Source organism: Triticum aestivum, chromosome 6D (assembly GCF_018294505.1).
Source record: "Triticum aestivum cultivar Chinese Spring chromosome 6D, IWGSC CS RefSeq v2.1, whole genome shotgun sequence".
NCBI lineage: Eukaryota > Viridiplantae > Streptophyta > Magnoliopsida > Poales > Poaceae > Triticum > Triticum aestivum.
In genome coordinates this window covers 180,601,630-180,673,718 of record NC_057811.1, presented here as the reverse complement: position 1 = coordinate 180,673,718, position 72,089 = coordinate 180,601,630, and the positions used below count along the sequence as shown (strand labels likewise).

The 72,089-nt window shown below is 44.6% G+C and overlaps 2 protein-coding genes and 2 pseudogenes across 2 annotated transcripts; 3 read left to right on the top strand and 1 right to left on the bottom strand.

Moving 5' to 3' along the window:
• Window positions 1-39,846: 39,846 nt before the first annotated feature.
• LOC123142558 (uncharacterized) lies at window positions 39,847-41,259 on the top strand. The gene is made up of 2 exons (XM_044561422.1): window positions 39,847-40,145; window positions 40,218-41,259. Exons 1-2 carry the CDS (start codon window positions 39,910-39,912, stop codon window positions 41,257-41,259), a joined length of 1,278 nt encoding a protein of 425 aa, XP_044417357.1. The 5' UTR covers window positions 39,847-39,909.
• A 190-nt stretch (window positions 41,260-41,449) lies between these two features.
• On the bottom strand, window positions 41,450-43,420 carry LOC123142557 (glutathione S-transferase T3-like; annotated as a pseudogene).
• Window positions 43,421-43,929: 509 nt separating this feature from the next.
• LOC123144393 (beta-galactosidase 4) lies at window positions 43,930-52,158 on the top strand. Its single transcript, XM_044563515.1, has 17 exons — window positions 43,930-44,377; window positions 44,538-44,633; window positions 44,728-44,840; window positions 44,958-45,024; window positions 45,182-45,274; window positions 45,382-45,525; window positions 45,746-45,834; window positions 45,947-46,052; window positions 46,137-46,224; window positions 46,340-46,458; window positions 47,730-47,897; window positions 47,984-48,153; window positions 48,247-48,353; window positions 50,697-50,806; window positions 50,892-51,104; window positions 51,191-51,396; window positions 51,503-52,158. Exons 1-17 carry the CDS (start codon window positions 44,201-44,203, stop codon window positions 51,612-51,614), a joined length of 2,178 nt encoding a protein of 725 aa, XP_044419450.1. The 5' UTR covers window positions 43,930-44,200; the 3' UTR covers window positions 51,615-52,158.
• A 3,272-nt stretch (window positions 52,159-55,430) lies between these two features.
• LOC123141414 (uncharacterized) lies at window positions 55,431-57,234 on the top strand (annotated as a pseudogene).
• The last annotated feature ends 14,855 nt before the right edge of the window (window positions 57,235-72,089 follow it).

The following is a 72,089-nucleotide window of genomic DNA, read 5'->3' as shown; positions in this document are numbered from 1 at the left end:
CTTATTGTGGCGTGCCTGAAAGAGAGAAACAATGAAAATTAGTAATTAAAGGGCTCAAGCTAGCATGATGAATGAATTGCATGAATCATGAAGCAAACCACATACCCAGTTGCGCCCGAACTGATATAAGTTGGAGCTGCCTTGATGGTGTGGCACACCTTCCATTTGGGCACGTTTGTCCTTGGCCTGGTTGTGGAGGGCTAGCCATTCTTGTGAGCACCACTCATCGACCAACACCTCCCAACAATCCATCCGATCCGCACACCATCTCGGAGGCGCCTAAGTTAGCAAATAGAAACTTGAGCGCTACGGCTAAGAATTACTAAATGAAGGAACTTAAGTAGAAGGCCTTAAGAATTACCTTCATGTACTGCTCCTTACTCAGGAACTTATCGCGGCACGCCGGCTTGGTCTTCTTGATACCACGCAAGGCGTAGTAGTCTCGAACAGCCTGCACCCGAGCCTCGTGCCGTAAGTTCTGGAGTAGGCGCTTGCAGACGTTCTGGATAACATTTGCGCAGTCCTCCTCGTATCCCTCCTCACACCTGTAGAATGTCTGCAATCAAATGAGACAATATTGATTAGTACAATTAATAACTAGCTAGTTGAAGATTTTGAAATGTGTAAAGGAGAAATTACCCAGAACGTCCTGATCACCATGTCTGCCCTCGTGTCGCACACGACACCGTCGATAATGACATCCGGCGGGGCCGGGGCAGCCACGTAGTGCTCCCAGCTCAACCCAAGCTCTGGAAGCCGACCCTCACCAGGCAACGTGACAAACCCCGGGAAGTTTTGCCGGCAAAGAACTCCAAGGACGGAGTTGGGCCGGCGGACACTATGATGGTGGTCCCAACCCCTGCAGCATGACAAGGCCAACGCATTAGTTATTTGAAGAAACGTGAATGCAGAAGGTACAAAAATATTAAATGCACTTACGTACCTCTCCCCATCAGGGAAGATCAACCACCTCTGCTCGCGGGTCGCCGGCACGGACGGGAGCCGTGTAGCACCACGCTGGTACACGGTGCCACCCTCCTCCTCAAGATCAGTCGGCTCCCCGCCATCACCAGCATGGCCACTCGGCTCCTCGGGCTGATCCGGCCAGGTACCCCATCCGGACGTGTGCTCCTCCGGGGTCTCGTGGGCCGAACTCTCGTGGGCCGAAGGCCAGTCGACCCGAGGCTCGTGGGCCCAAGACCCGTGGACCGGAGGCTCGTGGACCGGAGTCCGTGTAGCCTCCTCCTCGGACGAGTCCACCCTAGCAGTCACGTGCTCGGGTGAAACAGCTGGGGGTGGCGGCGAGGAAGGTGCCCTAGCAGTCACCCTACCTCCTCTCCCGCGACCACGTGCCCCACCTCCTCTCTTCCTACCTCGTCCCCTGCTGGGCACCGCGGTCGACGAAGAAGGGCCCGGCGGTGTGGACATACTGTCCAGCAACGCTCGGCGGAGAGGTACGTCTGGAATCGAAGACCTCAGACCACGCGCCGACGAAGAAGGGGCCTTGGCGCGCTCCCGACCAGCGCCCACCATCTTTCAACACCTGCCATGACAAACAGTAAACGAAATTAGTACAACATAAAAAAAAGACCGACATGAATAATAATATGTGTATCACTTAAGTGTATCATCATCAAGTACAACATTAAAAATTTAATACCTGACACTACTAATAATCTCGATCAGTATCATCAATAAATGCATAATCATCATCATCACTATAATCAATGACGGGCTCATAGGGTTCAGTGGCATCAACATGTGCAAGGCCACCTTGACGTAATCGGTGAAGCAATGACAGGTCATCCGCAGCAGTAACCTCTTCTTGTTCCGGCTCTTCTTGTTCCTCCTCTGGGGTGATGTCGGATTCACTGTCGCTGTCTACTTCAATGTTTTGGGGTGAAGTATAGCGGTTCTTGAAACGCTTTTTGGAAAGACGTGTCTCTTGGAAGAATTCTCCTTCATATGTGTCTGGGTTAATGTGAGGTTCATAATCCTCTTCCTTTGGGGGAGATAGTCTAGCACGTGGCGGCACTTCATAAACGACATCCCAACCTTTCAGATTTGGATTAGTTTGGCAGGCCCACGGTAGATAGAATACTTGGGTCGCCTGTTGAGCCGTAATATAGACATCAGGAACATCTAAATGGGTGCTTTGGTTGATTTCAACTAGCCCTATATGTTCATGAGTCCTTCTAGTCTCCTTCGGCTGAAACCAATAACATTTGAAGACTACGACATTCGGTGGGTTTTCACCATAGAATAGAAGTTCATAAATTGCTTCAACTCTCCCATAATACTCGGTACCTCCTTCGCCGATAGCAGATACACAACAATTTGTAGACTTTCGGTCGGCCATAGATAGCTCTTTGCCATAGGTACGAAAGCGATACCCGTTGATGTCGTATTTGTCAAATGAACGGACCTTATAGTCAAAACCATTAGCGACTTGTCTCAATTCGGCGTCCATAGACTCTGAATTAGCCTACAAGTTTAATATGAAAGGATTGTTGCATTACGCACAAATTAGCGAATGAAACCGGGATAGCCGCCTACAAATTAGCCTACAAGTCTAATAGAAATTACCGTTTGTTTGAACCAAGAGATGAAACCGGGATAGCCGCCTCCTTGCTTTGCGAGAAGCTCATACTCTTCGACAGAATCCTTTTGGATCACCGCTCCATACGAGAATAAGGCGACGTATCGACTGTATGAAATATCCAGGAATAAGAGCAGTTCAAAGGAAATAGAAGTTGCGAAACTATGTACCGAGAACTTACTCGATGTACGGCCGCACTTCTATCAGGTTGTTGAAGATATACAACGAAATGGTCCGCCATTGTTCGTTATCCAAAGATACTGGATTTGAAACACTGGCTGGTGCGAGATTCCCTTTGAATAGGCTGAGGTTGGATCCACCCTTTTTAGGGTCGTCAGCATTGTACCGAGGCTTCGGATTATGCAAATGACGATTTTTGGCTTCGTAGTGTGCTGTCACGAAGTTTGCCGCCTCCTCAGTGATGAATGCCTCAGCCATCGATGCTTCAATTCTACGTTTATTTTTACATTTTTGTCGAAGCGTCTTCTGCATCCTCTCAGTTGGGTAGCACCAACGATTTTGCACGGGCCCCCCCAATCTTGCCTCGGTCGGGAGATGCAAAATCAAATGTTGCATTGGATTAAAGAAGCCCGGTGGAAAGATCTTCTCTAACTTGCAGATCAACTCCGGCGCCAACTCTTCCATTTCTTCTAGCACGCCAGGCGATAGTTCTTTCGCACAAAGAACACGGAAGAAATAGCTGAGTTCTGCCAGTACTAGCCATTCATCCTCAGGGATGAAGCCACGCAACATCACCGGCATTACCCGCTCAATCCATATGTGCCAATCATGACTCTTGAGACCAAATATCTTCAATTTATCAAGACTGGCTCCCCTCTGTAGATTCGCTGCATACCCATCGGGGAACATCAACTGCATTTTCACCCACAAGATAATTTCCCTCATAGCCGGCCTTCCAAGATTGAACCATGCCTTTGGCTTCGTCCAGTTCTGCTTTCCTTTCGGTTCTTTCATGTTTTGTAACGGCCTATCACATAGCGCCTCCAGATCGACTCTAGCCTTAGTATTATCCTTTGACTTCCCATCTATGCCGAACAATGTACCAAAAAGTGCCTCGGCGATATTCTTCTCAGTGTGCATCACGTCGATGTTGTGTGGGCAAAGGAGGTCTTTGAAGTAAGGCAGATCCCATAAGCATGTTTTGTGAGTCCAGGCGTGCTTAGAATTATACCCCTTGAAGTACCCTGGACGCTCGGGATCTGGCTCGAGAGCGTTTAACTGATCCAGGGTCTGTTGGCCTGTCAATGCATGTGGTGCAGAGTTTTTGACAACTCTACCTCTGATGAAGTTCTTCTTGTCTTTCCTGAACTTATGGCGAGGATTCAGGAACTCTCTATGCATGTCGAAGCAAGAAAACTTGCGACCGGCCTGAAGCCAACGAAACTCAAGAGCTCCCTTGCATGTGGGGCACGGGAACCTTCCATGCACACACCAGCCAACGAATAGCGCATACGCCGGCAAGTCATGCGTCGAGTACATGTACCAGACACGCATTATGAAGTTCCGTTTGCTATAGGCATCGTATGTCTTGAACCCATTATCCCAGGCTTCTTGCAATTCGTCCTTAAGCGGTTGCATGTACACATTCATATTTTTCCCCGGATAGTTGGGCCCTGGAATTATCAACGTCAGGAAAATGTTCTTTCTTTGCATAATCTGTCCGGGGGGGAGATTGAGTGGAAAGACAAATACGGGCCAACAACTGTATTGGGCTGCCGTCATACCAAACACACTGAACCCATCCGTGCTGATGCCGACTCGAGGATGCCTCGGATCTGCCGCTTTGTCACCATGTAATTCATCAAACTTTTTCCACGCAACACCATCCGATGTGTGTACAATCATCAGATTCCCATCTGCATCTAGTTCGGTTCTTTTGCCCGTTTTGTGCCATGTCATCTGTCTGGCCGTCTCTTCGACCATGAAAAGACGTTGAAGTCTTGGTACGATTGGCATATACCGAAGAACACTAACGGGGATTTTGGTCTGTGTCTTCTCACCCATACCGTTGTCTACCACAACATACCTGGAAGACTTGCAAATGGGACAATAGTTCAAGTCCGCATAGTCAAGCCTAAACAAGACACATCCTTTCTCACAGGCATGTATCTTATCATAGGGCATCTTCAGTGCACGGAGGATTTTGTCCGACTGGTATAGGTTTGCAGGCATTACATGGCCTTTGGGTAGAAAGCGTCCAAATACTGTCATCATTGCATCGTAGCATTCTCTGCCCAAGTTGAACTGAGCCTTCAGAGCCATTACTTGTGAGATGGCATCCAACTGACAAAGCTCAGTGTGCTCATGGAGCGGACGTTTTGAAGACTCCAACATTTCATTGAAGGCCTTTGCAGATTCCTCCATCTCCTCGTCCGAATCCCGAGCATCATCAAAGTCTTGCACCATGTTTTCCATCCCGGTACCATGCTCGTCGGTGCGACGACGATCCACCTCAGCTCGGTCACGTTGGGCAGACTCACCATGAAATGTCCACACCGTATAATCGGGCGTAAAACCACTCTTCTGCAGGTGTTTGCCCATTTCAGCCTCTGTCCTCTTTTCCCAATTGCCGCACCGTAAACAGGGGCACCAGGTTTTCCTCTGGCCATTTGCAAATGCGGCTCGCACAAACCCCTTGGTTTTTGTGAACCATTCAGTGCTCCATTTGTTCTGACCAGTGTGACCGGTGTACATCCACGCACGATCACTCATCTTGACTTTCAGAGCTACTAGACACACAACAAATATATATATATATATATATAATTCAGCATGTATGTATTCATCAGTTGATCTACTTTGTCAATTTTATTACGTCCATGCAACCTACACTCTAATAGGTAATGATAGGTCCTAATCCCACCCGAGTATGTTTAGATTGGGTTCATTTTCCCATGCTATGCCCCGGATCCTACGCAAAATTTCGGCAGCACCTCCCCGCTGTTCTCCTGATACACGTCTCTGCAATAAACAGGGAGGATGTGTACCCGGAGAACAACAGGGGAGGCACTGACGAAATTTATGCGTCGGATCCGGAGCAAAGCATATGGGAAAACGAACCCAATCTAAACATACTCGGGCTGTCCATGGATAGCGTTGGACAATTCGAAAGAATCAAGGTTATAAATATGCAAATGCATGCATATTTATAACTATGACGCTTTCGAACGGGAGACACATATTGGTTACGCATACTGATGATTCAAGACACATATATATCTAGCTATCAAGTTTCATCGGAATAGATCAAATAATTAATGGGGGAGGAGGACATGTCATTTGTGCTCACCCACGAACGAAGGGGCAGAGCTCGTCAAACGCACGGCGAGGTCGTCGAACACCAAACCTCGCAGCGATGAAACAACTGCACATTTAAAACTACCCGATCAACACAATTATATATGATGTTTTTCATAACAAAATCGAAAGATATATGACCTAACTAATAATTCACAAATATATGACCCCGTCGGCTTCTGGAAGGCCAAAGAACACCTTTTCGGGAGGTGTCGGGGGTCGGGGTGTCGTGTCGGTCTCGGGGTGCCGTGTCGGGGTCGGGGTCTCGGGGTCGGGGTCTCGGGTCGGGGTGCCGGGTCGTGGTCGGTGTGCCGTGTCGGTGTCGGGGTCGGGGTGTCGGGTCAGGCTCGGGGTCGGGGTGTCGGGGTCGGGGTATCGTGGTCGGGGTCTCGGGGTCGGGGTGCCGGGTCGGGGTCGGGGTGCCGTGTCGGTGTCGGGGTCGGGGTGTCGGGTCAGGCTCGGGGTTGGGGTGTCTTGTCGGGGTGCCGGGTCGGGGTCGGGGTGCCGTGTCGGTGTCGGGGTCGGGGTGTCGGGTCAGGCTCGGGGTCGGGGTCTCGGGGTCGGGGTGTCGGGTCGGGGTGCCGGGTCGGGGTGTCGGGTCGGGGTGCCGTCTCAGGGTCGGGGTGTCGGGTCGGGGTGCCGGGTCGGGGTCGGGGTGCCGTGTCGGTGTCGGGGTAAGGGTGGGTGTGGTGTCAGGGTGTCGGTGTCGGGGTGTCGTGTCGGTGTCGGGGTCGGGGTCTCGGGGTCGGGGTGTCGGGTCGGGGTGCCGGGTCGGGGTCGGGGTGCCGTGTCGGTGTCAGGGTCGGGGTGTCGGGTCAGGCTCGGGGTCGGGGTGTCGGGGTCGGGGTCGGGGTGTCGGGGTCGGGGTCGGGGTCGGGGTGCCGTGTCGGTGTCGGGGTCGGGGTGTCGGGTCAGGCTCGGGGTCGGGGTGTCGGGGTCGGGGTCTAGGGGTCGGGGTGTCGTGTCGGGGTGCCGGGTCGGGGTCGGGGTGCCGTGTCGGGTCGGGGTTTTTTTCCTCTTTTTTCCTTTTCTTCTTCTTCCTATTCTTCCTTTTCTTCCTCTTCTTCTTTTTTCTTCTCCTCCTCCTCTTCTTCTTCTTCCTTTCCTTTTTCCTCTTCTTCTTCTCCTCCTCTCCTCTTTTTTCTTCTTCTTCTTCCTCTTCTTCTTTTTCTTCTCCTCCTCCTCTTCTTCTTCTTCCTTTCCTTTTTCCTCTTCTTCTTCTCCTCCTCTCCTCTTTTTCCTTCTTCTTCTTCCTCTTCTTCTTTTTTCTTCTCCTCCTCCTCTTCTTCTTCTTCTTCCTTTCCTTTTTCCTCTTCTTCTTCTCCTCCTCTCCTCTTTTTTCTTCTTCTTCTTCCTCTTCTTCTTTTTTCTTCTCCTCCTCCTCTTCTTCTTCTTCCTTTCCTTTTTCCTCTTCTTCTTCTCCTCCTCTCCTCTTTTTCTCTTCTTCTTCTTCCTCTTCTTCTTTTTTCTTCTCCTCCTCCTCCTCTTCTTCTTCCTTTCCTTTTCCTCTTCTTCTTCTCCTCCTCTCCTCTTTTTCTCTTCTTCTTCTTTCCTCAAACTAAACTAAGCCTACAACTAAACCTAAACCTAAACCTAAAACTAAACCTAAAACTACAACTAAAACTAAATCTAAACTAAAACTAAAAAGGAAAAAAAAGAAGAAAAAACTGAAAAATGGGGGGCTCGCCTGGGGGTGGAGGAGGCCGGTGGAGGAGGGGCGGGGCGGTGGAGGAGGCGGCCTGGGGCGGCGGGGGGCCGGGCCTGGGGCGGCAGGGGGCGGGCCTGGGGCGGCGGGGGGCCGGGCCCGGGCGGTGGGGCGCGGGGCGGCGGGGGGCCGGGGCGGTGAGGGCGACGGGGCCCCGGGGCGGCGGCGAGCCGGGGCGGCGGGGGCGACGGGGCGGCGGCGGCGCGCGGCGGGCGGCGGCGTGGGAGGAGAGAAACGGCGAGGGAGAGGGAAGAAGTGAGTAACGGGCGGGGGTACGGGCCGTTAGGTAGTAGGCTCTTTGCCGTCCGCCCCCCTTTGCCGTCCGCTTTTTTGCCTCTTTGCCGTCTGCTAGCGGACGGCAAAGAGGTGGCCCGTTAAGTTTTTCAAAAACGGGCGGGGGGTGGGGGCCACCTCACTCTTTGCCGTCTGCCCTTTCTTTGCCGTCTGCTTTTGGGTAGCTGATGGCAAAGAGCTTCTTTGCCGTCAGCTAGCAGACGGCAAAGAGCTGGCAGATGGCAAATTAGCTGATTCCAGTAGTGATGACATGATGTAGAGGGATAAACTCATGCAATATGATATAAACCCCATCTTGTTATCCTCGATGGCAACAATACAATACATGCCTTGCTGCCCCTACTGTCACTGCGAAAGGACACCGCAAGATTGAACCCAAAGCTAAGCACTTCTCCCATTGCAAGAAAGATCAATCTAGTAGGCCAAACCAAACTGATAATTCGAAGAGACTTGCAAAGATAACAAATCATACATAAAAGAATTCAGAGAAGATTCAAATATTGTTCATAGATAAACTTGATCATAAACCCACAATTCATCGGTCTCAACAAACACACCGCAAAAGAAGATAACATCGAATAGATCTCCACGAGAGAGGGGGAGAACATTGTATTGAGATCCAAAAAGAGAGAAGAAGCCATCTAGCTAATAACTATGGACCCGAAGGTCTGAGGTAAACTACTCAGACATCATCGGAGAGGCTATGGTGTTGATGTAGAAGCCCTCCGCGATCGATGCCCCCTCCGGCGGAGCTCCGAAAAAGGCCCCAAGATGGGATCTCACGGGTACAGAAGGTTGTGGCGGTGGAATTAGGTTTTTGGCTCCATATCTGGTAGTTTGGGGGTACGTAGGTATATATAGGAGGAAGGAGTACGTCGGTGGAGCAACATGGGGCCCACGAGGGTGCAGGGCGCGCCTGGGAGGGTAGGCGCGCCCCTACCTCGTTCCCTCCTGGTTGATGTCTTGACGTAGGGTCCAAGTCCTCTGGATCACGTTCGTTCCGAAAATCACGTTTCCGAAGGTTTCATTCCGTTTGGACTCCGTTTGATATTCTTTTTCTGCGAAACTCTGAAATAGGCAAAAAACAGCAATTCTGGGCTGGGCCTCCAGTTAATAGGTTAGTCCCAAAAATAATATAAAAGTGTATAATAAAGCCCAATAATGTCCAAAACAGAATATAATATAGCATGGAACAACCAAAAATTATAGATACGTTGGAGACGTATCAAGCCCCATATGCTTGGCATTTGATAACCCACAAGTATAGGGGATCGCCACAGTTTTCGAGGGTAGAGTATTCAACCCAAATTTATAGATTCGACACAAGGGGAGCCAAAGAATATTTGAAGGTATTAGCAGCTGAGTTGTCAATTCAACCACACTTGGATATTGATTATCTGCAGCAAAGTGATCATTAGCAAAGTAGTTTGATAGTAGTGATAGCAGCAATAGTAATAGTAACAGTGATAGCAGTAATTTTGTAGCAAGTGTAATAGCGATGATAGCAGTAGTAACTTAGCAAGAATAATATAAGATAAATTCGTAGGCATTGGATCGGTGACTTGTTGGAAGATATTCATCATGAGACAGTTATAACCTAGGGCGATACGACACTAGCTCCAGTTCGTCAATATAATGTAGGCATGTATTCCGTAAATAGTCATACGTGCTTATGGAAAGAACTTGCATGGCATCTTTTGTCCTACCCTCCCGTGGCAGCGGGGTCCATATTGGAAGCTAAGGGATGTTAAGGCCTCCTTTTAATAGAGAACCAGAACAAAGCATTAACACATAGTGGATACATGAACTCCTCAAACTACGGTCATCACCGAGAGTGGTCCCGACTATCGTCGCTCCGGGGTTGCCGGATCATAACACCTAGTGGGTGACTATAACTTGCAAGATCGGATCTAAAACATGGATATAATGATGATAACATAAACGGTTCAGATCTGAAATCATGGCACCCGGGCCCAAAGTGACAAGAATTAAGCATAGAAAAGTCATAGCAACATCAATCTTAGAACATAGTGGATACTAGGGGTCAAGCCCTAACAAAATTAACTCGATTATATGATGAATCTCATCCAACTCATCACCGATCAGCGAGCCTACGAAGGAATTACTCACTCCCGGTGGGGAGCATCATGGAATTGGCGATGGAGAAGGGTTGGTGATGACGAAGAACGAAGATCCCCCTCTCCGGAGCCCCAAACGGACTCTAGTTCTGCCCTCCCAAGCAAGAACAGGGCTTGGCGGCGGCTCCATCTCGTGGATCGCGACAATTCTTTCTCCCTGATTTCTCTCTCCGAAAATAGGATTGTATAGCGTCGGTTTCAGGGTCTACGGAGCCACCATGTGGGGACAACCCACCTGGCGCGCCAGGAGAGGGGGGTGCGCCCTGGCGGGTTGTGCCCACTCAGGTGCCCCTCTCTGGCAGGTCTTGGCTTCAGAAATTCTCTTTTATTGTATAAAAATTCCTCGCAAAGTTTCATTCCATTCCGAGAACTTTTATTTCTACAAAAAAACAACACCATGGTAGTTCTGCTAAAAACAACGTCAGTCCGGGGTTAGTTTCATTCAAATCATGCAAATTAGAGTCCAAAACAAGAGGAAAAGTGTTAGGAAAAGTAGATACGTTGGAGACGTATCAACTCCCCCAAGCTTAAACCTTTGCTTGTACTCAAGCAATTCAGTTGATAAATTGAAGGTGAAAAAGAAAAACGTTTACGAACTCTTTTGCTCTTGTTTGCATAAATAAGCTTAAACAACACCCAGGTTTTCAGCCAAAATTATAACTAACCATGTTGTCAGTAACTCTTAAAGATTATAATGACTCATACCAATGACATAATCAGCTAGCAAGCAATAATAAGATATCTCAAATGGCAACATGTTAGCAAAACAACCATGATATAATATGACAATAGTGGTATCTCGCTAGCCCTTTCTGAGACCGCAAAACATAAATGCAGAGCACCTGCGTAGTTCAAGCAGCGACTAAACATTGTAATTCATGGTAGAAAAGATCCAGTCATGATGCACCCAACATTAGCTACACACAATGCATAAATCATGACAATTGTGCTCCCTCAGTTTCTGGCGCTTGTTTTAGAAGGTGGTGACACAACATAAAAGTAAATAGATAGTCCCTTCGCAGAGGGAAGCAGTGATTTGCAGAGGTGCCAGAGCTCAATTTTTAAAATAGATGTTAATGATATTTTGAGACATGCACCCTTCTCATTTACTTCACGACTATCAGTTATCAATATCTCCCATGCTAAAGAAGCTAGTGGCGATTCCCAAGCGATAAAAAGTAAAGGTTTTGACTCCATTGGGAGTTTTTGTTTGATTATTCGAGCGATTAACTCTTTTTGTATTTTGCAGTTTGGGACTAGGCATCCCTATTACCGCCCTTTTCTCGTGCGATGGCGAGTGAGTAAACACTCGACCTGAGAATAACCTGCTTAGCATGGAAGATACCGACTACCTCCTGCCGTTCCATGAACGATCCAAGCACACAAAACGGATATTTTTAGAAGTTTTTAGAGGTGGCACATGCAAATTTAGTTAGGACAGCAGGGTAATACGACATATAGGTAGGTATGGTGGACTCATCTGGAATAAATTTTGGGTTCAAGGTTTTTGATATACAAGCAGAATTCCCACTTAGTACAGGCGAAGGCTAGCAATTAGATTGACAAGCGGCCAGCTAGAGAGCAACAACGGTCATAACCATGCATTATGCATAAGTAACATTGGACACTAGCATGAGTAGGATATGAACACCATGAACATAAATATCATAGAGGCTATGTTGGTTTTGATTCAACTACATGCATGCACATCTGCCAAGTCAAGCCACTCGAACATTCAGAGGAGGATACCATATCATCATACTACATCACAATCATTTTAACGCAATGTTGATATCCAAGATAAATCATTATCAACTCCCAGCTACTTATGCATGGCATGAGAAACTATGATCTCTAATTGTCATTACAAACATGTTTAATCATAATGGGCTGAATCATGGGTACTAGGTTAAACATATTTACACAGACAGAACAAGTCGAGTTCATACCAGTTTCTCTCTGCCACGGCCAGTTCACCGAATATCGTCATTATTGCCTTTCACTTGCATGACCGAATGATATGAAAATAATAATAGTGCAAGAATGCCGCGGACTAAGCTGGAATCTGCCAGTTCAACAGTTATTCAAATGAGAGCCACTCAACATTTTCATCGTGGTCTTCTCCTTGGTACGACTCGAATAAAAATAAAAGAGATTCAGAGAAACACACTGAAATATTTTTGGAGTTTTTGGTTTTCTTGACCAAGCAAATAAAAAGGGGAAAGCAAAAACGAGAAAAACTATTTACACGGGAAAGCTCCCAACAAGCAAAAGAAGAACAAAGAAATCTTTTTGGGTTTTCTTCTTAATATTACCAATAAGCATGCATAGAAAATAAATTGACTACAACTAATTCTTTTGGTTTTCCTAAAGTTTTTCAAGAACACAAGAAGAAAGCAAGAAAAATAAATCTAAGCATGGATGATACAATAAAAAAGTGTGAGCACCGACAAATGGAATAAGTGAACATGAATGTAAAGTCGGAGGAAACACGTACTCCCCCAAACTTAGGCTTTTGGCCTAACTTGGTAGTCGGTTAGTAGCCTGGATAGTAGTCAGCATGGTAGCTCACGGAGGCTCTTGGTGCGGATGCCTCGGCCTGCCGTGCTGCCACCACCGCTGCGTTGTGAGCTCGGGCCTCACTCTCAAGAACAAAATATCTCCCCTTGCTGTGATAGTCAAAAAGAGCAGGCACAGGCAAATATGTGTGCACAACAGATGTTTGGTTAAACAACAAATTGAAAGTGAAGTCATGAATCTTTCCTTTAAGGATTTTATGATCTTTTAAGGTGTCAAAATCCAAATACTGCATGGGTAGGACAGGATCAACGGGGCAAAGGTGAAACACCAAGCCCTCATGCTAAACATGTGGCATAAATTCCACCATAGAACCTGCCACTGTTAGTGTTATGCTGAAGTCTGCGTGCAACAATTGCTCCAAGGTTATAATTCCTTTCACCAGTGAGAGCGGTGTGTATGAGGCTCAAGTCTGGAGCATAGAGCGTACTACAGTCTTGCTTGCCTACTATACATTTCTCATTGAATAATGCAAAGTACTGAATTGCGGGAAAATGAATGCTCTTTATTCTACCTTGTGTCACTCCTCTCCTTTCACCGTAACAAAGGCTAGTCAAGAATGTTTCGAACTCAACCTTTGGTGGTTCGTCAAGCGAACCCCAAAATGGAAGCTTGCAATGATAAGCAAAATTCTCTAGTGAGATGGTAAATGGTCTATCATAAACCATAAACGACATCCTTTGACAAAAGATTCAGTGAGAAGTTGGCGTTATTCACACTTATCTGAAAGGTAGGGACCGAGACCGACATTGTGAACATATTTCTCAAATTCCTCCTTAATGCCCACACGCACCATATACTCATCGCAAGGCCATAATCATGTTTTGGTGGCGGCATCTCGCGTGGAACTTTCACTTGGTTCAACATAAGAACAACGAGCAGAACTGTCACTGGAAGATGCCCTCGAGGATCGTCTCCTCCAAGAACTCCTTCCAAATAGGTTCATCATGTCCGCGTACAATTTTCTAAAAATAAAATTTTTGGGGTGACAAAAATTTGTCAACGAAACTTTACAAAATTGATAGCAACTACTCATAGGGATACATAGAAGGCATAGCAAGCATTCAAACTACTTAGAACACTAAGAATTTAACATGCAAGCACATCTACAGCAGCACCAAGAGTAGCTAATTATTCAAAATATAAACCACTAAAGCAAAAGTAATTGGACAAACGGTGGAGTCACATACCAAGCAACAATCCCCCGAAACAGTTTCGGAAACGCAGCTTCGAGCAAAGAGATCGAAATCCGCGGGTTTGAGCTCAAGAACACGGGAGAGAGAGCAATGGAGATTTTTTTTCTGGAGGTAAGTGAGGGGGGCCACGTGGGGACCACAACCCACCAGGGCGCGCCTGGGGGTCCTGGCGCGCCCAGGTGGGTTGTGCCCACCTGGTGCACCTCCCTCTGGTATTATTTGCACCAGAAATTCAAAAATATTCAGGAAAAAATCATATGAAATTTTCAGGGCATTCTGAGAACTTTTATTTTTGGGTCATTTTTTGATTGCACGGGAAATTCAGAAAATAGACAAAACATGGCATTTTATTTTATTTAACTAATAAAAACATAAAACAAAAGGTAAGAACATAAGGTAGTGCTTACTAAATTCATCAACTTCATACCATTCAAAAATGATCCATTAATAAGGTTGATCAGGTCTTATTAACAACCACTTTCAATTAGCATGAAACCGAAGAACTTCCATAAATCACTAAGTTACCTTAATGGGGATATGCATTTCCCCAACAATAAGTATTTCATATTTCTTTTTGACAGTAGGTAGAGGTATTTGAAAACTTCCAATAGTGATTTTCGGAGATTTTCCAATAACATTAATACCATTCACTTGGAATTGTTTCTTCGGAAAGTGCACCGTATGCTCATTACTATTAATATGAAAAGTAACCTTGCTTTTATTGCAATCAATAACAGCCCCTACAGTATTCTAGAAGGGTCTACCAAGGATAATCGACATGTTGTCATCCTCGGGCATCTCAAGTATAACAAAGTCAGTCAAAATAGTAACATTAGCAACAACAACGGGCACATCCTCACAGATACCGATAGGTATGGCAATTGATTTGTCATCCATTTACAAAGATATTTCAGTAGGTGTGAGTTTATTCAAGTCAAGTCTTTTGTATCAAGAGAAAAGCGTAACACTAACACCAGCTCCTAAGTCACACAAAGCAGTTTTCACATAATTCTTTTTGATAGAGCAAGGTATAGTTGGTATTCCTAGATCTCCAAGTTTTTAGGTACTCCATCTTTAAAAGTGTAATTAGCAAGCATAGTGGAGATTTCAGCTTCCGGTATTTTTCTCTTATTTGTGATGATATCTTTCATATACTTTGCATAAGGAGGCATTTTCAAGATATCAGTCAAGCGAGTACGCAAAAAGACTGGCCTCAGCATTTCAGCAAAGCGTTCAAATTCTTCATCATCTTTATTTTTAGTTGACTTGGGTGGAAAAGGCATAGGTTTTTGAACCCACGGTTCTCTTTCTTTACCGTGTTTTCTAGCAACAAAGTCTCTTTTGTCATATCTTTTATTCTTAGGTTGTGGGTTATCAAGATCAACTGGTGGTTCTATCTCAACATCATTATCTGGTTCTTTATCATTGTTTGGTTGAGAGTCTTCATGAATCTCATCATTATATTTTTCATTATCAGTAGGTGAGTGTTTATTACCAGATTGAGTATCAGCATCAGAGATAGAAGTTGCATTATCATTATCAGGAGGTTTTTCTATTTCAGGTTCACTAGATGTATGCAAAGTCCTATCATTTTTCTTTTTCTTTTTAGAATGACTAGGTGCACTACTGTTATTTCTTTGTGAATCTTGTTCAATTCTTTTTGGGTGTCCCTCAGGAGAAAGTGGTTCCCGAGTCATTTTACCTCCTCTAGTTGCAACTCCAACAGCAAAGTCATGCATATTATGATTTATTTCATCAAGTAATTCTCTTTGAGATTTAGCAACTTGTTCTAACTGAGTTTGAACCATACAAGCATATTTTCCAACACCTCTAACATCATTTGAAATTCTAAATAACAAGTCACTCAAGCGAGCAATCATATCAGAATAATATTTCAACTATTTCATAACATTTGCATTGAAGTAATCTTGTTTTATAATATAGTTTTCAAACTCATAAAGGCATTTACTAGGATGCATATTGTGAGGATTATCATTATCACTGAACTTCATCAGAGAATTTACCTCTACCACCTTAGGCAACGGTGGTGTACTAAGCCCATGTATTTCTTCAATAGGAGGTAATTTTTTAATATCCTTAGCTTTAATACCTTTTTCCTTCATAGATTTCTTTGCCTCTTGCTTATCTTCGGGACTGAGATATAATATACCCCTCTTCTTCGGAGTGGGTTTAGGCGGTGGTTCAGGAATAGTCCAATCATCATAATTTTTCAATATATTATTCAATAATTCTTCAGCTTGTCCAACAGTTCATTCCTTGAGAACACAACCAGCACAAGTATCTAGGAAGTCCCTAGAAGCATCGGTTAGTCCATTATAGAAGATATCAAGTATTTCATTTTTCTTAAGAGGATGATCAGGCAAAGCATTAAGTAACTGGCAAAGCCTCCCCCAAGCTTGTGGGAGACTCTCTTCTTTAGTTTGCACAAAGTTAAATATTTCCTGTAAGGCAGCTTGTTTCTTATGAGTAGGGAAATATTTTTCAGAGAAGTAATAAATCATATCCTGGGGACTACGCACACAACCAGGAGCAAGAGTATTGTACCAAGCTTTAGCATCACCCTTTAATGAGAAAGGAAATAATTTGAGAATAGAGTAGTAGCGAGTTTTCTCATCATGAGTAAAATGGGTGGCTATATCATTCAACTTAGTGAGATGTGCCACGACAATTTCAGTTTCATAACCATGGAAAGGATCAGATTCAACCAAAGTAATTAAATCTGGGTCGACAGAGAATTCATAATCCTTATCATCAATAAAAATAGGTGAAGTAGCAAACTTTGGATCACATTTCACTCTAGCATTCAGAGATTTTTCTTTATACTTGTGTAGTAATTTCTCTAGATCATCTCTATCATTACAAGCACGGATATCTCTACTTGTTTCTTCACTCATAACATAACCTTTCGGTACCTTAGGTAATTCATATCTAGGAGGGCTAGTTCTAGTAGGCGTTTCAGGAGTTTCAGTTTCAAGTTCATCATCAGATTCAACAACATCATGTTGTATTACTCTAGGAATTTGTTCATCAAGAAATTCACCAAGTGGCACATCATCATTATCAAGCAAGGCACTAGCATCATCATAAGCATTATTCACAGTAGAAGTAGCATCATCAATAACTTGCGACATATCAGAATTAATAGCATGTGGTGGTGTTGCAAGTTTACTCATAACAGAAGGTGAATCTAAAGCAGAACTGGATGGCAGTTTCTTACCTCCCCTCGTACTTGAGGGAAATATCTTAGTCTTAGGATCCTTCAGATTCTTCAGAGTGATAAATTGATAATAATCCCAAGTGACCCAACAAATATAGCTATGTTCCCCGGCAACGGCGCCAGAAAAAGGTCTTGATAACCCACAAGTATAGGGGATCGCAACAGTTTTCGAGGGTAGAGTATTCAACCCGGATTTATAGATTCGACACAAGGGGAGCCAAAGAATATTTGAAGGTATTAGCAGCTGAGTTGTCAATTCAACCACACCTGGAGATTAATTATCTGCAGCAAAGTGATCAGTAGCAAAGTAGTTTGATAGTTTGATAGTAGTGAAGGCAGCAATAGTAACAGTAACAGTGATAGCAGTAATTTTGTAGCAAGTGTGACAATGATGATAGCAGTAGTAACTTATCAAGAACAATCTAAGATAAATTCGTAGGCATTGGATCGGTGACTTGTTGGATGATATTCATCATGAGACAGTTATAACCTAGGGCGATACGGCACTAGCTCCAGTTCTTCAATATAATGTAGGCATGTATTCCGTAAATAGTCATACGTGCTTATGGAAAGAACTTGCATGACATCTTTTGTCCTACCCTCCCATGGCAGCGGGGTCCATATTGGAAACTAAGGGATATTAAGGCCTCCTTTTAATAGAGAACTGGAACAAAGCATTAACACATAGTGAATACATGAACTCCTCAAACTACGGTCATCATCGGGAGTGGTCCCGACTATTGTCACTCCGGGGTTGCTGGATCATAACACGTAGTAGGTGACTATAATTTGCAAGATCGGATCTAAAACATGGATATAATGATGATAACATAAACGGTCCAGATCTGAAATCATGGCACCCGGGCCCAAAGTGACAAGCATTAAGCATAGTAAAGTCATATCAACATCAATCTTAGAACATAGTGGATACTAGGGGTCAAGCCCTAACAAAACTAACTCAATTATATGATGAATCTCATCCAACTCATCACCGACCAGCGAGCCTACGAAGGAATTACTCACTCCCGGTGGGGAGCATCATGGAATTGGCGATGGAGAAGGGTTGGTGATGACGAAGAACGAAGACCCCCCTCTCCGGAGCCCCAAACGGACTCTAGATCTGCCCTTCCGAGCAAGAATAGGGCTTGGCGGTGGCTCCCTCTCGTGGATCACGATAATTCTTTCTCCCTGATTTTTCTCCGAAAATAGAATTTTATAGCGTCGGTTTCAGGGTCTGCGGGGCCACCAGGTGGGGACAACCCACCTGGGCGCGCCAGGAGAGGGGGGCGCACCCTGGTGGGTTGTGCCCACCCAGGTGCCCCTCTCTGGCAGGTCTTGGCTCCATGAATTCTATTTTATTGTGTAAAAATTCCTCGCAAAGTTTCGTTCCATTCCGGGAACTTTTATTTCTGCACAAAAACAACACCATGGTAGTTCTGCTGAAAACAGCGTCAGTCCGGGGTTAGTTTCATTCAAATCATGCAAATTAGAGTCCAAAACAAGAGGAAAAGTAGATATGTTGGAGATGTATCAGTATTCAAGAGGAGAGAAGTCACATGTCTTTAAGAGGGGAAAGACATGTTAGTATGTGCTATGATTGTTATTGTTTTGTGCTGATTTTCTTGTTTTGCTCTGATTTTCTTGTCCCTACCTTCTCCCAGTATCCCATATAAGATCCAGGGGAGAAAGACTTCTAAGGGAAGGAAATCTTCGAATTCATTGCATATCTTTACTCTTTGGGGACATGTCTATACTCAAATAGAGTACCTAGTACTCACTCTCTACATGTCATCCCAATCTTGGTACTCTTGTGGTTTCTCAAATTGCTTTGTCCTATAGATGGTCGTGTGTTATCTAACCTTGTTTACTCAGTATCAGCTATTCCAAAGCCACCTCAAGACCACAAGGTAAGTATATGCATCACACTCATGTGCATGATGATCTCTTGCTGATGTACATATTGTTTGCAAGAAGGACTCATGAACATGAAGGTATATTTCCTGTATCTACACCATTTGCTCGGATGCATGTAACCAAGATACATGTAACTCTTTGCTTGCTCTGTCATGCTTATGCAATCACATGCTCTTCTATTCCATATTTACATGATTGCATACATGTAGGGGGAGCCTATGCATGTTACATGTCTTTCCAAAGCTTTACTTGTTACTCTCCATATCTTTATCTAAAGCTTTGATGTATGTTGTCATCAATTACCAAAAAGGGGGAGATTAAAAGCACAAGTGCTACCTGGGTGATTTTGGTAATTAATGTCAACATATCTCTTGTTGGACTAATATTTTCACCTAGTATATTTCAGATGAGTTCAACAGTGGAGTGGCATGGACAAGAGGATGTGGAACCCCTTCAAGATGCTAAGGACAGAAGATTGGCAGAAGCTCAAATGCTCAAGACTCTTCATTTTCATTTAAGTGATCCAAGATCACATTGAGTCCATAGGAAAGCCAATACTATTAAAAGGGGATGAGGTGTTGCTTAATGGCTTGCTTGCTCAAAGTGCTTAGTGATATGCTCCAAAGCCCTCAACCACTTTCTTATTTCCACATATGTCCCAAACCTAAAGTCAAACTCGGCCCCACCGATTTGATCTATCCGGCGCCACCGAGTTCACTTGACATAGCCACTGCCAGAAACCCTAATCAGTTCGGTCTCACCGATGGGATCACGGTCTCACCGAGATGGGCTTGCAAACTCTGTGTTGCCTGTTGCAATTATTTCGGTCCCATCGAGATATGCAATCGGTCCCACCGAGTTTGCTTGACCAACTCTCTGTTTTGCTTATTACCAAAATCGGTCTCACCGAGTTTGTGTAATCGGCCAAACCGAGTTGAGGTTTTACCCTAACCCTAGCACATCGGTCCCACCGAGTTGATCATATCGGTCCCACCGAAAATCCTAACGTTCACATTTTGAACCATATCGGTCTGACCGAGTTTCACGATTCGGTCCCACCGAGTTTGGTGAATTGTGTGTAACGACTAGATTTTGTGTGGAGGCTATATATACCCCTCCACCCATCCTCCATTTGTGGAGAGAGCCATCAGAACGTTTCTACACTTCCAGCATTCATTTTCTGAGAGAGAACCACCTACTCATGTGTTGAGACCAAGATATTCGATTCCAACCACAAGAATCTTGATCTCTAGCCTTCCCCAAGTTGCTTTCCACTCAAATCATCTTTCCACCAAATCCAAAGTGAGAGAGAGTTGAGAGTTGGGGAGACTATCATTTTAAGCACAAGAGCAAGGAGTTCATCATCAACACACCATCTATTACCTTTTGGAGAGTGGTGTCTCCTAGATTAGTTAGGTGTTACTTGGGAGCCTCCGGCAAGATTGTGGAGTAGAACCAAGGAGTTTTTAAGGGCAAGGAGATCGCCTACTTCGTGAAGATCTACTCTAGTGAGGCAAGTCCTTCGTGGGTGATGGCCATGGTGGGATAGACAAGGTTGCTTCTTCGTGGACCCTTCGTGGGTGGAGCCCTTCGTGGACTAGCGCAACCGTTACCCTTCGTGGGTTGAAGTCTCCATCAACGTGGATGTACGATAGCACCACCTATCGGAACCACGCCAAAAATCACCGTGTCTCCAGTTGCGTTTGCATACTCCAATCCCATCCCTTTACATTCTTCCAAATTGCATGCTTTACTTTCCGCTGCTCATACAATCTTGCCATGCTTGCTTGAAATGTATTGTGAATGTTTAAACTTGTGCTAAAACTCCACGTTAACTTGAAGAAATTAAAAACTGCTACTTTTCTTTGTTGAGGGTCTAATCACCCCCCCCCCTCTAGACACCTCTTTTCGATCCTTTCAATTGGTATCAGAGCTTTGGTCTCCATTGCTTTGGTTTAATCACCATTGGAGGAAGATGGATGAGTCTACTTTGGGGAGTCTTAGACGTAGAGTGTCTATACTTGATGGAGAGTTCTTTCATGAATGGAAAATTGAGATGCTTAACATTTTCAATTTATATCATTTGAACAAGTACATTACTAGCCCTTGTGCACCCCATGTTGATCCTTTGCATCCTACCATTGATGAGTCTATTGACATGATTCACAACCTTAGAACTGTCAATTTGATTATTAGAGGTTCTAGAAATTTGTTCGGTTGCTTGCCTACTCTTGATTGTGCCTCCACTATATGGAGATTTCTGGAGGAACGATTTCCAAACTATTCCTTGCAAAACTTAGATGAGATTCTTCACAAGTCTATTGCTTTGAGTAAGATGAATTCCAATGATTCTAAGTTTGGTGATTGTCTATTTGAGCTTACTAACCTTATGCGTGCCAAAGGAGATGTTGGAATCATTAGAAATATCATCTCTGAAGCCATTAGAATTCATAAAGATGAATATTGTGATGATCATTTATCAAATGAATCACTCTCTCTAGGAATTGATCCATCACAAGACGATGTTGAACATGGATACTATGATGAGGATGATGATAGTGACTTTGATCTCGATGAGTCTATGAGACACTTTGGTCTTATGGCTAATCTTCACGGCTACATGGCTGGAGGAAAGGAATGGATTCTTGATAGTGGATGTACCGATCACATGACCGGAGATAAGGATATGTTTCGTGAGCTAGCTGAAAACGACGGCCCTCGAAAGTATGTCACCTTTGGTGATAACTCAAAGGGTAAGGTGGTTGGCCTTGGTAAGGTGGCCATCTCACATGATAGCTCCATACAAAATGTTATGCTCGATGAATCTCTTGGCTACAATTTACTTTTCATATCTAGACTTGCTGACTTTGGTTTCAATGTCCTATTCACCAAAGTAGATTGCCAAGTGTTTCGTAGAGATAGTCATAATATGGTATTCACCGGTATACGTAGAGGAGATCTTTACATTGTTGATTTCACTAAAAAGGCTCAACCTAGAACTTGCTTAATTGCTAAATCCTCTAAAGGCTGGTTGTGGCATAGAAGGTTAGGTCATGTGGGCATGCGAAATCTTGATAAGCTAATTAAAGGTGATCATATCCTTGGAGTAAAAGATGTTATATTTGACAAGGATAGATTGTGCAGTGCTTGTCTAGCAGGAAAACAAGTTGGAGGAAGTCACCCCGTGAAGAACATCATGACCACGAGAAGAACCCTGGCGCTACTTATGTGTCCCTCCTTCCTTAGTTGTGCTTAGTTTTCCCCAATCCATCTAACTGTGCTCACTTTTGCCCTCCTCCACTTTCCCGCACCTCACAAAAGGCAAAACAGTGCCTTGCCGTCTAGTCAAAGCCTTTGACCATTACTTCGCCGTTGCTGACGTGTGGGGCCGACATGTAAGGCCGCATGCATTCGCGTGGGACCGACATGTAAGGCCGCATGCATTTGGCTCGGGATGGCTGCCGCATGCATTCGCGTGGGACTGACATGTAAGGCTGCATGCATTCGGCTGGGCACGTCTGCCACATGCATTTGCATGGGACAGACATGTAATGATGCATGCATTCGCGTCGGCATGCAAATCTGAATCAACATCGCCTGTTGTTTGCTGATGCGTCTCCAATGTATCTATAATTTTTGATTGTTCCATGCTGTTATATTATCATTCTTGGATGTTTTATAATCATTTTATAGTCATTTTATATCATTTTTTGGTACTAACCTATTGACATAGTGCCAAGTGCCAGTTGCTGTTTTTTGCATGCTTTTTACATCGCAGGAAATCGATACCAAATGGAGTCCAAACGCAACGAAACTTTTTGTGGATTTTTATGGACCAGAAGACATCCAGTGGGCCAAAGAAGCACCTGGGGGTGCTCCGAGGGGAGCACAACCCACCAGGGCGCGCCTAGAGGCCTAGGCGCGCCTTGGTGGGTTGTGCCCACCTCGGTTGCCTCCCAAACCGCCTCTTTACTCTATAAATACCCCAATATTCCAGAAACCCTAGGGGAGTCGATGAAAATCAATTCCAGCTGTCGCAAGTTCCAGAACCACCAGATCCAATATAGACACCATCACGGAGGGGTTCATTGATACATCTCCAACGTATCTATAATTTATGAAGTACTCATGTTGTTATTTTATCATTCTTGGGTGTTTTACAATCATTTTATAGCAACTTTATATCATTTTTTGGGACTAACCTATTGACCCAGTGCCCAGTGCAAGTTGCCGTTTTTTGCTTGTTTTTTACATCGCATGAAATCAATACCAAACGGAGTCCAAACGCAACGAAACTCCACGGAGATTTTTTATGGGCCAGAAGACTCCTGATGGGCCAGAGCAGCACCTGGGGGTGCACCATGGGGGGCACAACCCACCAGGGCACGCCAGGCCCCCCTGGCGCGCCCAGGTGGGTTGTGCCCACCTCGGTGGCCTCCCGTACCCCTTCTCTGCACTATAAATTCCCAAATATTCAGAAACCCATCGGGGTTAACCTAGATCAGAAGTTCCGCCGCCGCAAGGTCTCTGTATCCACGAAAACCAATCTAGACCCCATTCCGGCACCCTGTCGGAGGGGGGAATCATCTCCGGTGGCCATCTTCATCATCCCGGCGGCCAGCACGATGAGGAGGGACTAGTCCACCCTCGGGGCTGAGGGTTTGTACTTTAATCTCTCTCTCTCTCTCTCTCGTGATCTATATCATGGGCTTTGTTAATATAGATGGATCATATGATGTTTCTACCCTCTATACTCTTGTTATGATGAATTGAATCTTTACCCTTTGAAGTTTTATCTTGTCGGATTGAATATTCAGAGATGAGAACACATGATATATATCTTGCGGTATGAATACTTGAAGTGACAATTGGGGTATCATATTGATTCACTTGATATGTGTCTTCGCATTCAACTCGCGGATTCCCGCGGTGATATTGGGGTAATCTATGCATAGGGGTTGATGCACGTTTTTCTCTGGTAGAAACTTTGGGGTCTCTTTATAGTTCTTTGTGTGGATTGAGTATTATGAATATGAACTTGCTTTGGTGTTATCTTAGTACGGACTCTAGGATAGATCGAACGGAAAAAATAGCTTTGTGTTATTTTAGTACGGACTCTTGAATAGATCGAACAGAAAGAATAGCTATGAGGTGGTTTCGTACCCTACAAACAATTCCTATCTTTTGTTCTCCGCTAATAGGAACTCGGGAGTGATTCTTCGTTACACTTTGAGGGATAATCATATGATCCAACTATGTTAGCATTGTTGAGAGATTGCACTAGTGAAAGCACGGACCCTAGGCCTTGTTTTCAAGCATTGCAATACCGTTTTTGTGCCCGTTTACTAATTGCTACCTTGTTGTTTTTATTTATTCAGATTATAAAAATATATTTCTACCATCCATATTACACTTTTATCACCATCTTTTCGCCGAACTAGTGCACCTATACAATTTGCCATTGTATTGGGTGTGCTGGGGACACAAGAGATTTCTTGTATTTGGCTGCAGGGTCGTTGAGAGAGACCATATTCATCCTACTCCTCTCACGGATTGATAAACCTTAGGTCACCCACTTGAGGGAAAATTTCTATTGTCCAACAAAACTGTGCGCTTGGAGGCCCAACACGTGTCTACAAGACTAAAGTTGCGTAGTAGACATCATTCACCATGCCCATTGGTGCCTCTCCGATGATGCGTGAGTAGTCCTTTGTAGACCTACGGGTTCGTAGTTAGTAGATAGATGGCTTCCTCTCTCTCTCTTTTGATTCTCAATACAATGGTCTCTTGGACATCCATATGATGTAACTCTTTTTGCGGTGTGTTTGTTGGGATCCGATGAACTTTGAGTTTATGATCAGATCTATATTTATATCCATGAAAGTTTTTTTGAGTCTTCTTTTGATCTCTTATATGCATTATTGCTTATAGCCTCGTATTTCTTCTCCGATATCTGGGTTTTGTTTGGCCAACTTGATCTATTTATCTTGCAATGGGAAGAGGTGCTTTGTAATGGGTTCGATCTTACGGTGCTTGATCCCAGTGACAGAAGGGGAACCGACACGTATGTATCGTTGCTATTAAGGATAACAAGATGGGGTCTATTTCTACATAAATAGATCTTGTCTACATCATGTCATCGTTCTTATTGCATTACTCCATTTCTCCATGAACTTAATACACTAGATGCATACTGGATAGCGGTCGATGTGTGGAGTAATAGTAGTAGATGTAGGCAGGAGTCGGCCAACTAATCTTGGACGTGATGCCTATATAATGATCATTGCCTGGATATCGTCATGATTATTTGAAGTTTTATCAATTGCCCAACAGTAATTTTTTTACCCACCGTTTGCTATTTTTCTCGAGAGAAGCCACTAGTGAAATCTACGGCCCCGGGTCTCCTCTTTATTATATTTGCCTTTGCGATCTATTTTATTTGCTTTTATTTTCAGACATATTAAACCAAAAATATAAAAAATACCTTGCTGCAATTTATTTTATCTCGCGTTCCCGCTAGATCTATCTATCAACTTATTACAACTTTCTGACATCTGTTTGCCAATTTTTGGCGCCGTTACCTAAAAGGATTGACAACCCCATTAATACGTCGGGTTACGAGTATTTGTTATTTGTGTGCAGGTGCTATTTACGTAGTGTTGCTTGGTTATCCTACTGGTTCGATAACCTTGGTCTCATCACCGAGGGAAATCCGTCGATGTGTTTCATCATCCCTTCCTCTTTGGGGAAATACCGACGTAGTCTAGCAGACATCAAAAGGAATTTCTGGCGCCGTTGCCGGGGAGACATCATCAACATCTACCAGCTTCCTAATCACAAATCTCATCTCCTTGCAATTTACATTATTTGCCATTTGCCTCTCATTTTCCTCTCCCCCACTTCACAAAAAATTGCCTTTTTCCGCCCTCTTTTTCGTTCGGCGTTTTATTGCCGGATCTGTTTTTTGAGTGCATTCTTGTTTGCCATTATTGTTGTCATGGATAGTTCTTCCTCTATTGCGTGCACTCCCGAGAATGAGGTTCTCAACTTTAAACAAAGGGGAGGAGAGAATTTAAAAGATGCTTGGTATAGGATTTGCAACGCTCATAATAGATCTATCGTAAGCAATCTACCATTGTTCTTCTTCGCTGTTTTTATGTGGGCATCACCACTTGGTATAGATTCGTCCTTGATACGATTACCGATGGAAATTTCTTGATGTTCCCTTCTCTTGATCCTTTTAATGCTATGGGAAATTTAGTAGGCTCATGACCTCTTATGATTAATGAAACAACTTTGACCCTTGAGCATGTTATGGAAAGACTAGATGCTATTGAAAAGAAAATGCTTACCGAATAACATATTGAAAACTTGGATAAAAAGATGCATAATTTTTCCACTAAAATTGGGTCAAAAGCGGGAGAAGTTTTTAAGTTGTTAAAAGAAAAGGGGACCGTAATTCATGAAAGAATTGAAGAAAGCCCGTCTCGGATTGATAGACTGGAAGAAATCTTTAGTAATTTAAGCACGACTTTTTCTTCCGCTAAAACTATTGAAAAAACTCTCGTAAAGATTGGCAAGACTACTCAAGTTACTAAGAACAAGGGTGCAACTTCTAGTAATAACAATAAAGAGGATCTTAAGATGATCAGTATTCACCCAGATTCCATTGAAGTTATAAGAGATCCCTTGGGCAAGAATGAATTCTCTAAATTTGTTCGTAGGAGTATTGTCATTGAAAATCTTTATTCTAAATCTTTGAAGAATTCTAAGTGTTTGATTGAAGAGTTGAAGAAGGATGACAAAACTTAGATCCATGCTTTATGCCTAGCTAGGGGCATGAAACAATAGCGCTTGTTGGGAGGCAACCCAATGAATAAAATTTATTTTTGTCCTTTCCTTTCTGTTCTTGAGTGTTTACAAAATTATGCTACAGTTATGATTGTGTTTTTTGTGTTTTTTTAGTGTTTGTGCCAAGCAAAGCCTTTAGGATCTTCTTGGGTGATAGTTGATTTGATCTTGCTGAAAAACAGAAACTTTTGCGTCTAGTGTTACAATTTTTAAAAATCACAGAACCGACGAAAAATTCTGAATTTTTTTACAGTAGATTGATATATAAATTTCTCAAGTTGTCCTAATTTTTCAGAGTTTTTGGAGTTACAGAAGTATTCTAAATATCCAGATTGCTACAGACTATTCTGTTTTTTGACAGATTCTGTTCTCTTTGCGTTGTGTGCTTGTTTTGATGATTCTATGGTTTTCTTTGAAGAGTTTTTGCCATATAAAAGTTGGAATATGGTAGATATAATGCAATAATAAAATATGAATGGGTTGCAACAGTACTTATAGTAGTGATTGTTATGATGGATGAAGGAATAAGGAGTAAGAAGAGCCAAAGCTTGGGGATGCCCATGGCATCCCAAGCTATTATCCAAAGAGAAGCAAGCAACTAAGCTTGGGGATGCCCCGACTGGCATCCCCTCTTTCTTCTAACGACCATCGGTATTTTACTCGAAGCTATATTTTTATTTGTCACATATTATGAGTTTTGCTTGGAGCGTCTTGTATGATATGAGTCTTTGCTTGTTTTGCTTTTTTTAAGTCTTGAATCCTTGCTGGACACACTTGTTTGAGAGAGCCAAAATTATGTCATGACTTGTTAGAATTGCTCTCTATGCTTCACTTAAATTTTTATGAGCTATGGAATTGCTCTAGTGCTTCACTTATATCTTTTTGAGCATGGTGTGCTTTAGTATTTTTGAAGAAATGCTCTCTTGATTCACTTAGATTTATTTGAGAGTTAGTAAAAAAATTAAGAAATTTTCTCTTGCTTCACTTAAATTAATTTGAGAGAAAGAAATATTATGCTCATGATCTTCACTTATATTTGTTTGAGCTTATCAAAAGCAACACACGAAAATTAGTTCCAAAGTGATAGATATCCAAGAAGGATATAATTAAAAATTTCATGAAGATCATTGGACAAAATAAACTTGATTCCTTGTAACAGTTTTGAGATATGATGATGCGATATGTGAGTCATGTTGATGAGTAATTATGCTTTAGTAAGAATATTGGTGTTAAGGTTTGTGATTCCCTATGCAAGCATGAAAGTCAATAGTTGTGCAATGAAATTACATCCTACTTGTGGTGCATTATTCGGTGTTAATTATGCTCAATGCTCGCTTATGAGACTATTCGTTTCTTGGTTGGTCGCTTCTCAATCTTTTGCTAGCCTTCATTTTGCACCAAGTATGATCAGTACTTGTGCATCCAAAATCCTTTAAACAGTTTTGCCACATGAGTCCACCATACCTACCTATATGCGGTATTCTTTTGCCGTTCTAAGCAAATTTGTATGTGCCATCTCTAATTTTCAAAATAAACTTCTCTTTTGTGTGCTCGTACCACTCATGAAATGGTAGGGGGTGGCTAATATATTTCCATGCTAGATATGTTATTCTCACGGAGTGTTTATTCACTTGTCATTGCACGAGACTAAGGCAAAGGTATTAGGGATGCCCAGTCCCGAAATGAAAAATGAATTTACTTTATGTTGTCAACTAATAAATTTCTTGGAAAGTGTTGGTATGGAAGCACCCGTGGATATGGCTAGCCATGGAAAGTGAAAGTATGGTTGAAAAAGCAATAAACTTTAATTTCTGTTTGGGAACCACCTACGATATATCTAGCATGGAAAGTATTGGGAACTACTTGATTGTTCTCGTTGGCAAGAAAAGCATGCCTCCCAAAATGTTTTTATCTCTATCTTTTTCGCTTTGAGCTCTGGCACCTCTACAAATCCCTACTTCCCTCCGCGAAGGGCCTTTCTTTTACTTTATGCAATTTTTATTTTTAATTTGAGTCTCCATCTTCTCTTATAAAGCACCAACTAGGGGGCACTATAATCGTACTTGAGCATTGGGTGTAGCTAATATGCGAGTGTGTTTCATGAATGGATCAATGATTGAGCATGATGGGCTAGGAATAACTTATTTTAGCGTTGATATTTTGAAAGAGATGGTTGCTTGTTGCTATGCTTGAGTCTTTAAGTCCTCATGTCAAAACTAGACTATTGCTTTGAACCATATAAAAGTCCAAATGTCCATGCTACAAAGAAAAGAATATGAGATGACATGTTAGGCAGCATTCCACATCAAAAATTCTGTTTTTATCATTTACCTACTCGAGGACGAGCAGGAATTAAGCTTGGGGATGCTGATACGTCTCCAACGTATCTATAATTTTTGATTGTTCCATGTTGTTATATTATCATTCTTGGATGTTTTATAATCATGTTAGTCATTTTATATCATTTTTTGGTACTAACCTATTGACATAGTGCCAAGTGCCAGTTGCTGTTTTTTGCATGTTTTTTACATCGCAGGAAATCAATACCAAACAAAGTCCAAACACAGCAAAACTTTTTGTGGATTTTTTATGAACCAGAAGACATCCAGTAGGCCAAAGAAGCGCCTGGGGGGTGCTCCGAGGGGAGCACAACCCCCAGGGCGCGCCTGGAGGCCCAGGCGCGCCCTGGTGGGTTGTCCCACCTCGGTTGCCTCCTAAACCGCCTCTTTTACTCTATAAATACCCCAATATTCCAGAAACCCTAGGGGAGTCGACGAAAATCAACTCCAGCTGCCGCAAGTTCCAGAACCACCAGATCCAATCTAGACACCATCACGGAGGGGTTCATCATGTCCATTGGTGCCTCTCCGATGATGCATGAGTAGTCCTTTGTAGACCTACGGGTCCGTAGTTAGTAGCTAGATGGCTTCCTCTCTCTCTTTTGGTTCTCAATACAATGGTCTCTTGGAGATCCATATGATGTAACTCTTTTTGCGGTGTGTTTGTATAACATCCCAAATTTTCAATTTGAAATGTTATACATAGATCATTTGCATATCATATTTTATTGCATTTCATTTCACGATCCTCGAAATCCTAAGCAACTCAAGGACCCTCGGAGAGAGTTGGGGATTTCCCTGTTTTCATATTTGAATTTTATCAAATATTGAAACGAGGATTTTTATTTTTATTTTTTTCTCTTCAAAAATATTTCATATTAAAATATATGAGAGGAGATAATATGACTTCTCCAAAATAATTGAAATATTGGAGGAAAAATATTAAAATCAAAGATTTGATTTTATTCGGATTTTATTGCTATTTTATTTGCATTAGAAAAATTGCACATTTTTCAAAGTTGCATTTTAGGGCCAAGAAAATGTTCATCTCGTTCTAAATATTTTATTTAGACGGTAAAAATTTATTTTGTCATTTTTAGATTTTTATTTTATTTTCTAGGATTTATCTAAGTTTCGGCGGATTTTATTTTTTTTAAGTTTCAGCGCCCGACTGGGCCGAAGCCCAGCCGAGCCGGCCCAACCGCCCCGTGCCTCGTCTCCGACCTGGAGACTGCGAGCGTCGCCGCCGCTAGCCGAGTTCGGCCGGGACTCCTCCTCCCCGCGCCGCCTTGCCCCTCCCCCAAGCAGCCCCACCCCCTCCTTAAATACCCCGCCCCGGACCCCCTCCACCACCACCCTAGCCGCCAAACCTGCCGCCCCGCGCACCCCGCCGCCGCAGCCCCACCTCGCCGGAGGTATACGCCGCCACCGCCGCCGTTCGGTTTATTCTAAAAACCGATCCGTTTTTTTTAAACCCTAGTTCATTTTTTTAGATCGGTTCGCCGGTTTTCTCGGTTTAGTTTATATAGCGGACGTTCATCCATACATTCGTTTAACGAATGGTTTTTGCTCGTTAGTTACAGACAACGAACGTTCGTTCGTTAGCTTGTTCATCAGTTTTCTTTTTCTCGGATTTTTCGCGATTATTTTCGATCGCGATTTCTGATCCGATTTTCGTTTCAGTTTATCTTTTCGCTCGTTTATCGGAATCAGGCGATTCAAGCGCCTAGATCTTCGTCTCGAAACCCTCTTTCTGTTTAATCAACTTGAACAAGATTTTGGTACTGTAAAATTTGACTTTAGTTCAGATTAGTAAACGGATCTTGTTTCTTTCGCAGTTTGAGTTTTGTTGCTCCGTTTGATTTGATTCTTTTTGCAAACTGGAGTTCTTAAGTTGAACTTTCTGGTCAATTATTCTTATTTGAGTTTTGCCAGTGCATCTTTGCTTGATTGCTTATGTATGCTATTGTTTGTTTGCGATAGAATTCTCGGAGTGCGAAGCGTGCTACTACGAGTCCCTAGGTTTTGTGGATCGTCGGCAAGGCAAGTAACACATTAATCATACTCTTTTCATACCAAGTTTTTTTGCATTAGTTCCAATCCTCAAACATTGCATGATTAGGATGTGATTAACATGTGGGTTGGGAAGTAGTTGATGAGGTAGAACCTATTGCCCTGTTATAATCAAACCTTGGGAGTTACTTCTACGTATTGCTTATATAGCTATGCTATGCTCGTAGACGTGGATTGGGTGAGTGAAATCCATGACAGATGTGAGATTGTTAATTAATGGTTCAACTTAAGGTGGCAACTTTAATACACATCTGGGTGGATTGCTTGTCGGGCACCTGGAGAATCCGGTGTTGTCCTAGGATATCCCGGAGTACCCGTGTGATCATCCTAAGGTCCGCCACCCAGGCTCAAAGGGAACTGAGATATTTTCATGCTAGAAACTTCCGTGTGCAGCCACAAGCTATTATGGGCTCTAGCATAGTTGAGTAAGTTGCATGAGCTCTTGAAGAGGTGGATCAGCAGGTAGAGGGATGTAGGTTTGGTATGGTCTACCCGGAGTAAAGAGTTAATGTTTCTGAAAGACTGTGTCTCGGTCATCCGTTTCTCAAACACCATGTAGTGCGAGAAATCCAACGGAGGCGGTCGAGTCTTGTGGGGAAAAGTGCGCAAACCTCTGCAAAGTGTAGAATATAATCATGGTTAGCCGTGTCCCCGGTTATGGACAATCTTGAGTATCTAGTACTTGGAGTATCCTAAGTATCTCATCACTCTAAATTAATATTGTTGGGTTGATAATTACTTTAATTGGGATTGAGTTGGAGGAACCTTCTCAATGATGTTTCAACTACCATGATAGTTAAAATAAACTTAGTCCTTTGTTGTAGGGAAAAATTGGCTTTTCGCAAAAACTATAACCATAGAGCTTTCCACCAGCCAAATATGCATGTAGTGATAGCATTATTTTGTTCTTGCTCTACTGTGTTATATTGCCAGCATATTCCATGTGCTGACCCGTTTTCGGGCTGCAACGTATTATATTGCAGACTTTTCAGACGAGGAGTAAGGTTCGTTAGGTCGTTGCCGTGCAGCTCAGCTATGTCGTTGGAGTTGATGGACTCACTTTATCTTCCAAGCCTTCCGCTATTATCGTATTAGATGGCCTTAAGCCATATTTATTGTAATAAGTTCTCTTTTGAGACATTCGATGTAATAAGTGTGTGATTGCTACTCTGTTATAAATCCTTCGAGTACTGTGTGTGTCAGCATTACCGATCCAGGGATGACACTGAAGCACAGAGACTTGACCGTTTGAGGTAGGGTCGCTACAGTTTGTTGGGATCCGATGAACTTTGACTTTTTGATCAGATCTATCTTTTTATCCATGAAAGTTTTTTTGAGTCTTCTTTTGATCTCTTATATGCATGATTGCTTATAGCCTCGTATTTCTTCTCCGATATTTGGGTTTTGTTTTGCCAACTTGATCTATTTATCTTGCAATGGGAAGAGGTGCTTTGTAATGGGTTCGATCTTACGGTGCTTGATCCCAGTGACAGAAGGGGAACTGACACGTATGTATCGTTGCTATTAAGGATAACAAGATGGGGTCTATTTCTACATAAATAGATCTTGTCTACATCATGTCATCGTTCTTATTGCATTACTCCATTTCTCTATGAACTTAATACACTAGATGCATGCTGGATAGCGGTCGATGTGTGGAGTAATAGTAGTAGATGCAGGCAGGAGTCGCCTACTAATCTTGGACGTGATGCCTATATAATGATCATTGTCTGCATATCATCATGATTATTTGAAGTTTTATCAATTGCCCAACAGTAACTCGTTTACCCACCGTTTGCTATTTTTCTCGAGAGAAGCCACTAGTGAAATCTACAGCCCCCGGGTCTCCTCTTTATTATATTTGCCTTTGCGATCTATTTTATTTGCTTTTATTTTCAGACCTATTAAACCAAAAATATAAAAATACCTTGCTGCAATTTATTTTATCTCGCATTCCCGCGAGATCTATCTATCAACTTGTTACAACTTTCTCACGTCCGTTTGCCAATTTTTGGCATCCTTACCCGAAAGGAATTGACAACCCCTTTAATACGTCGGGTTGCAAGTATTTGTTATTTGTGTGTAGGTGCTATTTATGTAGTGTTGCTTGGTTCTCCTACCGGTTCGATAACCTTTGTCTCATCACTAAGGGAAATACCTACCGTCGCTGTGCTGCATCATCCCTTCCTCTTTGGGGAAATACCGACGTGGTCTAGCAGACATCATTTGCACATAAGCGACTGCTCGCGTTTTCACACACCGGGAGCCGTGCTGCTGCTTTCATTAATGGATGTTTAACGCTGCAACCCACCCCTTCCCGTGCCATATATGCAGGCCCCGTCCCCTTTTGCTGCTCACCTCCACAACCTTATCTACCATCGACGCCACTGCAGCACAAACCCTAGCCCCCTCTCCCTCCTTCCCTTCCGCTTCCATGGCGTGGCCGCATAGCATCACTCTCTATGAAGCCGAGCTTCTCGCCATCCGCGACATCCCGACGCCATCGGACACGCGCCTGCTGGTGGGATGGGTTCTGAGTGCGGGGGGTCTTCTTGTGGTGCCTGCCCCCCCCCCCCCGTCGGTATGGTCGCCTTTGCGCCGTAGGTTTCAGGCATGTCTGATGCCGGAGGATCGGGCGGATCCAGGCTTCGATCCTAATGCCCCATTCTGGCCGCAGATCCTCGGCCAGGACTACGCCGCTCGGATCCAGCGGTTCTACAGCCCCAACCCGATGCCGCTTAAACATCATCGGGCGATGTGCCTTCTGGAATGGCCCGAGCTGCGATGAGTTCATTGCCGCGTGCCACTCGCAGGTTGCCGAAGAAGATTAGTTTCGGACTTGGGAGTAGGGGAGTAGGGCCACGCCGAAGTTGTCATTTATTTGAATAAAATATGTATGAATTCGCACGGAATATGTGTCCAAATCATTTGGAATGATTGTATTTTGAGTTGTTTTGCATGCATTTGGAATGACTTGTGATTTATGTGCGCAAATCATTTGGAATGATTGTATTTTTCTAGTTGGTTGCATGCACTTGGAATAACTCGTGATTTCTGAAAAAAATATAGAAAAAGAAAACAAGGCTCAAAAATTGAAATCCTTTTGCATGGAGGCCTCTTATGTGCAATGGCTTGTGGGGAAAACAATAAACTGACAATTGCTAAAAATAAAAAATTAATTTTCCATTTTCGTAGTGCCATACATGACTTTTTTGTGAAGCAAGTGCCATAAATAATAGTGTAAATAGTGTCCTTACAATTTTCACCTGAAGTATACCACATGGTATTCCAACTTCCAATTCTTCATGAATTTCCAAGTGATATTGCCATTTTCATTGATTTATTGAATTTCGGGCGACTTACATCAAGTAATTCAAATTTGAACTGCAAGTGTGCTCTAGTTTGGTCCAATAAATTCTTAAAAAAATCAGTTTCACCTTTCACATTATGAATGTAGGCAGTACCCCAAAGAAAATTCAAATTAGCAACCATTTTATATGATTATTCATCCATGCAATTTTGACATTAATCTGTGAAAAATTATAGAAAAAGGAAAAAAGGCTAAAAAATTAAAATCCTTTTGCTTGGGGGCCTCTTATGTGCAATGGCCCATGGGAAAAATGATAAACATACAATACCACAAGTAAAAAGTTAATTTTCTATTTTTCTAGTGCCATACATGACTTTTTTGTGTGAAGCAAGTACCCTAAATATTATTGTAAATATTGCCCTCATAATTTTCACCTAAAGTATACCACATGGGATTCCAGCTGCCAATTTTTCATGAATTTCCGAATGATATTGCCATTTCACATTGGTTTATTGAATTTCAGACGATTAACATCTAGTAATTCAAAGTTGAACTGCAAGTGTGTTGTAGTTTGGTCCAATAAATTCAAAAAAAAATCATTTTCACCTTCCACATTAGGAATGTAGGAAGTAACCACAAAAATACTCTAATTACCAATCATTCATATGATTAGTCATCCATGCAATTTTGTCAACACGTTGAAATAAATTATAGAAAATGAAAAAATGCTCAAAAGTTGAAATCCTTTTGCATGGAGGCCTCTCATGTGCAATGGCTTGTGGGAAAAATGATAAACTAACAATACCACAAACTTGATTTTTTTTACAAAATTGACCTATCTCATATGAAGATCAACGACTTTCAACTAAGATGACCATACCCATGAGCATCTTCATGGCATAGTAGATGATAACATGACCATTTTTGGAACTAACAAGGGTGTTATAATTGTGAGCAATAAGTCCGCAAAAAGACTGAAGATTTGGTTAATAAAAAGTTGATTTTTCACTTTTCTAGTGCCATACATGACCTTTTTGTGAAGCAAGTGCCATAAATAATACTGTAAATAGTGCCCTTACAATTTTCACCTGAAGTATACCACATGGGGTTCCAGGTGCCAATTTTTCATGAATTTCCGAGTGATATTGCCATTTTTCATTGATTTATTGAATTTTGGGGGATTTACATCAAGTAATTCAAATTTGAAACACATGTGTGCTCTAGTTTGGTCCAATAAATTCCGAAAAAATATTCACATTAGGAATGTAGGTAGTACCCACAAATAAAAATCTAATTCCCAACCATTTTATACGATTAGTCATCCATGCAATTTTGACAACGCATTGAAATAAATTATAAAAAATGAAAAATACTCAAAAATTGAAATCCTTTTGCATGGATGTCTCTCATGTGCATTGGCTTGTGGGAAATATGATAACTGACAATACCACAAACTTGAAAAAGAACTTCATAAAACTGACCTATCTCATATGAAGATCAATGACTTTCAACTAAGATGACCATACCCATGAGCATTTTCATAGCATAGTAGATGATAAACATGACCATTTTTGGAACTAACAAGGGTGTTATCATTGTGAGCAATATCCACAACAAGATTGAAGATTTGGTTAATCCAAAGTTAATTTTCCATTTTTCTAGTGCCATACATGACTTTTTCGTGAAGGAAGTGCCATAAATAATACTATAAACAATGACCTTACAATTTTCACCTGAAGTATACCACATGGGGTTCCAGGTGCCAATTTTTCATGAATTTCTTAGTTATATTGCCATTTTTCATTGATTTATCGAATTTCAGGCGATTTATACCAAGTAATTCAAATTTGAACTGCAAGTGTGCTCTAATTTGGTCCAATAAATTCTGAAAAATTATTTTCCCCTTCCACATTAGGAATGTAGGCAATACCCACAAAGAAAACTCTAATTCCCAACCATTTTATATGATTAGTCATCCATGCAACTTTGACAACACATTGAAATAAATTATAGAAAATGAAAAAATACTCAAAAATTGAAATCATTTTGCATGGAGGCCTCTCATGTGCAATGGCTTGTGGGAAAAAATGACAAACTGACAATACCATAAACTTGAAAAAAAACTTCACAAAACTGACCTATCTCATATGAAGATCAATAACTTTCAAATAAGATGACCATACCCATGAGCATCTTCATGGCATAGTAGATGATAACATGAGCATTTTTTGAACTAACAAGGGTGTTCCATCATGAGCAATAATTTCATAAGAAGATTGAATATTTGGAACTAATAAGGGTGTTACCATTGGAGTAATCAGCCATAAACAAACAAACTTCAGTAGGTAAGGTAGCATACACATCTCAGATATACAAACTAAAAGTAGATAAGGTACACATCTCAGATGAATATAGCAAACTTTAGTTGATAGTGATAAACAAACTAAAGTACATCACAACTCCAATTACACAACTACGGGCTTCCACTCATCCTCCAACTTTGCTTTGTACATGATAAGCCCTAAAACATCATCGTCTTCGCTCATACGGTTTACAACGTACGTATACCTATCATCCTCTGCATATTCATCCTGGTGCTCCTCCTCGTCGGCGGCCGGAGCAAGCTTTGTCCGAGCGTAGGCCTTTCGATCATAAACTCCTCCATTTTATCTGGCATAATTATGTGTAGAGACATACCAGGAGAAGGTTGCACGTATCTTTTCCCCGGAATAGCTGCAAGCTCTTGTTTGACCTTTAGAACCGTCGGGTCGCGGCGAGACCCGTATGAATACCAGCGAGCTTGCTGACGAGGATCCGGTGACTCCATTGCCTCACACATTGCTTAGACGAAAACCCCCATAAAATTCACCCCATTGACTAGATCTGGAATCATCCGCCGGATCTCATCCGGCGTCGCATCTCTCAACAATTACAACGCATGCTCTGCCAGAGCTTGCGTGCTAGGAAACCAATAGGAGATCTCCTTGCACTTCTCTAGTAAGACGGCGTCACCGGCGCAGAACACCTCCATAACCCTCGTCACTGCCGCCGTCGACCGTGGGATTCGGGGGGTAGGGATGGGGAAGGTGGAGGTGGGTTGCTCGGGCCGCGGGGGATGCGAAATGAGAGAGAGAGATATTTCGTCCCCCTTTTTTTAGACAAACACGTCAGCACCGGCCGTTCACCAACCGGTCCCACATGTCAGCATCTCAGATCGGCCACACGCGTCAGCACCAACCGGTCCCACATGTCATCATCTCAGGTCAGCACCGGCGAACTAACGATCAACTGCTTTGACCAGACAACCCGACACCGTTTGACCTTTTGTGAGGCGTCGACGAGTGGAGGAGGGCAAAAGTGAGCACACTTAGATGGGCGGGGGAAAACTGAGCAGAATAAAAGAATGAGGGACATGAAAATAGAAATCCCTAATTAAAAAATCTCAGCCAAGTTTTGTCTAATTCCGAAAACTTTTATTTCTGCATAAAGAACAACACCAAGGTAGTTCGGCTGAAAAAACGTTAGTCCGGATTAGTTCCATTCAAATCATGCAAATTAGAATACAAAACAAGAGTAGAAGTGTTTGGAAAAGTAGATATGATGGAGACATATCACCTCCCGAACCAAGAGGCAGAACATGCTGCCAACTTTCTTGAGATGCACATGCAACTTCTCAACGATCTCGTGAAGCATACGTGGATGCACTTTGAAAAACAATGAAGTATGTATTTTATGTTACAATTAAGCACTATGAACAAAATTATGTTTGAACTATGTACTTTTATGTGAATAATTTTTATTTGTATACGCTATTCATTGTTTGTATGTAATGATCGACGTGCATGTGTTTGCATGGATTAAAGATTTTAAAAATGTGAGTTGTGGTTCGAGGGGCAGACAGGTGCTATCCCGGACATTTCCAGACCTCTCCGCGGACATATAGGGCCCAGATTTGCCAGATCCTATGATAGATGCTCTAAACTAGAGAAGAGAGTCTAAAATATTCAAAAAGTTTTTGTTTTGAGAGTATACCAATGCGTACCATATTTTTATAGAAGGTAGAATTTCAAGTAAAAAAAAGGCCACAACTTGTTGCAAATAATGAGGGTAGTGCAGACCGCGAAGACAACACCCACTCTAACTGAAAGATGACACCACTTCCTACAACCCAACTAGTACAAAGCAAAAAAGAGCCTGTCCCAAACTGAGCATTTTACGCGGTATTGATTTCCAAAATCCAAACCGGGATTTGCCCCTCCCACTGACACCACACCTGAGTGGAGTGAGCTCACACGCACCAATTCCCCCTCTTCCCATTCGGCAAAATTGACAAATTTGACCTATAGACGAAATCAAATCACAGAATGAACTGCCCGTGAAACTATTTCACGCGGCTGACCTTTTTGTGTGACGCCCGACACGAAGGCGCCACACTACACTGTGCAACGCCTCACAGATAGGCGCTACACGCCTGGCCAGCGTCGCACCCGTGTGATACGAAAATTACTAAGTCAGTGTGCAGCGCCTGAGAGCTAGGCGCCACACTATACAGTGTAGCGCCTAGCTTCTAGGCGTTGCGCTAGTGGTTGCTTCATTTTGTAGTGCAACCACTAGTGCAGCGCCTGAGAGCTAGGCGCCACACTATACAGTGCAGCACCTAGCTTCTAGGCGTTGCGCTAGTGGTTGCTTCATTTTGTAGTGCAACCACTAGTGCAGCGCCTGAGAGCTAGGCGCCACACTATACAGTGCAGCACCTAGCTTTTAGGCTCTGCACAATGACTTAGCAATTTTTAGGCAGTCTGGGGTGCAACGCTGGCCAGGCGTGTAGCGCCTATCTGTGAGGCGTTGCACAGTGTAGTGTGGCACCTTCGTGTCGGACGTCACATAAAAAGGTCATCTGTGTGAAATAGTTTCACAGGCTGTTCATTCTGTGATGATTTCGTCCACGGGTCAAATTTGTCAAATTTGCCCTCCCGTTCACCCCTTGTGACTACTTCCATGGAACCTCGCGCGCACGGCGTCCCCTCCCTCTGCTCTGCTCTCCACTGACCCGCTCCGTGCACAGTTAGAGCATCTCTAGTGGATGGTGTAAATTTGGACGTGTATATCTCCATATACACGTCCATATACACCTTGCTAAAATATACACCTCTCAGTTTTTCAGTGGAACGTGTAAATTTGGACGTGTATATTCCAACGGCTATATTTCAAACGGCTATTCAGTATTTTCAAACGGCTATATTTTCAACGGTCGTATTTCTAGTCTATATAAACCACCCCTACCATCTCTCTTCTAGCACTTCTATCTGTGACTTCTCTTCTCACCTAGATTTCTCTATCGTCTCTCACGCAACACAATGAACACATCCACTTTGGACATGAGTTCTTCGTCATCTTCATCTGGCGACGATGAACTCATACTTGCAGCATTCGCCGAGCGCGAGGAGGAAGAGAGGATGAACGCTCGACGCCATGGCGGTTCCAAGCATGGACGTCAAACAATCAATCGAGGAAGAGATGCCGGATTTGTTCTTCTGTGGGACGACTACTTCAAAGAAGTTCCTCGCTATCCCGAACATTTGTTTCGACGAAGGTTCGTAATTACTACACTTCTCTGCTTTAGCCCTTTTTTCATTTCCCTGTCTCATTTACTTTTTATGCACAGATTTAGGATGTCCCGTAATTTGTTCAAACGCATAGCCGATGGTATACTTGAGCATGATTATGATGGTTATTTTACTCAAAAAAGAAGTGCTTCTGGAGCTCTTGGGTTACATCCTCTGCAAAAGATGACCGCGGCAATGCGGATGCTAACATATGGAATAGCAGCTGATGGTGCTGATGAGTACATCCGGTCCGCTGAGGCTACTAATTTAGAGTCTTGCAAGAAATTTGTGATCAAAGTTTGTGAAGTTTTTGGGGAAAGGTACCTGAGATCTCCAAATGAAGAAGACATTGCTAGGTTACTTGCAATAGGGGAGGAAAGAGGATTTCCTGGTATGTTAGGGAGCATAGATTGCATGCACTGGGGTTGGAAAAATTGCCCCCAAAAATGGCATGGCATGTTTAAAGGCCATGTCAGCGAGCCCACTATGATCTTGGAAGCAGTTGCTTCACAAGATCTTTGGATTTGGCATGCTTATTTTGGTTTACCAGGGTCTCTGAATGATATAAATGTTCTTCAACGTTCTCCTGTTTTTACAAAGCTAGCTGAAGGCCAAACTCCTCCAGTGAATTATAGCATCAATGGCCATCAGTACACAATGGGGTATTATCTTGCAGATGGTATCTATCCACGGTGGGCAACATTTGTGAAGAGCATACCAGCTCCAGATACCAGAAAACATAAAACTTTTGCCAAGAGGCAAGAGGGGGCTAGGAAAGATGTGGAACGAGCCTTTGGAGTTCTTCAATCCCGTTTTGCCATTGTTCGTGGACCTGCTAAAGGATGGAAACGTAAAGAAATCGGTGATGTCATGAAAGCTTGTGTCATAATGCACAATATGATAGTTGAAGAGGAGCGACAAACTGGTCGGCAAAGCTGCACTTTTGAGGCAATGGGAGAAAGAGTCACGGTCTCTCGTACTCATGCGGAACAACTGAGCTCTTTTATTCAGATGACTCACCGGATTAGAAATCAAGGCGAACATGATCAGCTTAAACTTGATCTAATTGACCATGTGTGGCAAAAGTTTGGAAACGAGTGATGTCCTAGTTATAAGTCTGTAATCCATTTCTTTTCATCTAGTTTTAATTTATGCAATGAGTGATGTAATCCATGAATTTGTAGCTATCAATAAAATATTTATGCAATGAGTGATGTTATCAAATAGTTCATACAGCAACTAGCGGAAAGCAGTAAATAGTTCATATAGCTCACATATCAAATAGCTCACATTACTCTACGCCTCGAGCAAGGATCTCATTCTGCTTAGCTTGGTAGAACTGCTTTTGCACATCAGTCATACCACTAGTGTCGATCAGCATGACCCTCTCATCTAATTCAAACTGTCTCCGTGCATCCTCCCTCTCGTTTCGTACATCCTCCTTCTTTCTGAGTGCAATCTCCTCTTTTCGCAATTCAAATTGCTGTGCATAGCGAGCATTTCTTGCCGCTTCTTTGATCTCATCCTTCTCTTGCTTTGCTGCCCACACAGTTTCTAATGACAACTTGCAAGCATTCTCATCAGCTTTACCTCTCTTGTCCTTCTTAACACCATCAGGTCTTTTCTCATGTTCAAGAGCATCAGTGTGTATCGAGGTTGCATCAGTGCGTACCGAGGATGCATCGGACGGATCATTGGTGGCTGTGCCTGGACTTCCATCAATGGTCTTCTTTTGTTTCTTAAGAGAAGTTTCAAGTTCTCTTGTCTGCCACTTTGGATACTTTGCAAACTCTATATAGCAATGCATCAATGTGAAAGGCCGTTTTTTTAACATCCATTTCCTTGAACAGAATGTGTGCATCGTTTGTCTGCCCATATAAATATATTGTTAACAAATGCACAACACATATAGAATATTGCACATCACATATAGAAGTACAAGATAGGCAACCACATATACAAATGCACAACACATATAGAATATTGCACATCACATATAGAAGTAGAATATTGCGCATACCTTTTCTGCTATAGTCCTTCCACTTTCTTCCTTATTTAAAATCTGCTGAAGGCAACCACAAAATTTGGAGGTCTCGCTGTTAATCAATGTGTAACGGCAATTGATCGCATTAGGATTACGCTCCGGCCATGACGATTCCTTGTGTGTGTTGTAGTACTCTGAAATTCTAGCCCAATAAGCATCTCGGTTTTGATCAGTCCCAACAATATCCAAACTTGTATTTGCCCATGCTGCTATGAGAACCTTGTCCTCATCACTAGACCAATTTTTTCCTTTGTTGGATTTTCCTTTCTCTATTATTGCAGAACGTTGCTGCGTTGATGGTGTTGCTTGATGCTGAGTTGATGGAGTTGCCTGCTCTCCAATTGGACTTTCTGGTTGTGTTTGCGTGTAACCAAAACCAAGGGTGTCCAAGAAGCTTTGGTCAGCATCCATCTGCAAGCAACCAATGCACAGCTATTTTAGACCATAATCTGGCATCAAATTGACAAGCAAAAAATTATTGAACGAGATGCGGGGCACAAAAACCAATCAGAAATTAAGTTGACTGAAGGACAACCAATAAAGTGGCGACCATATGCTCGCTGCCCATAGATGAAATGGGGGATGGATATGGTGTCCCAAACCATTGCGTGTTATACATAAAAAACATGAATAATTACTGAACATAGCTACATTGGTATACAATTATCATCAACCGATACAGAACAATTTTATTTTTAACGAACAAAAAAAATGACGGATAGCACAACCCTTTTCATTTTTCAATGTGCAAAATCACTCATTCCTGTGAACTGGGGACTCTAGCCATGGCTTGAAATCGACATAGCATATCCTCCATCTGGATATGAACACCCTGTTGCTGCTACTTTACAGTCCTTTTTTTCTTCAGATTATTTGATTTTCACATATACTTCAGTAATTTCAGTTTGGTGCACCGACTAGCAAGAACAAGCGAACAGATGAACAACATTGCAGCAAATCCATCAGGGGAAGCCTCGCGCAGCGGTGCCGCCCAGGGCGACCAGCGGGCGGAGGTACAAGGCGCTCACGCCGTGGCGCTTCCAGCGCGGCTTCGTCAGGAAGCAGGCCAAGACCCCCGCCGCCGCGCCCAGAGGCCGTGGCGGTGCGCCGGTGGGCGGTTCTGGCGCCAAGCGTTCCAGATCGGCGTCGGTGGTGGGGAGCGGCGCCGCTCGTCCCGCCGCCCCAGCAGACAGGCGCGCCCGGCCGCCGCCCCTGCATCTCCCCCCTCCCCCCCACCGCTCCGCCGCCCCTCCATCTCCCCCCACCGCTCCGCCGCCCCTGCATCTCCCCCCTCCCCCCCACCGCGCGTGCGGCCGCCGCCCCTCTGCTCCCGCTCGCGAGAAAGGAAAAAATGGTTACCTTGGGCGGCGGCCGGAGAGGAGACGCGACGGCGACCTTGGGCGGCGGCCGGAGAGGGGCGACGGCGACCTTGGGGAGGCGGCCGGAGAGGAACGGGAGCGGGAGCGGGAGGCTTTTTTCTCTTCTTTTCCCTTCTGTTCGCGAGCCCACGAGCGTGGTTCGATCGTGTTTAGTCCCACGCCAGGTATGCTCGTGAGAGCGACGTGTATAGGTACACGACCTGATACACGATCCACTGGGAAACATTTTTTGATTTTGATCGTGTATATTTAGCATCCACCTCCATATACACCATCCACTATAGATGCTCTTACGCGGTGGCCATCCAAAAGGCCGGGGCGGCAAAGCAAAAACATCAATGAAGGCGTAAGAAACAGTTAAAAAAGCGACGCAAAGCAGAGGTTTTGTACTACTGCGCTCCCCTCCCCCTTCCCCTGCGCCATTGCCAGTTGCCATTTGCCACCCTCGCTCGATTAAATCTCCCCCCACGCTCTTCCCATTGCCACCGCCGCTCCGCTCCAAGAAGCGCAGTTCACTGCCCTGCCTCACTCGCTTCCCCCAAAGTCAGACAACTGAGCCGCCGCACGCAAAGAAAGAGAGGCTGCCGGAGTGGAGAGGTGCGTGGCCCCAACGAAGGCCATGGCGCCGCCCCTTGTCGCCGGCGTCCTCCTGCTGCTCACCGCCATCGTGGCATTCTCCCTCGCGGCCTCCTCGGTCAATGCCGCCGTCTCCTACGACCACCGCTCCCTCGTCATCAACGGCCGGCGCCGCATCCTCATCTCCGGCTCCATCCACTACCCGAGAAGCACACCAGAGGTACGCCGCCCGTAAGCGCACCCCCGCCCCCGCCCGTGGACATCCACGGTGGCCGGCGCGCCGCCTATTGCTTCCCGCACCCGAATGCAGCTTCCCGGTGCCGACGTGGCTCTGATTTTTCTTTGTGCCGTTTGCCCCGTGACCCGCGCGCGCTCTGCAGATGTGGCCGGGGCTCATCCAGAAGGCCAAGGACGGCGGCCTCGACGTCATCCAGACCTACGTCTTCTGGAACGGCCACGAGCCGGTGAAGGGCCAGGTATTATCGCACTCAGCCTCGCTCGCGCTTGCTGCATTTCTTGCTGCCGCCGTTGCGAGTTCATGGCTGACGGGTTCTTGGACGAACCTCGCAGTACTACTTCAGCGACCGATACGACCTGGTCCGGTTCGTGAAGCTGGCGAAGCAGGCCGGCCTCTACGTCCACCTTCGCATCGGCCCCTACGTCTGCGCCGAGTGGAACTTTGGGTACTAAACTAAACTAAGCACACATAATCCAATCCTCCTATTACATTTTTTGGCAGCTTTTAGTTGCATATATGCTCCTATATGCTAACGGATTCTTGTTTGTTGTGTTTGTTGCAGTGGCTTTCCTGTTTGGCTCAAGTATGTGCCCGGCATCAGCTTCAGGACAGACAATGGCCCGTTCAAGGTGGGACGGCGTCTCACTCTCACCGGACCAAAACCTTTTGATCCCGCCCATCATTCACAAAATCTTATCTAGTTTCATCTCAGAACACGAACAATTTGTATCTAATTTGTTTTGGCAGAAATTGTGCCTAATTTGGTGATGTTTTGGCACATTGTAGGCCGAGATGCAGAGGTTCGTTGAGAAGATTGTGTCCATGATGAAATCTGAGAGGCTGTTCGAATGGCAAGGTGGTCCGATCATCATGTCTCAGGTGAGGAATTCGGACTTGGGAGAGCACTCTCGATTAGTGGCATTGCTCTTTGCAGTGCAGATAAAAAGTGGACTAGTGATTGAGAGTCTCTCTGGCCAATTGTGCAGGTGGAGAACGAGTTTGGGCCGATGGAGTCCGTCGGGGGCAGCGGCGCCAAGCCGTATGCGAACTGGGCCGCCAAGATGGCCGTCGCGACCAACACCGGCGTGCCGTGGGTGATGTGCAAGCAAGAAGACGCCCCAGACCCCGTGGTACATATATAGTACTTGTAGAGTACTCCTACCTTTCTTGGTGGTGTGGCTGGTCGCTGGTGTTGAATAAATGTGTTGATAATTACTCCCTCTGTAAACTAATATAAGAGCGTTTATATCACTACTTTAGTATTCTAAACGCTCTTATATTAGTTTACGGAGGGAGTAGTATATGCTGACCACTTTTCCAACTAATTCTCACCTTTCTGGATCGTGGCAGATTAACACTTGCAATGGCTTTTATTGTGATTACTTCACCCCAAACAAGAAGAACAAGCCGGCCATGTGGACCGAGGCCTGGACCGGGTGGTAAGTTTCCTCGCTCATACTTGTTCATACCAATCCAAATGCAATATTCATATTATTCATATTCCAAACACTGAGAGCGATCACTACAATTCATATTTTTTACCACCCCAAGGTTTACGTCGTTCGGAGGGGCGGTCCCTCACCGGCCGGTGGAGGACATGGCCTTTGCGGTGGCCAGGTTCATACAGAAGGGTGGCTCCTTCGTCAACTACTACATGGTGAGTAGAGTAGGGGATCGCCTGCCATGGCATTGCAGTGAATGCTTCTACTTGCTCTGACCACGTTTACATGTTACGGTGCAGTACCACGGAGGAACCAACTTTGGACGTACCGCCGGCGGTCCCTTCATCGCAACCAGCTACGATTACGACGCCCCGATCGACGAATTTGGTATGCAGTGACTGATGTATTTGACAAACAGGAATTCCTGCTGACCCCAAGGTTTATCATCTTGGTTGGCATAGCTTGTGGGAACGCCTAACAAATTTTCACATGTGTATCGCAGGTTTGCTTAGGCAACCGAAATGGGGTCACTTGAGGGACCTGCACAAGGCCATCAAGGAGGCTGAGCCTATACTGGTTTCTGGTGATCCGACTATCCAGTCGCTAGGGAACTACGAGAAGGTTAAAATCCCTATGAACATGAACAATCTCGCAACGGTCTCGAAATGCAAAAGTTAGAGTGTTTGACAAAAAACTACCACTTTAGGGGTTTTTGTCCCACAGAACTACCACTTTTTAAAAAGTGGCTGAAAACTACCAAAAATTCTTAATTCTGTGACTAAAAACTACCACTTTCAGATAATAGCTAGTTTAAACGATTTAAACATGTTGACCATTCAGTTGACCGTTATTACAGGTGGGACCCACACGTCATTCTTCTTCCTCCTCTCTCTATCCTTCTTTGGCATTTTCACAAACAGGTTCTGTGCATGGGAGGGAAGGAGGTCAAACTCCGGTGACGCGCCCGCCAGGGAGACGCCCCTGCTGCTGCTGACCAAGGAAGATGGCCCACGGGACGCCCCATCCTCGCGCGCCCAGAACACCACCAAGGACGCCAGCGAGGTGCGCGCCTCCCCTGCCCGAGGTGCTTCGCCAAGGTGCTCGCGCTTCAGGAGCTGCTCGCCGTGGTGCTCGCACACTGCGGCCGAGCCTCGTGACGGGCGTGAGCCTCGACGTCCCATCCAGCGGATGGGAGGAGGGTGTTGCGGAGCTCCGACTCCTCGGCAGTCGTCGCCGGAGGCGAGAGGAAGGCCGGAGCCGTGGTGCTGCTGCTCCTTGCCGCTAACCACGAGCTCCAGCTCGAAGGGAGGCCGACGAGGGCGACGGCAGCAGGGCCTAGAGCTCGCAGTACCTTGGCTTCGCGTGCGGCTGGGCGGGCTTCTCCTCCGAGGCCACCGGGCGCAGGGCGGCAAACGCCACAGCAGCATGAGGAGGCGGCTGGGCTCCGGCTGGAGGCAACATAGGGCGGCGGCGGGGCGATGTAGCCGGCGACGGTTGACCGCAGGGTCCGCGACGCAGCACGCGCGGGCGCGCAAGGGAGAGGACGCAGCACGCGCGGACGCGTCACCGGAGTTTGACGGACCTCCTTCCCTCCCATTCACAGAACCTGTTTGCGAAAATGCCAAAGAAGGATGGAGAGAGGAGGAAGAAGAATGACGTGTGGGTCCCACCCGTAATAACGGTCAACTGAATGGTCAACATGTTTAAATCGTTTAAACTAGCTATTATCTGAAAGTGGTAGTTTTTAGTCACAGAATTAAGAATTTTTGGTAGTTTTCAGCCACTTTTTAAAAAGTGGTAGTTCTGTGGGACAAAACCCTCTAAAGTGGTAGTTTTTTGTCAAACACTCCAAAAGTTACTAATCATATTCAACGACTACTATTCTTCTTCAGGCATACGTCTTCAAGTCGAAGAATGGAGCTTGCGCCGCCGCGTTCCTGTCAAACTACCACATGAATGCTGCAGTGAAAGTCAGGTTCAATGGGAGGCACTACGACCTCCCTGCTTGGTCCATCAGCATTCTGCCGGACTGCAAAACGGCGGTTTTCAACACCGCGACGGTGAGAGGAACCCTGAATCGCAAACCTCTCTGTGAACTAGGCAAGAGGAGCATATCATCTAACAAGCAATTGTTGTAACCGTGCAGGTAAAGGAGCCAACACTACTGCCAAAAATGCATCCGGTGGTGCGGTTTGCTTGGCAGTCTTATAGCGAGGACACAAACTCACTCGACGGCAACGCCTTCACTAAGAATGGCCTGGTTGAGCAGCTGAGCATGACATGGGACAAGTCAGACTACCTGTGGTACACCACATAGTGAGTGACTGACCGACCTCGATATGGGTGATTTCGACCAATCATATCTGAACACTTGAACTTTCCTCAAACTCTGGTTTACACTTGTCACAGTGTCAGCATTGGTGCCAACGAGCTCTCGAAGAATGGCCAGTGGCCTCAGCTCACCATCTACTCCGCTGGGCACTCGATGCAGGTCTTCGTCAATGGAAAATCATATGGTACCAGCACTTTCCTAGAGCCACACTACACTGCAGTTGCAGATCGAATCAAGATCCAAAATGTGATTTTTCTTCGATAAAGGGCGTTTTATTAACTCAAAAATGTAGCATCAAGCGGATACAAAGCATTATGAGTGACACCCGGCCTCTGCATAACTAAGATGCACACAGCCAATTCTAAAAAGTTTGACAGAAAGAAAAGAATCAAAATCGACAAAACGGCAACAGTAGAGTCCTATAGACCGACACTATATATGCCTATGTCGAAAGTGGTGGTGGGTCAACCCGGAGGTTATGCTGCCACCCATGTTGGAAAAAAACCTCCATAGCCACCTGCTCCAATCGCGTACACACCGCCTTGAACAGCGGTTGGTACTCCGCTCGCTGTAGTATAGACCACATACGAAGCGAGTGCGTACATCGGAAAATAACCTGTAGAGGAGAAGCATTTTTGTCATTAAAATCCAAACCATTTCTACATAGCCATAGCGACCACATTAAGGCATACGCTCCCACTCTTATTAGCGTTTTGAACCTATTTGGAATACCGTCCAACCAATGACCAAAAATATTGGCAACACTTGTGGGCGGATACAAATTTGACGCTATTTGAATGACTGACCACGTAGAACGTGCAAACTTGCATTGAAAAAAGAGGTGTTTGATTGTCTCGTCATGAGTACAAAAACAACACTTCTTACTCCCTTGCCAGTTGCGCCATGCGAGGTTGTCTTTGGTTAGCACAACCCCCCTACGAAGATACCACATGAAGATTTTGACCTTTAGTGGAATCTTCGACTTCCATAGTTTCTTATTATTATTCACCGGTACCTCAGAATGCGTGAGTGCACGATACCTGGTGTCTACTGTGAAAGACCCCGATGTAGTAAGGTTCCAGCGAAACACATCTCGGCCTTGTGTCAGGTTAATCGAATCCAGCTTGGACAATAGATTATGCCATGACGTAAGGCGAGGCCCAATCAAATCTCGCCTGAACGAAATATTCGGCGGGGATGAACTGAGCACCTGCGCAATAGTATTATTCTTCTCGCGAGCAATGATGTACAAGGCTGGATATTGTTCTCGAAGACTGGCATTGCCTAGCCAGATGTCTTCCCAGAAACGAATCTCTGACCTGTCCTTTATCGCGAAAGACCCAAAGCAAAAAAGATGTTTCTTTGCCGCCATTAGGCCAGCCCAAAAGTGAGAGTCTCCAGGTTTCCAATATGCCTGAGACACCGCCTTTTGGCCTAAATACTTGTTGCGTAGCATGGTTTGCCAAACACCATCCTCAGTAAGTAGTTTGAACAACCATTTACTAAGTAGGGCCTCATTCTTGACCTGTAGGTCATGAATCCAAGGCCACCTTGGTCTTTTGGTCTACAAACCACACTCCATTTGGCTAGTCTGTATTTTTTCTTTTCCCCATCTCCTTGCCAAAAGAATCTGGATCTAAAATAGTCCAATCTTTGCAAGACCCCTTTTGGTAGTTGAAAGAAAGAAAGCATATAGAGAACCATATTTGTGAGGACAGAGTTAATCAAAACCAACCGTCCCCAACGAAGAGAATCTTTCCTTTCCAACTGCTCAACCGTTTCTCTAGATGCTCCTCTACATGCTTCCACTCCGCAATAGTGAGACGCCGATAGTGAATCGGTATTCCCAAATACCTCATCGGGAATTGGCCATGCGTGCAACCAAACAGGTTAGCATTATCGCCCGCCGACTCAATGGCTGCTCCAAAGCAGAACAATTCGCTTTTATGGAAGTTAATTTTAAGACCCGACATTTGCTCAAACGTACAGGCTCCCATAGCAATGACGTATTTTGGTTCAGGCATTTGCTCGTATAATCTCACTAAAGAGGGAGCCATTTTCATTGTTACCGTACCGGCTGTTAAAATTAGGTCTGCTTGCCTAGGACTTGATCTTGGTACCAATCCATAACGATCAAAGTCGAATCGTGAGCCTATTAATGAAGCAAATTCAATGAAACAACAACTGGTACCGTATAGAAGGGGCCATAAACTGGAGTCTTGACCAATTCGAAAGATCATTTGGTGTAGTTGAAATAACAGAATTGGAACTTGTTTGGTCAAGTAAGGGAAACTCAATCAAATTCATAACTGTCTCTGAAAGCAATAGTTTCATGTTTCGAGCCTTGTCCAGGTCATGTTCCATAAAAAGAATTGTGTCATCTGCATATTGCAGAATAGAGAGGCCACCATCCACTAGGTGTGGCACTACTCCTGCAATCTGGCCATCCTGCTTAGCACGCTCAACCAGAATAGCTAACATGTCAGCAAAAATGTGATGACCTTGGATGATCGTGTCTGTGTTGCAGGTTCTGTTTACGGCGGTTACAACAACCCCAAGCTGACGTATGATGGGCATGTGAAGATGTGGCAAGGGAGCAACAAGATCTCCATCCTGAGTTCAGCAGTTGGCCTTCCTGTAAGCTGTCCGCAGCTGAGTTTATTTATGCCCTTGGATTCAAAGCTGTTTGTAACACTGGCATATGGCATTGCTGTGCATGTAGAATGACGGGAACCATTTCGAGAGGTGGAACGTCGGCGTCCTTGGACCGGTGACCGTCTCCGGGCTAAGTTCGGGGAAGAGAGACCTGAGCCATCAGAAATGGACATATCAGGTGGGCCTGAAAGGCGAGTCGTTGGGGCTCCACACCGTCACCGGAAGCTCCTCCGTGGAGTGGGGCGGTCCTGGTAACAAGCAGCCACTGACCTGGCACAAGGTCAGTGTTCGCAGCAACAATAACGCACCTTTGCAACATGAGTACCATATCTGACGGCAGCTGTGGCTGTGGCGATGGTCTGGCAGGCCTTGTTCACCGTGCCGGCGGGGAGCGACCCGGTGGCGCTGGACATGGGGAGCATGGGGAAGGGGCAGATGTGGGTGAACGGCCACCACGTCGGGCGGTACTGGTCGTACAAGGCCCCCGCCGGCGGCTGCGGCCGGTGCAGCTACGCCGGGACGTACCGCCAGGACAAGTGCCGCTCCAACTGCGGCGAGCTCTCCCAGAGATGGTACTGTACTAAGCTCGGACAGCGATCACCCCGTTTGCACGACTTGGTAACCTTTTCTCCCTTATTACGACGGTGAGAGAATGAGAATGAAATGGTGTGCATGCAGGTACCACGTGCCGCGGTCGTGGCTGAAGCCGGGCGGCAACCTGCTGGTGGTGCTGGAGGAGTACGCCGGCGACCTCGCCGGCGTCGCCATGGCCACGAGAACGACGACATGAGCTCAGAAAGATACTAGTGCTACCACCCTGCTGATTGGTTCGTTTCATTTCTTGATGATACTACATACGTAACGTAGTCACGAGGGACGTGTCACGTGCGGATAACATATTGTTCACGAGGGAAACAAATAGTGCCAAGCTAGAGATTTTAGTAGAGGGCCCAGGCCAAGGAGACGGATGGTATTGACTGCGCAGAGTGGAGGAGGTGGTGGTTGGCTGGCTGGCTGGCTGGTTTCGTCTCAGCCATCAGTGCGGCTGCAGCTGCAGCTGCATCGGCCCGCACATGTGCGGTGCGCTTGCAATCAATCAGCCAGCTCGAAGTTTTCTTCTTCACGTGACTCAGGGATACCCTGTAGTACGTAGAGTATAGTGCATGAGGTATTCAATTGTTTGTCACCGCTCGTGACAACCTTTTTGTACTACACAACTTGTGCATTTGCAACATATGAGCTGCAGGTGTGGCCAACATTTGTGGATGGCCGTGCGTGTAGCTTGGTTTCCCCAAGGATAATAATAAGTAAACAACCCAACATTTGTCCATGTCCATTTTGGAGTAATTTAAGTTTCAGCTCAGCCTACGGACGAGCATGTCTCCTTATTTTCTAGCTAGAGATGATAAATGTGTCCCGACGCAGAGATATGATGACACAGCTGTGAACCTGTGGCACCAGTCGTCTGCAGTGTCTCTCTACCCGATGCATGCATATCTGACACAGGTGACATTTACTACTACTGGAAAAGTTGCCGCTGTGCGACGCACTGTTCCTCAGCGCGTCAAACTGAACAGAGTTCCACAAAGCAAACCACGCAGCAGTGTAGAGCGAAATCTCGAATCCAAAGTGGCGCCAGCACTGAGCGCGAATCGCGTGCATATGGGTTACCTTTTTTTTTGAGGTGTGCATTTGGGTTACCGAAGCCTCACCAGGAAGCCTGGCAGAGGCTCATTTTGATCACGTGGCCTTTCCGCTGGAATTTCCTACATCGACAAAACACATCAACTTAGAGCAACTCTAATGGACGACCCATTTTATTCGTTTGGGTCATCCGAACATAAAAGTTGACCCAACGGGGCGACCCGAACGGACACAACGTCCATTTGCTGTCCGTTTTGTATCTGTCCCGACCCAAACTAGACGCAAAAATGGGTCCGCGGCAAACAAAACTAGGCGCTCCTCTCGTCCGTTCTCGCTCGTTCCTCCCCTCTCGTGTCCGGCCTGGACCCACCGGGCAGCGACCCGCACTTCCTGCCATACGAGGACTCGAGGTGCAGGCCACGGCGGGCGGCGCGAGAGGAACGCGGTGGCTGTGGCGGGCGGCCAACCGGTGGTGCAGGCCGTGGCGGCGGAGGAGCGCAGCGGGCGGCCGGCCGGTGGCGGAGGAACGCGGCGGTGCGGCGAGCCGGTGGGCCGGTGGCGGAGGCCGCGGCGGTGGCTGCGGCTGCGGCGGGCGGAGGAGTGCGACGGGAGGAGGAGCGGATGCGGTCGGAGGCCGCGGGAGGAGGAGCGGAGGCAGGCGGAGGAGGAGCGCGATGGTGCAATACGCGCAGGACGGGGACAACGTGTTGCGGGTGGTGCTCTCGGCGATGTACAACTTCGGGTGGGTGGGGATGGCGTTCCCCAAGAACCACCTGATGGTGGGCTCGAGCGCCATGGTCGGGTGGGTCGGCAAGAAGGGGCAAGCCCACGTCAAGCAGTTTGCCCTCAACGGCAAGGCGCCCTCCATAGTCGTCGCCGACAAGGGCTTCCTCGTCGCCAACGGCCACGCCCATACAGTCCTTGTCAAGTAGGCCAAGATCTACCTCGCCCTCCAGCTCAACTTCGACTGGCAGCTCAAGAAGCAGCAGGTGCTCTTCGCCTTCGGCTCTGCCATTCCTGTCAACGACCACCTAGCCGAGCACCAGGGCAAGACGTCCAGTACGCGCGGCCACGGAGGAGCGCGGCGTCGAGGGACGCCGGCAGTCTCGCTTGTCTGCTTTTGGACTTGTGCGTTGGGTCTATCCACCGTTGCGCGTGTCCGTCTCATGTCCACTAGACGGACGGACGACCCAAAAGGATAAAATGCGGACAAAATCCATGTCCGTTTGAGTCTCTGTGTTGGAATTGCTCTTACGACTTTGTGGTCCATATGAACATCTCTTTCTACTCGACGCATATCATTCCGAAACAAAAAAACTAGACGCACGTCAACAAAAGGTCTGAAATAAATCCAGTAAACTACGGCTGTCAATCCCAAGTCTAGAGCTTTTCTTTATGAAAACATCTACTCCCACTAAACGAACATCATCGAAATCCTAAAACAAATTCAGAAATAATGCGAGTATCAATGTTAAATTTTGGACTCGAATCTTCATGGGCAGAGGATACGGCCGTCCTCCTAACCACATGTTAATGCAAGCACCACATGTTATTTTCTAGGGCCGCCGGTTCCACATGTTATTGTATTGTTTTCTTTATCTTTCCTTTTTATTTTTTGGTTTTGGTTTCCCTTTTTCTTATTTTTATACATTTTTGTCTTAAATTCATGATTATTTTTCTGAAATACATGATTTTAACCTCAGAATATATTTTTTATATACCTGATCATTTTTTCAAATAGTAAAATGTTTTGTAATTTACATTTGTTTAAAACTAGGAACTTTTTTTATAAATTATAACATATTTAAAGTTTGACATTTTTAAAGTTCAATAATATTGTAGGTTCATGAATATTTTTGAAATTCATGACTATTTTAATTTTTTTCCTTACAAAATTCACAAGATTGTTGAAAAAAAAAGATACATTGATATTGTGAAGTGAGGTCTCGACAGAATGGCCCACACGTTTTATATAAACAATGTAGTACTAAAATTCTAGAGCGCGCATGTCTTTTGAAAAAAATGGCTAAAAACCTGAAGAGGTAAAATTAAAAAAAGGGAAGCCAGGTGCACGTAGCTCCCGCTTGTGCAGGGTCTGGGAAAGAGTCCAATCATTTTGGGTCTATTGTACGCAACACATTTCTGCAAGAGAATGTTTCCGAAACATGAACCCGTGACCTCATTGTCACAAGGCAACAACTTTTACCACTGCGCCAAGGGTCCCCTTCCTGAAGAGACAAAACTGAGCTAAAAAAATTCGCCCCGGAGGATCCTCCTGGAAGCACCCCAAGTAGGCCAGTTAAAAATGGCTAAAAACCCGAAGAGACAAAAATAATCATGACCTTTTTTAAACCATATCATACATGTTTTGGTTTTCTCCCTAAAAATGGTTTTAGGAAGGTTCTTGTTTGGTTTCCTTTTTCTTTCTTGTTGCTCTTTTGCCTACCTTTTTTTAAATTACCTTTCCTTTTTCTATTTTTTGCGGTTCAATTTATCATTTTCCTTCTGTTTTTCTAATTATGCCCAAAATAAAAAAGGTCATGATTATTTTTCAATTTTGTATTTTATATGAATTTTAACATTGTTCATTTTTCAAAGAAATCACATTTTTAAATTATCATATCTGTATAAAATGTTCAAGTTGTTTAAAAAATGTTCGTTTTTAGAATGAGTAAATATTCCTGTTTTGTGAAGAACCTAATAAGAAATTGGTCGAAGAGTATAAAAAGAAGAATAAACCGCTTGGAACAGTATGTTTTTGGCCTGTATACTTTTTTTTAAAGATTTTTTTGCATGTATACTATTTTTTTAGATTGTTTTGCCTGTATACTACAGCGCCCGACCGCCGAATGGACTGGTCCAGTCATGACGCCCTGTGAGTTTGCCCTTGATATGGGCCTCTTACCCGTGCCCGTGCGATCCTCAAAAAAAAAAAAAAAAAAAAAAAAAAACGCGTGCCCGTGTCAGGCACGATCTTCTCCCCGTCTCGTCTCCGACTCGTCATGGCTCGCCCTTCCCCGGATGTGGCCACATATACCTAGCCGTCACGACGTACTCCTCCCCTCCGTCTCGACTACAGCCGCCTGCAGAGCTATCTGATCCTCTCCGTGCCCCGGCGGTCCGGCGCTGGCCACGATGTCGAGCCTCCGCAACTCTCGTCGGAAGACCGGTAAGCGCGTCGTGGATCCCCCATTCATCGTCGATCGATCATCCCTTGTGATTTCCTGATGAGTACGTGCGCCGATCGATTTCACCCGTGCTTTCTCTTCTGTGCAGACGTCATCGGCGAGTGCATTGACAAGCTCCACGAGAAGCGCCGCGCGGTGCGCGAGGAGGGCATGGACACGCTCGTCGCCGCGCTGGAAGGCTTCGTCCCCGTCGACGAGCTCGACTACCGCTACTTCACCGTCTTCGACCGCTGCTGCGCCTCCCTCCGCAAGGGCGCCTGCAGGGAGGCCACGCTCGCCTACCGCGCCATCGGCCTCCTCGCGCTCACCGTAGGCGCCGCCACCGCCGATGGCGTCGATTGCTCCAAGGACATCCTGGAGAAAGCGCTCCCCGTCCTCGAGGAGACGCTGCATGCGCCGTCGTCCGGCGCGGCGACCATGGTGGCCGCTCTCGACTGCCTTGCTGCCGTAACCCTCGCCGGCACGCGCCGCCCGGAGGACGCGGCGCCGTCCGTGGAGGCCGTGTGGGGCGCGATCAGGCGTGCCCAAGACGAGACGAAACCCAGCCCTGAGGTCCTGGCCGCCGCCGTGCGCGCGTTCGCGTTGCTCCTCACCACCGTCGGTGACTTGACGTCGTACCCCTGCACTTTCAAAGAGGCCATAATCCCGTTCCACGACCTCGCCGAGCTCCTCGAGTGCGAACACCCCGCCGTACGGATTGCCGCCGGCGAGGCGCTGGCCGTGTGCGCCGAGCTCAGCCTGACGCAGCACGCCTCGCCGGAAGACATCCAAGTAATCGAGATGATACTGTCCGACCTCGCGGCCGATGCCAGCAGCGACCAGAACCTCACGGAAGAGCAGGTTGAGTTCTTCCAGCAGATCGCCGACATCATGAGCCAAGGCGGTTGCCCGGAGACGGAGGAGTCGGTGCCATCGTCGTACACGAGCGGGCGCAGCGTGCTCAGGGTGTCTACATGGGCGAGGCTGGTCCAGCTGAATTTCCTGAAGCGGTTCCTCAACAAGGGTTTCCGTAAGCACCTCCAGGACAACCTGCTCTTCCGGGAACAGGTGGACTCCAGCGACGCCGTAGACGAGGCCGATGAACAGCCGTCCGGGAAGGGCAGGCGGCGCGGGGGTGGGAGGGAGAAACGGTGGAGCTCGGCCATGAGGAGGGATCGCGACATCTGTTGGGAGAACAAGAATGGTTTCTCCGTGTATGATTAGGCGTTTAATTTGTTCAGTTTAGGACTTTTGGTACTTTGGGTTCTGTTTTTACGGCAGCAACAATAGAAGTGAGACTGAGATTGGATGTCTGTATTAGACTCATGATTTGGATTTTTTTTTTTGAGAAATCTCGCCCACTTTTATTGATTGATAACAATGTTCATAGGTACACGGTTCGGGTTACCCAACCACGCATGTCTACCTAAACCTAAATTACAAGCAAACTTGGCGAGATTATGAGCCTCGAAATTAAAATTCCTAAATGAAAGAGCTAGATATATAAGAAGATCTACGCGTCGCGATCTCTTGGATGATAGCCGCATTAGGACCTCCTGTCCCCTCGTTGATGTCTTTTACCACTTCTAGGCAGTCTGATGCTACTACCATATTCTGAATATCAAGATCATCTGCTAGGGCAAGAGCTTCCCTGCATGCAAAAGTTTCGAGCATCATTGGATCACGAGTTCCTCGGAAGATGATACGTCCATTTTACATCATGCTTTTATATCGATATTTATTGCATTATGGGCTGTTATTACACATTATGTCATAATACTTATGCCTATTCTCTCTTATTTTACAAGGTTTACATAAGGAGGGAGAATGCCGGCAGCTGGAATTCTGGGCTGGAAAAGGAGCAAATATTAGAGACCTATTCTGCACAACTCCAAAAGTCCTGAAACTTCACGAAAGTCATTTTTGGAAATAATAAAAAATGCTGAGCGAAAGAAATACATCAGGGGGCCCACCACCTGTCCACGAGGGTGGGGGGCGCGCCCCCCCTGCCTCGTGGGCCCCCTGTTGGCTCTCCGGTGGCCATCTTTTGCTATATGAAATCTTTCGTCCAGGAAAAAAAAGTCATAAGCAACCTTTCGGGACGAGACTCCGCCGCCACGAGGCGGAACCTTGGCGGAACCAATCTAGGGCTCCGGCAGAGCTGTTCTGCCGGGGACACTTCCCTCCAGGAGGGGGAAATCATCGCCATCGTCATCACCAACGCTCCTCTCATCGGGAGAGGGCAATCTCCATCAACATCTTCACCAGCACTGTCTCCTCTCAAACCCTAGTTCATCTCTTGTATCCAATTCTTGTCTCTAAGTCCGGGATTGGTACCTGTAGGTTGCTAGTAGTGTTGATTACTCCTTGTAGTTGATGCTAGTTGGTTTATTTGGTGGAAGATCATATGTTCAGATCCTATATGCATATTAATACCCCTCTGATTATGAACATGAATATGCTTTGTGAGTAGTTACGTTTGTTCCTGAGGACATGGGAGAAGTCTTGCTATTAGTAGTCATGTGAATTTGGTATTCGTTCGATATTTTGATGAGATGTATGTTGTCTATCCTCTAGTGGTGCTATGTGAACGTCGACTACATAACACTTCACCATTATTTGGGCCTAGAGGAAGGCATTGGGAAGTAATAAGTAGATGATGGGTTGCTATAGTGACAGAAGCTTAAACCCTTGTTTATGCGTTGCTTCGTAAGGGGCTGATTTGGATCCATATGTTTCATGCTATGGTTAGGTTTACCTTAATACTTTTGTTGTAGTTGTGGATGCTTGCAATAGAGGTTAATCATAAGTGGGATGCTTGTTCAAGTAAGGACAGCACCCAAGCACCGGTCCACCCACATATCAAAATATCAAAATACCGAACGTGAATCATATGAACGTGATGAAAACTAGCTTGACGATAATTCCCATGTGTCCTCGGGAGCGCTTTTCTCTATATAAGAGTTTGTCCAGACTTGTCCTTTGCTACAAAAAGGATTGGGGCACCTTGCTGCACTTTATTTACTTTTGTTACTTGTTGCTCGTTACAAATTATCCTATCACAAAACTATCTGTTACCTATTATTTCAGTGCTTGCAGAGAATACCTTGCTGAAAACCGCTTATCATTTCCTTCTGCTCCTCGTTGGGTTCGACACTCTTACTTATCGAAAGGACTACGATAGATCCCCTATACTTGTGGGTCATCAAGACTCTTTTCTGGCGCTGTTGCCGGGGAGTGAAGCGCCTTTGGTAGGTGGAATTTGGTAAGGAAAAATTTATATAGTGTGCTGTAATTTACTGTCACTTGTTACTATGGAAAGTAATCCTCTGAGGGGCTTGTTCGGGGTATCTTCACCCCGACCAGTAGAGCAAAGAGTTGCTCCTCAACCTACTGAACCTACTGAAAATGAAAATGAAAATATTCACTTTGAGATTCCTTCGGGTATGTTAGAAAAATTGCTAGCTAATCCTTTTGCAGGAGATGGAACAAAGCATCCTGATGAGCACCTAATATATGTGGATGAAGTTTGTGGATTATTTAAGCTTGCAGGTATACCCGATGATGTTATTAAGAGGAAGGTCTTCCCTTTATCTTTGAAGGGAGATGCATCGACATGGTATAGGCTATGTGATGATACGGGATCATGGAACTACAAATGATTGAAATTGGAATTTCATCAGAAGTTTTATCATATGCATCTTGTTCATCGTGATCGCAATTATATATATATATAATTTTTGGCCACGCGAAGGGGAAAGCATCGCTCAAGCTTGGGGGAGGCTTAAATCAATGTTATATTCATGCCCCAATCATGAGCTCCCAAGAGAAATAATTATTCAAAGTTTTTATGCTCGGCTTTCTAATAACAATCGCACCATGCTCGATACTTCTTGTGCTGGCTCTTTTATGATGAAGACTATTGAATTCAAATGAGATTTATTGGATAGAATTAAACACAACTCTGAAGATTGGGATCTCGACGAAGGTAAGGAGTCAGGTATGACACCTAAGTTTGATTGTGTTAAATCTTTTATGGATACTGATGTTTTCCGTAAGTTTAGCACTAAATATGGACTTGACTCTGAGATAGTAGCTTCTTTCTGTGAATATTTTGCTACTTATGTTGATCTCCCCAAGGAGAAGTGGTTTAAATATCATCCTCCCATAGAAGTAAAAGTAGATGCACCTATTAAAGTTGAAGAAAAGACTATCACTTATAATGATCCTGTTGTTCCTACTTCTTATGTTGAGAAACCACCTTTCCCTGTTAGAATAAAGGATCATGCTAAAGCTTCAACTATGGTTCGTAAAAGCAATATTAGAACTTATACACCTCCTGAGCAAATTAAAGTTGAACCTAATATTGCTATTGTTAAAGATCTCTTGGCTGATAATATTGATGGGCATGCTATTTATTTCTGTGAAGAAACTGATAGAATTGTCAAACCTTGTGCTAAAGATAAATATAGACTTGTGGTAGGCATGCCTGTTATTTCTATTAAAATAGGAGATCATTGTTATCATGGCTTATGTGATATGGGTGCTAGTGCTAGTGCAATACCTTTTGATTTATACAAAGAAATTATGCATGATATTGCACCTGCTGAGTTAGAAGATATTGATGTCACAATTAAACTTGCCAATAGAGATACTATTTCACCAATGGGAATTGTTAGAGATGTTGAAGTCTTGTGTGGGAAAACTAAATATCCTGCTGATTTTCTTGTTCTTGGTTCCCCACAAGATAGCTTTTGTCCCATTATATTTGGTAGACCCTTCTTGAACACCGTTAATGCTAGGATAGACTGCGAAAAGGATGTTGTTACTATTGATCTAGGTGATATGTCTCATGAGTTTAATTTCTCTAAATTTCGTAGACAGCACCGTGAAGAGGAATTACCTAGTAAGGATGAAATTATTGGTCTTGCTTCCATTGCCGTACCTCCTAGTGATCCTTTAGAACAATATTTGCTAGACCATGAAAATGATATGTTTATGAATGAAAGGAGAGAAATAGATGAAGTATTCTTTAAACAGAAACCCATCCTGAAACACAATTTGCCTGTTGAAATCCTAGGGGATCCTCCTCCACCCAAGGGTAATCCCGTGTTTGAGCACAAACCGTTGCCTGATACTCTTAAATATGCTTATCTTGATGAAAATAAGATATATCCTGTTATTATTAGTGCTAACCTTTCAGAGCATGAAGAAGAGAGATTATTGAAAACTCTGAAGAAGCACCGTGCTGCTATTGGATATACTCTTGATGATCTTAAGGGTATTAGTCCCACTCTATGTGAACATAAAATAAATTTGGAAGAAGATGCCAAACCAGTTCGTGATCATCAACGACGGCTGAATCCTAAGATGAAAGAAGTGGTAAGAAAAGAAATACTAAAGCTTCTTGAGGCAGGTATAATTTATCCCGTTGCTGATAGTCAGTGGGTAAGTCCTGTCCATTATGTCCCTAAGAAGGGAGGTACTACCGTAGTTCCTAATGATAAAGATGAATTGATTCCACAAAGAATTATTACAGGTTATAGGATGGTAACTGATTTCCGCAAATTAAATAAAGCTACTAAAAAGGATCATTACCCCTTACCTTCTATCGATCAAATGCTAGAAAGATTATCCAAACATACACATTTTTGCTTTCTAGATGGTTATTCTGGTTTCTCTCAAATACTTGTGTCAGCCAATGATCAATCAAAGACTACTTTTACTTGCCCTTTTGGTACTTTTGCTTATAGACGCATGCCTTTTGGTTTATGTAATGCACTTGCTACCTTTCAAAGATGCATGATGGCTATATTCTCTGACTTTTGTGAAAAGATTTGTGAGGTTTTCATGGACGATTTCTCCGTCTATGGATCCTCTTTTGATGATTGCTTGAGCAACCTTGATTGAGTTTTGCAGAGATGTGAAGAAACTAATCTTGTCTTGAATTGGGAAAAGTGCCACTTTATGGTTAATGAAGGTATTGTCTTGGGGCATAAAGTTTCCGAAAGAGGTATTGAGGTTGATAAAGCCAAGGTTGATGCTATTGAAAAGATGCCATGTCCCAAGGACATCAAAGGTATAAGAAGTTTTCTTGGTCATGCCGGTTTTTATAGGAGGTTCATTAAGGACTTCTCAAAAATTTCTCGGCCTCTGACTAATTTATTACAAAAAGATATACCATTTGTTTTTGATGATGATTGTGTAGAAGCATTTGAAATACTTAAGAAAGCATTGATCTCTGCACCTATTGTTCAGCCACCTGATTGGAATTTACCCTTTGAAATTATGTATGATGCTAGTGATTATGCTGTAGGTGCTGTTCTAGGGCAAAGAGTTGATAAGAAATTAAATGTTATTCAATATGCTAGCAAAACTCTAGACAATGCTCAGAGAAATTATGCTACTACTGAAAAAGAATTTTTAGCAGTCGTATTTGCTTGTGATAAGTTCATACCTTATATTGTTGATTCTAAAGTAACTATTCATACGGATCATGCTGCTATTAAATATCTTGTGGAAAAGAAAGATGCTAAACCTAGACTTATTAGATGGGTTCTCTTGCTACAAGAATTTGATTTGCATATTGTTGATAGAAAGGGAGCTGAGAACCCCGTTGCAGACAACTTGTCTAGGTTAGAAAATGTTCTTGATGACCCCCTACCTATTGATGATAGCTTTCCTGATGAGCAATTAAATGTCATAAATGCTTCTCGTACTGCTCCATGGTATGCTGATTATGCTAATTATATTGTGGCTAAATTTATACCACCTAGTTTCACATACCAGCAAAAGAAAAAGTTTTTCTATGATTTGAGACATTACTTCTGGGATGACCCACATCTTTATAAAGAAGGGGTAGATGGTGTTATCAGACGTTGTGTACCTGAGCATGAACAGGAACAGATCCTACGCAAGTGTCACTCCGAAGCTTATGGAGGACACCACGCTGGAGATAGAACTGCACATAAGGTATTACAATTCGGTTTTTATTGGCCTACTCTCTTCAAGGATGCCCGTAAGTTTGTCTTATCTTGTGATGAATGTCAAAGAATTGGTAACATTAGTTGACGTCAAGAAATGCCTATGAACTATTCACTGTTATTGAACCACTTGATGTTTGGGGCTTTGATTATATGGGACCTTTTCTTGCCTCTAATGGATACACACATATTTTAGTTGCTGTTGATTACGTTACTAAGTGGGTAGAAGCTATTCCAACTAGTAGTGCTGATCATAACACCTCTATTAAAATGCTTAAGGAAGTTATTTTTCCAAGGTTTGGAGTCCCTAGATATTTAATGACTGATGGTGGTCCACATTTTATTCATGGTGCTTTCCGTAAAATTCTTTCTAAATATGATGTTAATCATAGAATTGCATCTCCTTATCACCCGCAGTCTAGTGGTCAAGTAGAATTGAGTAATAGAGAGCTCAAATTAATTTTGCAAAAGACTGTCAATAGATCTAGAAAGAATTGGTCCAAGAAACTTGATGATGCATTATGGGCCTATAGAACTGCATATAAAAATCCTATGGGTATGTCTCCGTATAAAATGGTTTATGGAAAAGCATGTCACTTACCTCTCGAACTAGAACATAAGGCTTATTGGGCTATTAAAGAGCTCAATTATGATTTCAAACTTGCTGGTGAGAAGAGTGTTGGAAATATGCCCTAGAGGCAATAATAAATTGGTTATTATTATATTTCCTTGTTCATGATAATCGTTTATTATCCATGCTAGAATTGTATTGATAGGAAACTCAGATACATGTGTGGATACATAGACAACACCATGTCCCTAGTAAGCCTCTAGTTGACTAGCTCGTTGATCAATAGATGGTTACGGTTTCCTGACCATGGACATTGGATGTCGTTGATAACGGGATCACATCATTAGGAGAATGATGTGATGGACAAGACCCAATCCTAAGCCTAGCACAAGATCGTGTAGTTCGTTTGCTCAGAGCTTTTCTAATGTCAAGTATCATTTCCTTAGACCATGAGATTGTGCAACTCCCGGATACCGTAGGAATGCTTTGGGTGTACCAAACGTCACAACGTAACTGGGTGGCTATAAAGGTGCACTACAGGTATCTCCGAAAGTGTCTGTTGGGTTGGCACGAATCGAGACTGGGATTTGTCACTCCGTGTAAACGGAGAGGTATCTCTGGGCCCACTCGGTAGGACATCATCATAATGTGCACAATGTGACCAAGGAGTTGATCACGGGATGATGTGAGTTACGGAACGAGTAAAGAGAATTGCCGGTAACGAGATTGAACAAGGTATCGGGATACCGATGATCGAATCTCAGGCAAGTAACATACCGATAGACAAAGGGAATTGAATACGGGATTGATTGAATCCCCGACATTGTGGTTCATCCGATGAGATCATCGTGGAACATGTGGGAGCCAACATGGGTATCCAGATCCCGCTGTTGGTTATTGACCGGAGAACGTCTCGGTCATGTCTGCATGGTTCTCGAACCCGTAGGGTCTACACACTTAAGGTTCGATGACGCTAGGGTTATAGGGAAAGTATGTATGTGGTTACCGAATGTTGTTTGGAGTCCCGGATGAGATCCCGGATGTCACGAGGAGTTCTGGAATGGTCCGGAGGTAAAGATTTATATATGGGAAGTCCTGTTTTGGTCACCGGAAAAGTTTCGGGTGATATCGGTAATGTACCGGGACCACCGGGAGGGTCCCGGGGGTCCACCAAGTGGGGCCACCAGCCCCAGAAGGCTGCATGGGCCAAGTGTGGGAGGGGACCAGCCCCAGGTGGGCTGGTGCGCCCCCCACCAAGGCCCAAGGCGCAGGGAGAGTGGGAGGGGGCAAACCCTAGGTCCAGATGGGCCTTAAGGCCCACCCTAGTGGCGCCCCCCCTCTCCTCCCCTTGGCCGCCCCCCTTAGATGGGATCTAGGGCTGGCCGCCTCCTCTTGGGGTGGGAACCCTAGAGGGGGCGCAGCCCCCTTCCCCCTATATATAGTTGAGGTTTGGGGCTGCCCAAGACACGAGAACGTCTCTCTTTCGGCGCAGCCATACCCCTCTCCCTCCTCCTCCTCTCCCGCGGTGCTTGGCGAAGCCCTGCGGGATTGCCACGCTCCTCCATCACCAACATGCCGTTGTGCTGCTGCTGGACGGAGTCTTCCCCAACCTCTCCCTCTCTCCTTGCTGGATCAAGGCGTGGGAGACGTCACCGGGCTGCACGTGTGTTGAACGCGGAGGCACCGTTCTTCGGTGCTCAGATCGGAATCAACCGCGATCTGAATCGCTACGAGTACGACTCCCTCATCCGCGTTCTTGCAACGCTTCCACATCGCGATCTACAAGGGTATGTAGATGCACTCCCCTTCCCTTCGTTGCTAGTAAACTCCATAGATTGATCTTGGTGATGCATAGAAAATTTTGAATTTCTGCTACGTTCCCCAACAGTGGCATCATGAGCTAGGTCTATGCGTAGTTTCTATGCACGAGTAGAACACAAAGTAGTTGTGGGCGTCGATGTTGTCAATTTACTTGCCGTTACTAGTCTTATCTTGTTTCGGCGGCATTGTGGGATGAAGCGGCCCGGACCGACCTTACACGTACGCTTACGTGAGACAGGTTCCACCGACTGACATGCACTAGTTGCATAAGGTGGCTAGCGGGTGTCTGTCTCTCCCACTTTAGTCGGAACGGATTCGATGAAAAGGGTCCTTATGAAGGGTAAATAGAAATTGGCATATCACGTTGTGGTTTTACGTAGGTAAGAAACGTTCTTGCTAGAAACCTATACAAGCCACGGAAAAACTTGAAACAACAATTAGAGGACGTCTAACTTGTTTTTGCAGCATGTGCTATGTGATGTGATATGGCCAGAAGATGTGATGAATGATATATGTGATGTATGAGATTGATCATATTCTTGTAATAGGAATCACGACTTGCATGTCGATGAGTATGACAACCGGCAGGAGCCATAGGAGTTGTCTTTATTTTTTGTATGACCTGCGTGTCATTGAATAATGCCATGTAAATTACTTTACTTTATTGGTAAGCGCGTTAGCCATAGAAGTAGAAGTAATCGTTGGCGTGACAACTTCATGAAGACACAATGATGGAGATCATGATGATGGAGATCATGGTGTCATGCCGGTGACAAAGATGATCATGGTGCCCCGAAGATGGAGATCAAAGGAGCAAAATGATATTGGCCATATCATGTCACTATTTGATTACATGTGATGTTTATCATGTTATGCATCTTATTTGCTTAGAACGACGGTAGCATAAATAAGATGATCCCTCACTAAAATTTCAAGAGACGTGTTCCCCCTAACTGTGCACCGTTGCGAAGGTTCGTTGTTTCGAAGCACCACGTGATGATCGGGTGTGATAGATTCTAACGTTCGAATACAACGGGTGTTGACGAGCCTAGCATGTACAGACATGGCCTCGGAACACATGCAAAACACTTAGGTTGACTTGACGAGCCTAGCATGTACAGACATGGCCTCGGAACACAAGAGACCGAAAGGTCGAGCATGAGTCATATAGAAGATACGATCAACATGGAGATGTTCACTGATGATGACTAGTCCGTCTCACGTGATGATCGGACACGGCCTAGTTTGACTCGGGTCATGTATCACTTAGATGACTAGAGGGATGTCTATCTGAGTGGGAGTTCATTAATCAGACGAACTTAATTATCATGAACATAGTCAAAAGATCTTTGCAAATTATGTCATACGCTTTAGTTCTACTGTTTAAGATACGTTCCTAGAGAAAATTTAGTTGAAAGTTGGTAGTAGCAATTATGCGGACTGGGTCCGTGAACTGAGGATTGTCCTCATTGCTGCACAGAAGGCTTATGTCCTTAATGCACCGCTCAGTGTGCTGAACCTCAGCGTCGTCTGTAGATGTTGCGAAACATCTGACATACACGTTTTGATGACTACGTGATAGTTCAGTGCGTATTGCTAACGGTTTAGAATTGTGGCACCAAAGATGTTTTTGAAACGTCGCAGAACATATGAGATGTTCCGAAGACTGAAATTGGGATTTTAGACTAGTGCCCACGTCAAGAGGTATGAGACCTCTGACAAGTTTCTTAAGCCTGCAAACTAAGGGAGAAAAGCTCAATCGTTGAGCATGTGCTCAGATTGTCTGAGTGCCACAATCGCTTGAATCGAGTGGGAGTTAATCTCCCAGATGAGATAGTGATAGTTCTCCATAGTCACTGCCACCAAGCTAGTAGAGCTTCGTGATGAACTATAACATATCAGGGATAGTTATGATGATCCTTGAGCTATTCGCGATGTTTGACACCGCGAGAGTATAAATCAAGAAGGAGCATCAATTGTTGATGGTTAGTAACCACTAGTTTAAGAAGGGCAAGGGCAAAAGGGATACTTCATGAAACAACAAGTCGTTTGCTGCTCTAGTGAAGAATCCCAAGGTTGAACCCAAACCCGAGACTAAGTGCTTCTGTAAAGAGAGGAACGGTCACTGAAGCAGTACTACCCTAGATATTTGGTAGATGAGAAGGCAGGCAAGGTCGACAGAAGTATATTGGATATACATTATATGAATGTGTACTTTACTAGTACTCCTAGCAGCACCAGGGTATTGGATACCGGTTCGGTTGCGAAGTGTTAGTAACTCGAAGTAAAACTGCAGAATAAATGGAGACTGGCTAAAGGTGAGATGACGATATGTGTTGGAAGTGTTTCCAAGGTTGATGTGATCAAGCATCGCATGCTCCCTCTACCATCGAGATTTGGTGTTTGCATTGAGCATGATTGGATTATGTTTATCGCAATACGGTTATTCATTTAAGGAGAATAATGGTTACTCTGTTTATTTGAATAATACCTTCAATGGTCTTGCACCTAAAATGAATCTCGATCGTAGTGATACACATGTTCATGCCAAAGATATAAAATAGTAATGATAGTACCACATACTTGTGGCACTGCCATTTGAGTCATATTGGTATAGAACGCATGAAGAAGCTCCATGTAGATGGATCTTTGGACTCACTCGTTTTTGAAAAGATTGAGACATGCGAACCATGTCTATTGGTATATATGCATGAAGAAACTCCATGCAGATGGATCGTTTGGACTCACTTGATTTTGAATCACTTGAGACATGCAAATCATACCACATGGGCAAGATGACTGAAAGGCCTCGTTTTCAGTAAGATGGAACAAGAGAGCAACTTATTGGAAGTAATACATTTTGATGTATGCAGTCCAATGAGTGCTGAGGCATGCAGTGGATATCGTTATGTTCTTACTTCACAGATGATTTGAGTAGATGCTGAGTGTATTTACTTGATGAAACACAAGTCTGAATTATTGAAAGGTTCAAGTAATTTCAGAGTGAAGTTGAAGATCGTCGTGACAAGAGGATAAAATGTCTGTGATATGATCATAGAGATGAGTATCTGAGTTACGAGTTTGGCACACAATTAAGACATTGTGGAAAGTGTTTCACAAGTAATACCGCCTGGAACACCATAGTGTGTTGGTGTGTCCGAACATCATAACTGCACCCTATTGGATATGGTGCATACCATGATGTGTCTTATCGAATTACCACTATCGTTTATGGGTTAGGCATTAGAGACAACCGCATTCACTTTAAAAGGGGCACCACGCAATTCCGTTGAGACGACACCGTTTAGAGAAACCTAAGTTGTCGTTTCTTAAAAGTTTGGGGCTGCGATGCTTATGTGAAAAAGTTTCAGGCTGATAAGCTCAAACCCAAAGCGGATAAATGCATCTTCATAGAAAACCCAAAACAGTTGGGTATACCTCCTATTTCAGATCTGGAAGCAAAAGTAATTGCTTCTAGAAACGAGTCCTTTCTCGAGGAAAAGTTTCTCTCGAAAGAATTGAGTGGGAGGATGGTGGAGACTTGATAAGGTTATTGAACCGTCACTTCAACTAGTGTGTAGCAGGGCACAGGAAGTTGTTCCTATGGCACCTACACCAATTGAAGTGGAAGCTTATGATAGTGATCATGAAACTTCGGATCAAGTCACCACCAAACCTCGTAGGACGACGAGGATGCGTGCTACTTCAGAGTGGTACGTGATCCTGTCTGAGATATCATGTTGTTGGACAATACTGAACCTACGAGCTATGGAGAAGCGATGGTGGGCCCATATTCCGACAAATGGTTAGAAGCCATGAAATCCGAGATAAATGGATCTTTAAGAAGAAGACGGACATGGACGGTAATGTTACCGTCTATGAAGCTCGACTTGTGGAAAAAAGTATTTTCACAAGTTCAAGGAGTTGACTACGATGAGATTTTCTCATCCGTAGCGATGCTTAAGTCCGTCGGAATCATGTTAGCATTAGCTGCATTTATGAAATCTGGCAGATGGATGTCAAAAACAAGTTTCCTTACCAGTTTTCGTAAGGAAAGGTTGTATGTGATACAATCAGAAAGGTTTTGTCGATCCTAAGGATGCTAAGATGTATGCTAGCTCCAGCGATCCTTCCATGGATTAGAGCAAGCATCTCGGAGTCAGAATATACACTTTGATGGAGTGATCAAAGTTTTTGGGTTTATACAAAGTTTATTAGAAACTTGTATTTCCAATAAAGTGAGTGGGAGCGCTACAACATTTCTGATAAGTATATGTGAATGACATATTGTTGATCCGAAATGATGTAAAATTTCTGGAAAGCATAAAGGGTTGTTTGAAAGGAGTTTTTCAAAGGAAGACCTGGATAAAGCTGCTTACATATTGGGCATCAAGATCTATAGAGATAGATCAAGACGCCCGATGATACTTTCGAAGAACGCACACCTTGACATGATTTTGAAAGAGTTCAAAATAGATCAGCAAAGAAGGAGTTCTTGGCTGTGTTACAAGGTGTGAGTATTGAGTAAGACTCAAGACCTGACCGCAGCAGAAGAGAGAGAAAGGACGAAGGTCGTCCCCTATGCTTCAGACGTAGGCTCTACAGTATGCTATGCTGTGTACCGCACATGAAGTGTGCCTTGCCATGAGTTGGTCAAGGGGTACAATAGTGATCCGGGAATGGATCACATGACAGCGGTCGAACTTATCCTTAGTATCTAGTGGACTAAGGAATTTTCTCGATTATGGAGGTGAAAAGGAGTTCGTCGTAAAGGGTTACGTCGATGCGAACTTTGACACTAATCCGGATGACTCTGAGTAGTAAACCGGATTCGTATAGTAGAGCAATTATTTGAAATGGCTCCAAATAGCGCGTGGTAGCATCCACAAGATGACATAGATATTCGTAAAGCACACACGGATCTGAAAGGTTCAGACCCGTTGACTAATAACCTCTCTCACAAGCATAACATGATCAAACCAGAACTCATTGAGTGTTAATCACATAGTGATGTGAACTAGATTGTTGACTCTAGTAAACTCTTTGGATGTTGGTCACATGGTGATGTGACCTGTGAGTGTTAATCACATGGTGATGTGAACTAGATTATTGACTCTAGTGCAAGTGGGAGACTGTTGGAAATATGCCCTAGAGGCAATAATAAATTGGTTATTATTATATTTCCTTGTTCATGATAATCGTTTATTATCCATGCTAGAATTGTATTGATAGGAAACTCAGATACATGTGTGGATACATAGACAACACCATGTCCCTAGTAAGCCTCTAGTTGACTAGCTCGTTGATCAATAGATGGTTACGGTTTCCTGACCATGGACATTGGATGTCGTTGATAACGGGATCACATCATTAGGAGAATGATGTGATGGACAAGACCCAATCCTAAGCCTAGCACAAGATCGTGTAGTTCGTTTGCTCAGAGCTTTTCTAATGTCAAGTATCATTTCCTTAGACCATGAGATTGTGCAACTCCCGGATACCGTAGGAATGCTTTGGGTGTACCAAACGTCACAACGTAACTGGGTGGCTATAAAGGTGCACTACAGGTATCTCCGAAAGTGTCTGTTGGGTTGGCACGAATCGAGACTGGGATTTGTCACTCCGTGTAAACGGAGAGGTATCTCTGGGCCCACTCGGTAGGACATCATCATAATGTGCACAATGTGACCAAGGAGTTGATCACGGGATGATGTGAGTTACGGAACGAGTAAAGAGACTTGCCGGTAACGAGATTGAACAAGGTATCGGGATACCGACGATCGAATCTCGGGCAAGTAACATACCGATAGACAAAGGGAATTGAATACGGGATTGATTGAATCCCCGACATCGTGGTTCATCCGATGAGATCATCGTGGAACATGTGGGAGCGAACATGGGTATCTAGATCCCGCTGTTGGTTATTGACCGGAGAACGTCTCGGTCATGTCTGCATGGTTCCCGAACCCGTAGGGTCTACACACTTAAGGTTCGATGACACTAGGGTTATAGGGAAAGTATGTACGTGGTTACCGAATGTTGTTCGGAGTCCCGGATGAGATCCCGGACGTCACGAGGAGTTCTGGAATGGTCCAGAGATAAAGATTTATATATGGGAAGTCCTGTTTTTGTCACCGGAAAAGTTTCGGGTGATATCGGTAATGTACTGGGACCACCGGGAGGGTCCCGGGGGTCCACCAAGTGGGGCCACCAGCCCCAGAAGGCTGCGTGGGCCAAGTGTGGGAGGGGACCAGCCCCAGGTGGGCTGGTGCGCCCCCCCACCAAGGCCCAAGGCGTAGGGAGAGTGGGAGGGGGCAAACCCTAGGTCCAGATGGGCCTTAAGGCCCACCCTAGTGGCGCCCCCCTCTCCTCCCCTTGGCCGCCCCCCTTAGATGGGATCTAGGGCTGGCCGCCTCCTCTTGGGGTGGGAACCCTAGAGGGGGCGCAGCCCCCTTCCCCCCTATATATAGTTGAGGTTTGGGGCTGCCCAAGACACGAGAACGTCTCTCTTTCGGCGCAGCCATACCCCTCTCCCTCCTCCTCCTCTCCCGCGGTGCTTGGCGAAGCCCTACGGGATTGCCACGCTCCTCCATCACCAACATGCCGTTGTGCTGCTGCTGGACGGAGTCTTCCCCAACCTCTCCCTCTCTCCTTGCTGGATCAAGGCATGGGAGATGTCACCGGGCTGCACGTGTGTTGAACGCGGAGGCACCGTTCTTCGGTGCTCAGATCGGAATCAACCGCGATCTGAATCGCTACGAGTATGACTCCCTCATCCGCGTTCTTGCAACGCTTCCGCATCGCGATCTACAAGGGTATGTAGATGCACTCCCCTTCCCTTCGTTGCTAGTAAACTCCATAGATTGATCTTGGTGATGCGTAGAAAATTTTGAATTTCTGCTACGTTCCCCAACAAAGAGGTTATTTGATATTAGCTCACTTGATGAATGGAGAACCCAAGCTTATGAAAATGCCAAGTTGTTTAAAGAAAAAGTTAAAAGATGGCATGACAAAAGGATACAAAAGCGTGAGTTTAATGTAGGTGACTATGTATTGCTATACAACTCTCGTTTAAGATT

Coding starts and splice junctions, on each gene's coding strand:
- LOC123142558 (XM_044561422.1), top strand. CDS start 39,910: ATGAACACATCCACTTTGGACATGAGTTCTTCGTCATCTTCATCTGGC. Junction 40,146..40,217: donor GAACATTTGTTTCGACGAAG/GTTCGTAATTAC, acceptor TTTTATGCACAG/ATTTAGGATGTCCCGTAATT.
- LOC123144393 (XM_044563515.1), top strand. CDS start 44,201: ATGGCGCCGCCCCTTGTCGCCGGCGTCCTCCTGCTGCTCACCGCCATC. Junction 44,841..44,957: donor TGCGCCGAGTGGAACTTTGG/GTACTAAACTAA, acceptor TGTTTGTTGCAG/TGGCTTTCCTGTTTGGCTCA. Junction 48,354..50,696: donor CGTCAATGGAAAATCATATG/GTACCAGCACTT, acceptor TCTGTGTTGCAG/GTTCTGTTTACGGCGGTTAC.